Below are 72,089 nucleotides of genomic sequence, written 5' to 3'. Positions count from 1 at the left end.
CGCTATAGACTACGACCGACCCTCAACTGACCCGCCCCTCAACTGACCCGCCCCGAACCGCCCCGACCCACCCAATAACCAGGCCTATTTAAGGGTAATGTTCGAGTTCTTTAGCACTTAATCACACGTTTTATGTTTGATTATTAAAGAAACTAAGTAACAAAGATATGGAATCATCAAATCCTAACCAAGGTTTGATAATAACTAGGGTAGTTGCATTCACTGCTAAAGCTTTGGATTCTCTCCTAAAACGGTAATTCCACAAGGAATAGGTTAAACTCACAAAACAATCTCCACTTTATTAATCATAATAGTCGAAATATATAAAAGCACAAGAGTCCTAACTCTAATGCACTAACAAGCTTAAAGATAAAGCATAAACCAAAACAAGATAAACATCTTCCTAGCTCACACCTATAAACACACACCTACTTAAAAGATAAACCAAAAAGAGTACTCCTAATAAGACTCAATGACAAAGGAATTAGACTCCTAAATATAATAGGATTCCTTCAGCACTCAAACACCTAAAATAAAGAGTTAGAGCACCATTACTCATGAGTGAAAATAAAGATCAAGTTGATGATTGAGGAAAAAGTGCTCTTAATCACAATTGAAAAAAAAGATCATGAGGTGAATGGGAGTGATTGGGGAAAAAAAAAGGGGTTGGGGTGAGTGAAATGATGATCAGGCGTGGGAGTGGGACCCACTGCTTGGTCATCATTTCTTAATTTTTTTTTGCATGACCTAGCAGCAAAACGCAGCGTTTTGCTGCTGGGTCGGGCAAAAAAATTTAGGACGCTGACACGCGTGTCAGCGCCAGTTGCAGCGTGCCATTTGGCACTCACGACACTTGTTGGCTTTTAATTGGGTAATTAAAATATAACCGTTGTAAATTTTGCAACGGTTATATTTTAAAAAATATAAATCAAAAAAAAAAAAAAAAATTACCAACGGCTCTATTTTTTCGAGATCTATAAATAGAGACCCATTTTGCTATATTTTGGGCACACTTAATTTTCTCCACCTTCACTAATTTCTTCTATTATTTGTTCTAACTCTTCTTCCATTGCTCTTTTTTTTTTTTCAAATTCTTATAATTATGGATCCTGATCATCCTAATTATATAAGAAATCCACCCCAAAATCGCTCATAAAACCAAATGCCTAGGCAACAAAATCGCTTAATTAGCTCTCAAATATCAGTCAAATTATCGCCAACCTTCTCAAAATCAATCAAAATATCGTCAACCCTCTCAGATAAATACCAATCAAAGGGGAGAAAATTCTCAAAATTATTCTCCTCAATATGATAACTCTACCTAGAATCTCCATCTGAAAATGCCAACCTTTCATATCGTCAACTTGATCCTAATTATGAATTTTCTCAATACCAAGAAGATGCATCTCCGAAAAATGATGTTGATGATGATGGTGGTGAATACGAAGAAGATGATGGTGATGGTGATGGTGTTGATCAATACCATCAAGAAGATGATTATGATGGTTTTGATGACTTTGTTGAGGGAACTCAATCATTTTCGTAATTACTATCAGCTAATCAATCTCAGGAACCACCGCAAAGACAACCCGTTCAATCACAAAACCCACTTATCCCAGCAATAAGTTCTTGTGGTAAGAGGGTTTGGGATGAAGCTGAAGATGAACTCCTGGTCTCCGCATTTATGTACACATCTCTTGATAAGTTGAGTGGGACGTACCAAAAGAAAAATGTCTTCTAGGGAAAAGTTTGGGAAGCTTTTGAGGCAGGAAGAATAGCACACCCAACAGAAATTGCTCCAAGAAATGCTGATATGGTGAAAGGTCGTTGGAGTAGACTTGCTCCATGGGTTTTAAGGTGGGTTGTATTTTATGATGAAGCTCTTGCAAGAAAGAAGAGTGGTCAAAACTATGATGATGTTCTGAGATAAGCTCATGCATTGCATCGTAGGAAAAATGGTAGGTTCATCCTCGAACATGGTTGGAAAATGTTGAGGAAGTTTCAAACTTTTTTTCTTAATTAAGTTTGTAATTGGCGCACCAATGTAGCATTTTATGTATTTCGTTCTTAAAATTATATTAAAAATGCTAATTGTGTCTCATAAATTAATTAGTAGATAGTTAATTATGTATGCACAAGATAGTGGTAACTAATTTCATATTTGATTACTTAATGAAAACGATAATTACATATGCTACGTATTAGTAAAAACTAATTATGGAGATAACTTAATTATTAAAATGATAATGATAATTTTAAATTTATTAATTTAATTAATTAATAATAAAATATCAATTAGTAATAAATATTTCATATAAAAAAAGTAAATAATAAAAATATTGAATGATGGTGGTTGGGTGATGAGAGAGAAAAAGTAGTTGGGTGGGGTCAAAAAGTAAGAGAGAAAGGAAAAAGTAGTTGGGATGATTGAAAAATGGTTCATGGTTAAGGAGATGAGTGGGAAAAGATTGTGGGATGTTATTTTTTAGAGAGAGAAAGTTAGAAAGAGAGTGGGATGATTGAGTTTTTCACTCATGAGTAATGGTGCTCTTATTAAGCAATTAAAATACATAGTCTCCTAATAGAACTAGGAAACTACATAGGTGTCTTAACAGAACTACGACTCATCACCAACATAGTGATAAAGGAAAATCTATGTTTTGTAATAAAAATTTGGTACTATGGGTATTGATGCTATAATTTTGATACAAATTTACACTAAATTACATTACTGTTACCATAATTTATGACCACTAACCAAACGAGCCATAAATTAAAATGTTTTTATTTCCCTTTTAAAATTTTTATTTGACCCTGTTTATCCAAGCAAAGCCAATGGCTAAATCCATTTTTGGGGTCATCATTTATTTTAATATTTTCTCTCTCCTCCACCTCACTTATGTCAACTTACTCAATAACCCCTTTTTTTACTCCCAATGGTTAGACCAACTTTGGTGTTCATCAAATTCTCTCTCCTACTATATATTAACCATTCACCAATATATTTTCTCTCTCCTTTGATTTCATCTCAATACTCACCATTCTATCAGTTTTGGTTAATTATACTAATGATTAATAGTTATAGTTTAATTACTTCTTTCATTTGTATCATATCCTGTCAAAAAGAATTCGTATCATAATTAATTAGTAATATTATTCAAATTTAGTTTTAAATCTTCCTAAAAGATCCATGAACATGCGCAAAGTAAGTACACAAAAATTAATCCATTTAATCAAACATTAATACATATCTTTTTTTGTCTTCTAATTGTAGTAGATTTGGCATTTTGTGAGGTTAAATAAGTATTTTTTTTAAAAAAAAATAAGTGTGTGAAAAATGTATGGAAATACCTTGATATTGGGGGGTCCATTTATAAAGAGAGAAAAAATGTTGGTAAGAAAATTAATTAAAAAAAGGATTTTCTTATAATCAAATATGACATTTGCAAAAATAAAATACGTTAAAAAAAAAGGGAACAAATCTGATCGTTTTGATCAATCCAACCATGGCTCTTGAACACCTGACGCACGCTAGGTACAACGCAACCCAACCAATGGTTAGACACCATGTCCTTATCGAAAATTATTTTGGTGGTCACTTTTTGGGATGAATGGTTCTTCTCTTTTTTTTTTTATCTAGTTTTTATATTCTCTCTCCTAAGTTTTATTATTATTATTAGTATTTTCTTTCATCTTATGACCCTCAAATGTTTAACCAATGGCTTTACTCTAATGTTTTGCGTTTAATTACATTAGATAGAGGGTACAAAAGGGATCTACAACGCAAGACTCCTTATCTAAGAAGACCCAAGTTTGATATTCATTGTTTGCATTAGACACATTATTTCTACTTCTATGCTTTATAATTTGTCTTTTATAAATTAACATTAATTTGATATTTTATGTAGTATACTCGATTTTGTGAGAATTTTTTCCATGAATAATGTTAAAATGAGTATTAATTTCGCGAGTACATTCCACGTAGGACATCACACGAGAATTTTGTTTTCTTTTTGTACCTAAGTAAAACCGCTACTCGCAATAGCGGTTTACTTCGAGAAGCCGCTACTTCAAGTAGCGGTTATACAGAACATGAACCACTACATTAAGTAGCGGTCAAATACTGTTGATCGCTACTCGTAGTCGCGGTTTAGTTAGGCCTCCATCCAACCTTTCGCCTAGATAGATGTAAACTGCTACTTGAAGTCGCGGTTCATTATCGAAGACGACTACTCCAAATAGTGGTTTACTACAATCCCCAATTTCGACCTAATTTTCCCAATTCCTCACATTTCACAATTTCCTTCTCTCAATTTTTTTTCTCCCTCTCCCTCTCTTTCGACACATGTGCTCAAACCTTAAGCTTTACCGCGCCGCCGCCAAGTGACGGCAGTCACTGCAGAGAGACGCCAACCGCCAGCCACACCGTCGCTTACAGGACAGTCGCGCCACCATCCCCCACAACCTTGGTTAGTTTTTTTTTTTATTTTTAATTTAATGTGCTTAAGATGTCATATTTGTTATGTGTTTTAGCTTTCTTATTGTTGTTAGATGGCAATTATTTTGTTTGATTTGTTTAATCTAGTAATTTGCATGATTAGCATTATGTGATGGTTAATTTTGCATGAATTGGAAAGTGATATATTGATAATGGAAGCTTATGGATTGATGAGATTGTTTGGTTAAAAATGGTGTTGAGCATCTTGTGATGGTTGATTTTGCATGAATTGTTGTGTTTAGGTTGCAAATGCTATTAGTATAGGTGAAGAATCGTGTTGGTAATGATTTGATGTGTAGAATAAGAATAACTTGATCATTGTGTTTTTTATATGTATAATATGGAACAACCTAAATATCCTTTATATCTTTACTGGAATGGTGAACTATCTCAAAATAACGTTGATATTGTGTATAGAGGTGGAAGGAAAAAAAATGGGAAAATTCCTCAGGTACCCCTGAGGTTCGGCGTAATTCCCAAATTACCCCCCATATTTGGGGAATTCCTCAGATACCCCAATGGTTTGTGTTTGTGCTCAAGATACCCTTACTATGGATGGAAACCTAACGCCGTTAGGTTTTCCTCTCTTTCTCTCCAATTTTCTTTTTCTCTCTCCACCCAACATCCTCCATTGATGAACATGGAAGCTTTCTCTCTCCTCCCACCCCACTCTAAAGCCCTAACCACCCAACCCCACCACCTCCACTTCCCCCACCCCACCCCTCCCCTACCCCCGCAACCCCCCTCCCCCACCTCCACCACCCCAACAGCCCCTTGCCCCCACCCCCCGCAGCCTGCCCCCTCCCCCACCCCGTCGCGAGAACCCCACCCTACCCCCACCCCACCCCCTCGAAATCGACGCCCAGAACGCTGTCGAAATCGACCCCACCCCTTCCCCACCCAGTCGAATCGATGACCAGTTCACTTTGGTTAATGAGCAGTGGCAAAATCGATCTTCTTCAGTCGGAGATTTGGGATTTGGGAAAAAACAGAGGAGAGAGAGAGATTGCGAAAATGGGGGTTGCGACTGGCAGGGGGTGGGGGGCTACGGGGGTGGGGGAGGGGTGGGAGAAAGGGGAAGTGGTGGGGGTTGGGTGGTTAGGGCTTTAGAGTGGGTTGGGAGGAGAGAGAAAGCTTCCGTGTTCATCAATGGAGGATGATGGGTGGAGAAGGAGAGGAAAACCTAACGGCGTTAGGTTTCCATTCATAGTAAGGGTATCTTGAGCACAAACACAAACCTCGGGGGTATCTGAGGAATTCCCCAAATGTGGGTGGTAATTTGGAAATTACGCCAAACCTCAGGGGTACCTGAGGAATTTTCCCAAAAAAAATTATTCATTAATTCTGGTATGAGGTTTCAAGAGATTTTGAATAGGGTGTATGACGTAGTTGGCTGTGATCGTATGTATGTGGAATTGAAATTATTTATGAGATATTCGATGCCGGGGAAATATATGCCAATTGTACTAGAGGATGACGAGTCATTAAGTGCTAAGTGGCTTTCAGTGACACAAACGTCAGCCATGGCAATGGAGGTGTACATTGAAGAAGTTCCCAAGGAGATAAATCTCCAAAGTAATGTGGGTTATGTTCCTACGATAGAACTTAAGGATAGCATAGAAGTACCGAACTCAGCTCCTAGTGTGCAGTTTGAATCATTACTAGCATGTTATCGGACCCAAATTATGTCAATGAGCGCATGAATGAAGTTTAGTTCTCCTAGTTCATTTCCCCACATACCATCCACATTCCATCTCGATACTCTACATCGAAATGACGTTGATTTTTCGGGAAATGAGGAGAAGCATGTGGATTCTGATAGGGAGGAGGACGATGATGCAAGGCAAGCAGCTGACAAGACAATAAAGTCTGGTGTTCCTTCACAAGATTGGCTGAGAATTAACGAATTTGATAAAAGGTTAATAGATGCATGGATGACTTGGAAATGCAATGGCTCATTGATTGTGGCTTCTAAATTTGAGATAGGGCAAGAGTTTGTCTCGTTGCAGCAATAAAAGATGCCCGACAAATATTGATGTAGCATTTGAAAAGTTTTGAGACATAACAAGTAAAGATGCCCTAATAAGAACGATGAAGGAACATTTGGGTAAATTTATTTTCATTGCAAACATAAATTTTATTATCATATTCACTAAGACATAATGTATTGTTATTATCATAGTCGTTTTTTCTTGCATTGTTTTACTAACTTATGTTAATTTTGTTGTTCTTAGGTATGATGGCGCAATCCATCTTTCCCGGCCCCACTGATCACAAAATTCTCACCCTCCAGGACAAGCATCGGAGTGAGGATGCTTGGAGGGGAGTAGCGTGGATAATATTATTGTGTCGATTGCATCATGATAGTCTCACTCTTGACTGGGAGGTTCACGATAGGGTTCTTCGATATGTTGAGCGTGCTGGTTTTCTCGGCATCCATCATTTGGTGGAGGGACGGGGGGTTTGGATATCAATCGACCACTTTTGACGACATTAGTGTAGTGATGGAGATAGGAGATACATACCTTTCATTTGATTGTCAGGGAAGATGTTGCTGTTATCCTAGGACTTAGAGTGCATGGGGTACCTATTACTGGTTCAGGCGAGGGTAGTTGGGCTACAGCCGTGCACAAGTTGTTAGGGATTTGGCCCACCATTCCGGAGAACGAGCCCAAAGTTCCCCAGAGTTTGTCTTTGAGATTGATAGGGCTTCGGCTTAAGTTTTTCTTGCTATCGAACGATGCTGACGAGGAGATAGTGCAAATATTCGCATATGCTTACGTTCTTATCTAAATGAGGTCCATTCTTTTTGCTGATAAGAGTGGAGATACATTCCAAGTGATTTATCTCCCGCTCTTGGCTGATCTTGACGTAGTCAGGACATATAGTTGGGGTAGTGCGACCCTTGCATACTTGTATCGACAGCTATGTCGGGCATCACAGAGGGGTGCGAGGGAGTTAGGTGAACATGTGTTGTTGTTGCAGCTTTGGGCAAAGGAGCATTTACACATCGACATGCCTGAGATTTCGAGGGTGCGGGACCCACCTCCACAGTTTGACGATGACGTTCCTGTTTTAGGCACCTAACATGTTTCGGGGGTTACCCCTTAGCTATTAGGTAATATGCACTGTCTCACATTTGTTAAGGTTATTTCTTTAATGTCATTTTTTAGAAGGATATTAATGTGTATTTCTTTTCAGTTGGCTTCGGGTACACCTCACCAGGTCCTACTTAGCATGTGGGCTTTCTTACTACAGGATTGCACCTAACCATCAGACAGACGAGCAGGTAGATAGCGTCTCACATGCCAAACTTATATACATTACTAGACCTCTCTCACATGCCTAGTATTTGCAACCTTCTTTCTCTGTAGATGACTTGGGAGCCCTATAAGAGGCAAGACTCGCGTTGTTACCTACTATATGTCGAGCTGATCGACATGTATGGAGCACACTTGCTCCACTTATTTGTTTCGACATTGTGGAGTTTCATTTTCCTAATCGAGTTATGTGCCAGTTTGGATTCGAGCAGATGATTTTAACACCTTATGATACGAGAACAACCCTTCATGGCATAGATCGGAGGCCGGTCGAAGAACAATAATTATTTGCTTAGAGATATACCTTACATAGCGCAGTGGAGTAAGCGCGAGAGACATGTTGTTTAGGGTACTCCATTTAGTGGTCGTACTCATGCCATTGAGGAGTATATGATATGGTATCGTCGGATCACGAGGTTGCGCTTGAGAGATCCATTGAGGCGACCTCCTTCTATACATTATCATCCTGTGTCTTTAGATATAGTACTGGTAAGTCACACGATTTGTATTTATACTTTTATTTATTTTTGAAACTACTTAATGTGTATTTTTCTTTCTATGCAGGCACATACTTTATCTGATGTTGCTCATAGGTGCAGTACTGCACTGGAGGCTGTTAAGTCATTACCTCTAGATATGGGGCGCCGGTTGTATGCACACACATTGCAGACCATGAGGGGCCTGTGTATTGACACTGTTGGCCGAGCTGGACAAGGCCACATCTTACAGGGCGTGCCTACTTCTGTTGCACATACATCGACTTCTACATATTCTATGCCCGCTGCCCACACATCTACCACAACGCCTTTACTTTCGCCTCCAGCTTATCAGAGGACCTACCAACGACGCTCGGCCACCACTTCGTCTTCTCTTGATGCCATTGCGAAGTCTAATGGGTCCACACCTAGTTCATCTAGACCTACACAAAAGGAGAAGAGGGGCTTAGCATTTTCATATATTGTTTGTATAGTTAGTTAGTTAACGCTATGTTACATTTTAAACTATGTTTGTGATTGATCTATCATATATGTGATTTTCTTAATCTCTCTTCATCATTAGGAAATTCTTGGATATATTTAAATTTGTTTGAACTAGGTGTTTGATGATTGATGTGTGGATAAACTTGGTGTAGATGGATGATTGGAGAGATTTGGTGCTGGAATAGCAGGTTGGAGAGCTTATTTTGTAATGTTTCTGGCATTTTGGCCAGTTATGGGAAACCAACACTGGCTGGGGGTTGTTTGCATGTAAACCGCTACTTTGAATAGCGATTCATATGTATAAACCGCTACTTTAAGTAGCAGTTCATATACGCCAGGGCTGTAGCGGCTGCCCACAACGAACCACTACATGGAGTAGCGTTTTATTCTCCTAAACCACTACTTCAGGTAGCGGTTTACTCTACTTAACGTTACTGAATGTAGTGGTTAATTTTGAAATGAACCGCTACTCGGAGTAGCAGTTTATTTTTGCGAAAAGAATTTGTTTTTCTCGCAAGCTGTCCTACGTGGACGGTATCTATGGAATTAATTTGAACTTTGGCACATCTCTATTCTATATGGGAAGTGGGGTAGGATACCAAATTTACAGTAAACCCATTTTACCCTCTATGACAGAATAATTAAAAAAACACACAAAAACTCACTAATTGGTTCAAAAACCAAATACAAAAAATTCAGAAAAAAAAACAAAAAGAACGTGTACAAATTAGTTATAACACCCCGATAATTCTCTCTTTCTAGAAAATACTTTTATAATAAACCTTAGAGAATTACCCAGGCATTATCGCCCGTGTGATAACGTTTCGGCGTACTTAGAATTTTGCAGCGGAAAACAACTTACTAAAAATCAACTTTAATAAAACTTATGAAATCAATAACAATATCTGAAACTAAAACACACCAACTTAAAACGATGTCTGAAAACACAAGTTCCTACGAAAGCAACTTAAATAATACTAGTAATACAATGAGTCTCTCCATTCCAGATTCCCAATGAGATGCATCTGCGAACCTGTAATGTCAATGCTTTCTCGACTTTGCTCCCCCGAAGGATCACCACAGGATTAATAGGCAAAACCATGATCACACAAACAACAAGCACGTAATCAGCAAAGCTGAGTGCTACATATCAGGCATAAATAATCCTAAACATGATACTACAAAAATAACTTGCAGGGATAAATAATAATATAAACATATAATAATCTGCAGACAACTATTACTGAACTAGACTCTAAACTTTATTTCTTTCTTTAAATGGAATAGTTATTGGACGACTTGACTTATCTAAAATAGGAAATATGGGAGCTACCACATATTCCAAAAATGACCTGCGATATCGAGGAACCTTTGAACTGAAAGAGGGATGGTGATCAATCCATTCCTAGAAGAACCCGTGGCACGCTCACCATGCATTCCAACCCTTATTGTCCAACTCTAGACGTGCACAAGTCTAAAGTCTATAACTTATTCTCGTTGCACTTTACATTAATTATATTTTATTACTTGTGTTGACACAAACAAGCAAGTAACACATAATTAATACTCAACAATCATAACAGAATCTCTTTTTATCTTTGGATTAACAAGTGATCACAATTCATCAATCAAGACTCTTTAACTCCTTTTTATACTTTACTAACTTGCTTGTTGAACCTAGCCAACAGTAAACTTTACCTTTATATAGGTAGAACTTGTAACTTACCAAATAAGGTCCACGGTCCTTATAAGATAATAATTAATACTCAAAGAATACATGTAAGACATGATTCACTCTAACTTATATTAATTGACTCACGAATTTGACTTATCCTGCTTGCATCAATCTTCCATACAAACATTTATAATCACAAACAATTCTAGTTCACATGTAGCACACAGGCATATACATGTAAAAATAATTCCAGTAATCATATATATGAACAAATAGAGTCCTATACATGATACTAATAAATAAAGTACTCTTAGAGCATGCTTCTAAATCACATAGCACGTAGACGATGTACGTACCTTGTATAAACCAATCGGTAGGCCACTTTTACTCGCTAAAAGTCTCCTACGACGAAATCTCCGCCTAGAAAATAAAGTAACGAAATAAATATCTCGAACTAAAAATTTACAGCAACTTTAAAACGATCAAAACCCCCTTAAACGTGTTTTAAAATCGTTTTTACGTACCAAACTTTCGTTATTTTTAATCCCTAGTATAGTACAACTATTCTAGTGATTAAAAATCATTTAAAACTCTTAAATACTTATTTTCTGAAATTACAGCACTTATAATATTTAATAAATCTTCTGAAAATATATTCAATACATATAAAATTATGTACTAACCAAATCTCATGATTTATACTTTATATATATAGTTTCTAGTAATTAAAAACCCTAAAAACTATAAATTTTATGATAAAACTAAAATAACTTAACATATTAAATCTAAAATTTATTACATAATAAATCATAATACCGAAAATTATTTATAAATAAAACAGTACTTTAATTCATAAACATGATAAATATCAATATAATAACATAAAAACTAGTATTTTAATGGAATCTTAGAGAGGAAGAAAGAAAACAACCAACAATAATGAGGAAGAAATAGCGCCGGCAGCAACAGCAGCAACAGCAACAACAGGGAACCGGCGGCAGCAAGGTTCTTGGCTCAAACAAAAATTTATGACGTTTCTTGTTGAACAAGAAACGTTACTTGAAGAAGAAGAAATAAATTTTTGAGAGAAAAGATGAAGAAAACGACGCACAAAGAGGAGGGAGAGAATGTCGAGTGAGAGAGAGAGAGTTCACGTGACTTTTGGAGAAAAATAAGTGTGTAGGGTAAAACAATTGGGTTTTTAGGATATTTATATAAAGACTTTTACTTGTGGGCTTAGGAAAAAAGATTTTAATTAATGAAACTTGATGACTAATAAGATGGGCTATTTAAAACTTTATTCATCAAATGACTCTTTCCCTTTTTATCACTTTTTGGGCTTTCGATTCCATTAACTACCTTTTCAATATAATTTCAATATTTAAAACTCTTATTAAAACATGCTTAATTAAAACATTTCAAATTTTATTAAGCTGTGAAAAATAATTTCAGTTGACTTTTAAAATAGTCAACCCTTTTTAAAAGTCAAATCATTTTAGAAACTCATTTGGATTTAAATATAACTACATAAATACTTTAATATATTTATGAAAATTCTTTAAAATTGTGGGGGATTACATTAGTGTTACCAGTGGTTCGAAATGGGACAAGAGCTCAAATGAACTATGCCTCTTTTGTCAAGTCCCCTATTTGGAGACACGTCAATATTTTGTATTTGAGAGAAAATATGAGAGCATTACCTTTAACATTTTGTTCAATAGCAGAATCAATAAAACCCAGTAACTCATCTCTATCACAATATCTCATTTGTTCTTGCATATTAGAAATAGTTACCTCTTCCTCCTCGGAGGAGCTGCTTCCTGCCATGAGACACATGTGTCCTCTCTTTTCTAGACCGGTCTGCTTCTGGTCTATGTCTCCAATCAGAGCAGTCACACACATTAGGGCTTCATCTTCCTCGCTCCCACCTCCTGAATCAGAATCTCCCCAGGTGGCTAGCATAGCCCTCTTAGTCATTTTCTTTTCTCTCTGTCCTCCTTTATCATTTTTCCAGGCTGGACAATCCTTGATCATGTGTCCAGTTTCTCCACATTTGAAGCAACCAGTGCTGGAACTGGTCTTCTTCAAGTTGCCCTTGTTCTTCCAAGACTTCCCCTTGAACTGCGTTCTGAGACTCCTCTCAACCTCTTAGCCATGAGACCAATATCATCAAGATCTTCATCATTTTCCTCACCCTTCAAAGCTAACCCACGACTTTTGGTTGTGCTTTCCTCCTTTGACTCCACCAACATCTCATGAGTCATTTAATGACCCAATAAGTTGTTCTATGGACAAGGTCGTTAGATCCTTAGCCTCCTGAATAGCAGTCACCTTGGGCAGCCATTTACCTGTCAAACTTCTCAATATCTTTCTCACCAAGTCTTCGTTAGTAAAGTTCTTTCCAAGAGATTTAAGTTCATTGATAATTGACATGAAACGAGTGAACATATCTCTTATATTTTCATCACGGTTCATATCAAAAGTTTCATATTTAGACATAAGCATATCAACTTTAGATATCCTAACTTCACTAGTGCCTTCATAGGCTAATTCTATGGTTTCCCATATTTCCTTAGCAGTAGAGGAAGCTAAAATACGGCTTACCTCATTATCAGCAATACCTTGTTGAAGTAATGACATGGCCTTTGCATTTTTCTCGAGAGTCTTCAGATCTGTAGTAGTGTACTCACTCTCCTTCTTCTCTGTTCCATCTGAATTGTTAGCCACCTTCTTTGGTCCATTCTTGATGATCATCCAGCACTCATAGTCTGTGCCAATGATCAGATTCCTCATGCAATTTTGCCACCAGGGATAATTGGTTCCATTGAACTTTGGCAACCTTGATCCTCCGGGTCCACTAGTCGTTTCTTGAGTAGTCATTTTCTTCCTTCTCTAGGTGTTACCCTTTCAAGAAGTTAGGCTCTGATACCAATTGTAAGTGCAAGAGACACTCAAGAGGGGGGGGGTGAATTGAGTGTTTGTCCGAATGTTGCAACTTTTTCGATTATTGTAAGAACAGTAAAGAAACAGTTCTCTAGCAGCGGAAATAAAAGCAATGAATAAACAACACAAGGATTTAACGAGGTTCGACTTCAAATAAGTCTACGTCCTCCATGATAAGTGTGTTTCAAACGTACTTTATGGACTCCTTTTAGCTCATTTTGATCCTCTTTCTCCCCTTTCTTCCCTCTTTATTCTCCCTTTCCCCTTCTATTTCATTCACTTGATCATACTTGATCATAGTGATATTTTGCTAGATTTTTAGTCATTTTGACCGAATTTCTAGTACATTTGCTTTCACCTTGTTTTGCCATGTTCTTGATATAGGTGAAACTACTAAGATGGCTACGATTTGTAAAGTTGGAAAAGGTAGCAATGAAAACAAAGCACACATTGATAAATGGTGCGCTTGCACCATTCCCCATGTCCGCTCGCAAAAGGAGCACATTGCACAATGAAATCTTGAACGGAGAACTTCAAATGGACATAACTTTCAAACCATAAATCGGATGAAGGTAATTCAGTTGAGGTGAAAGCTCGTTTCGATATCTTTCCAACGACTGGTCATAAGCTTGATTTGGATATAAAACGAAGAAGTTATACTCGTTTTAAGTTGAACTGTCCAGTTTGAGGCAGAAGGGTTAGGTGCGCCCGCACCTCTCTTTGGTGCTCCTGCACCAGTCGTTTCTGGAAAATGGAGCTCGTGGCTTCATTAAACGAGTTTTTGTTTTATTTCGAAGACTTACGCTTTCATTCTAGTTTTCAAATATTTTAGGGTTTTGTATTAGAGAGAAAACACTTTAGTTTTCATTGATAATTGAGATTAGAGATCATAGTTGTGATTCCATTGATATTGAAGGTACTTTTCATTCATCTTAATTCAAAGTTTCAGTTTTTAATTCATTCTTTGGTGTTGTTTATGTTCTTATATTATTTAAGATCTTTATTCTCTTAGTTCCATAATTGCGATTTACATTAGTTTAATCATTACTTAATCATGTTTAGCCTTAGATTAGTCATAGATTCATGTTTAATTGCTTTAACTCCATGATTAGTGAGTAGTTTCATAATCTAGGGTTAGGGTGAAAGTATGAATTAGGGTTTTAAATATGATGTTGATGTGATTGTGATGTATGAGAAGCTTTATGCATTGATCTTGGTGTTTTAGACCTTAGGATAGATATTGATCACATTTATACTTTGGTATTTTGATTTCAAATGTTCTTAAATCGATTTTGAACTCTTTTATCATCCCCAAGAATCAACTTAATTTCTAACCAAGATATTGGATGGAAATTAAGGGATCCTTCATTAGGGGTTTTCCAAACTTATTGAATCTCTTAATCAATTAACTAAAGACCATTCGAGAGAGGATTTAGTTGATTGATTAAGTGATTACTCTTGAGGACCATTCGAGAGAGGACTCGAGATTTTAGAGGAGAACTAAACCTTGCATAATCGTCTTGTTGCTTCACAATCGCATTAACAATCATTATCCGTTCTTATTCATACTAGTAACCTTAACTCTAGTGTCTTTTATTTGATATTTAAACTCTATATTTGCTTGTTCTATTGAGTTAAGTCTTAATTGTTACCAAACATCTTTCAAACCCCCAAATACCTTTCAATTAGGTAGTCTGACTTGATAGACTTTATAATCAATCCCATTTTCCCTGTGGATCGACCTTGACTTGCCCTTACTATTCCTTAGTAATTGCTTGTTAGGACTATAAATATTGTTTGGAAAGCGTTCTTAGTGCCTTAACAACACACTAATAACCTCTTATCAAAATGGGGCTGTTGCCGGGGAATTACTATTAGATTGAAGTTTTCTTAAGTTTGAAATTGCTTAATTATTTTTTTTTTTTTTTTTACTTTTCTTTATTTTTTTTATTTTTATTTATTGTGAAGTTGTTGTTTATATAAATCTAGGGTTTTGTACATAATTTTTCTTTTTTTTTAAATTTTTTTTTTTAAAGAAATTCCAAAAAAAAAGAACTTCTTTTTTCCTCAATATGAGGATGAACCATTTTGGAATTATTATCAGAGATTTGAGAACACTCTTCTAACTAAGTATATACTTGAGATTTGGGAGATGTGTGAGGTGATATATGATGGTTTGAATATGCATACAAGAGAAATTGTGGAGTCTATGTTTAATGGTGAATTTCGATCCGAACACTTTGATGAAGCATGGAGTTTCTTTGGGTGGTTGTCTAGAGATACTTATGAGTGGGACATGGAAATACCACTTTCTCAAATTTAGAAGATGTCTCTAGCTGTGAACGCCATGTTTATTCTGAAATTCTTAATTCACTTGAAGAAAATATGGCATTGTTAAAGAGATGTGATTCTATGATGGACAAAATTGTCGAATCTAGCAAAATATCAATTGAAACATTGGGTCAAATTATCAATAATCAAAATCACTCTTGTATGACCATAACTAATGAAGATGATGAGTGGGATATGGATGAGAATCCCAGAGTAGAGGAATCATTTGTTGAGAAAGCTTACACTATAAAGTCTAATGATGTTGAAAAAGTAGTTGATGAGACTTTTGTTTCTACTCGTTCTCTTCATATTCCTTTTTCAAGGAAAATCGACTTAGTTCCTTCCTTTCCCATCTTATTCCCTCGCCTCAAAGTTTCACCATTGGAAGAGCCTTTGACCTCTTTGACCTTCACAAAACCCAAATGAAAGTCATCGAGGATATGACCGAGCTTAAAATTTGCAAGGATCATCAAAAGGAGAACTCATTGTTTTCTTCTTTTTATTTGAATCTTAATGTTTGTTCTTCATACTTTCCAGGATTCTCTTGGAAATTTCATTATTTCCGGCACTCATTACTTGGTAAGCATATAGACGCATTGAAATTTGTGCATGCTCTTTATCTATATCATACCTATTTGATCCATTGTGAAATGTGTGCTAATGCTTATGACAAACTATTGAGATCTTTGTCAAATTATTTAGTGATAAGGTCTAGCTAATTATCCTAAAAGAGCTCTTTTTGCCAGGTATGTTGAGACCCTTCTCCTTATCTTACTTGGTTAGGATTTTTGCTTGTTTTTCTGCCTTACCTCATCCCTTACTTTCTCTTTGCTTGTACACTCCGAGGACGGAGTTTGTATTAAGCTTGGGGGAGTTAGTTAGCATGTGTTCTCTCCATCTCAACATTTTTTTCTCCCCTTTGCATTTAGGTTCTTTTTAGTGCTTTTGCATGTTAGGTTTGCATAAAAAAAAAACACAAAAATATTTTTTTTCCTGCATTTAGGATAGCTTGGTTGCATGCATGATTTGTGGCTAAAAGTGTTCATAACTTGATTGGAAGACCTTCCCTACATTAGACTTGATGGTTTTGGAAGCCCTGTTGTGACTTTAAGTGACTCTTGAGAACGATAACTTTTGGTAGAGTCTCTTTGAAATTAGGCGAGTTGGATGAATGGATTGCCTTGCCCCTTGTGCGACGAATCCCGAAGGAGGGCCAAGAACCTCGTAAGACTCATTCCCAACCCTCACCATTGATCGCCTAACTTGTGACTTGCATTTTAGCTCCCCAAGATTGCATAAGACGAGCCTTTAGAAGAATGATTTAGGGCGTTTCTTTTTGCTAGAAATAGGAGCTACAAAGCCAAAAGCTTGTATACCGGCATAATTATCCGCTTCTCAACCCATCTGAGCCTTTCTATCCTATTTTTTTCTTAACCCTCATAATAAGTCATGGCCAAACTTTCCCCAAAGTGGAGTGCATGTCTAGTTTGTGTTGAGTTGAGTTGTTTTGATATTGAGTCTTGGTTGAAAGTTAGTTAATATGCAAGTATTTGCAAAAGCTAACAAAAATTTCAAAAGAAATAAAAGAAAGAAAGAAAGCTCTTAGTGTTTCATTTGAATTTCTATTGAAAGAAAAAAAGAAAGAGCAATTTGATGAGAAAATGAAAAATATTCAAAAAGTGAAAGAGTTCAAAAGGTGAAAGAGTCAAAGTGAAATCAAGGTTATGTGTGAGTTCTTGAATTGAGATTGGTGTTAGGACTAGCTTGGGGGAGTATTTACCCCTAGTTTGTACTCCACTTACCCTTTTTGCACCACATTCCTAAACTATCATCCACACCCTTAACCTAGCCCCGTTACAACCTTAACAAAGTCCCTTTTGACTTCTAGATTGGACTTGGTCGATTTAGTAGTGGCGGGCGAGATTTTGTGCAAGTCATGATAAGGGTCATCAAAATGTGGTAGAGGCGAGCAATTATGGTTGAGCATCCCTAGGGAGGAGTCAAACTTGGGTCTTGGAAGTGGAGAAGAGTGAGAAATCACTCTTGGAAAGCCTTCTTTCAAAAAGACTCGGTTGATCGGTGGATTGAGCCTTAGAGTCACTCTTGTGCTTCCTAATCATCATCCCTCTTGTGTTTGGTTGGTCTCCTAAATCTTGCTATGAACTCATTTAGCTTGCATGTCATGTTTGTAACCTTGCATTTAGAGCATATAGGTTAGTTTGTTGCATGTTTCCCTTTTCTTTTATTCTCTTTTTCTTCTTCTTTCCTTCATTCTCACTCTTGGTTTACTTGAGGACAAGCAAAACGCTAAGCTTGGGGGGTTTGATAAGTGTGTTTCAAACGTACTTTATGGACTCCTTTTAGCTCATTTTGATCCTCTTTCTCCCCTTTCTTCCCTCTTTATTCTCCCTTTCCCCTTCTATTTCATTCACTTGATCATACTTGATCATAGTGATATTTTGCTAGATTTTTAGTCATTTTTGACCGAATTTCTAGTACATTTGCTTTCACCTTGTTTTGCCATGTTCTTGATATAGGTGAAACTACTAAGATGGCTACGATTTGTAAAGTTGGAAAAGGTAGCAATGAAAACAAAGCACACATTGATAAATGGTGCGCTTGCACCATTCCCCATGTCCGCTCGCACAAAGGAGCACATTGCACAATGAAATCTTGAACGAGAACTTCAAATGGACATAACTTTCAAACCAAAATCGGATGAAGGTAATTCCAGTTGGAGGTGAAAGCTCGTTTCGATATCTTTCCAACGACTGGTCATAAGCTTGATTTGGATATAAAACGAAGAAGTTATGCTCGTTTTAAGTTGAACTGTCCAGTTTGAGGCAGAAGGGTTAGGTGCGCCCGCACCTGTTTTTGGTGCGCCCACACCTTTGTTTGGTGCGCCCGCACCAGTCGTTTATGAAAAATGGAGCTCGTGGCTTCATTAAACGAGTTTTTGTTTTATTTCGAAGACTTACGCTTTATTCTAGTTTTCAAAATATTTTAGGGTTTTGTATTAGAGAGAAAACACTTTAGTTTTCATTGATAATTGAGATTAGTAGATCATAGTTTGTGATTCCATTGATATTCAAGGTACTTTTCATTCAATCTAATTCAAAGTTTAGTTTTTATTTATTCTCTTGTGTTTGTTTTGTTCTTATATTATTTAGATCTTATTCTCTTAGTTCATAATTGCGATTTACATTAGTTTAATCATTACTTAATCATGTTTAGCCTTAGATTAGTCATAGATTCATTGTTTAATTGCTTTAACTCCATGATTAGTGAGTAGTTTCATAATCTAGGGTTAGGGTGAAAGTATGAATTAGGGTTTTAAATATGATGTTGATGTGATTGTGATGTATGGAGAAGGTTATGCATTGATCTTGGTGTTTTGAGACCTTAGGATAGATATTGATCACATTTATACTTTGGTATTTTGATTTCAAATGTTCTTAAATCGGATTTTGAACTCTTTTATCATCCCCAAGAATCAACTTAATTTCTATACCAAGATATTGGATGGAAATTAAGGGGATCCTTCATTAGGGGTTTTCCAAACTTATTGAATCTCTTAATCAATTAACTAAAGACCATTCGAGAGAGGATTTAGTTGATTGATTAAGTGATTACTCTTGAGGACCATTCGAGAGAGGACTCGAGTATTTTAGAGGAGAACTAAACCTTGCATAATCGTCTTTGTTGCTTCACAATCGCATTAACAATCATATCCGTTCTTATTCATACTAGTAACCTTAACTCTAGTGTCTTTTATTTGATATTTAAACTCGTATATTTGCTTGTTCTAGTTGTTAGTTAGTCTTAATTGTTCCAAACATCTTTCAAACCCCCAAATACCTTTCAATTAGGTAGTCTGACTTGATAGACTTTAATCAATCCCATTTTCCCTGTGGATCGACCCTTGACTTGCCCTTACTATTCCTTTAGTAATTGCTTGTTAGGACTATAAATATTGTTTGGAAATCAGTTCTTAGTGCCTTAACGACACACTAAAAGCCTCTTATCACTCCACTCACTCACTCTTTTATTAATCAACTCAGAATAACAAAAGAATTACACTCAATCACTTATGCACCTATGCACAAGATGATTCCCAACATCCACCTATGGAAGTTCGACTCAACCACCAACTATGATGGTTCAAATGAAATTGATCCCTGATCAACTTCCCCAGCAACCTGAACTCACAGGATGCTCAAATACAACAAGTTTTTCTCTCACGAGCAAAACAGCCTAATATGCTTAGAATGAGAGTAGTTTAAGATCTATGTGGTATTAGGGTTTATGCTAAGGTTTGAATCCTTGAGAGAGAGAATACTTTTGCTTCGAAGAATACTCAAAAATCTCGTGCAAAAGCTTAATGTTTGTATATTAGCAAAAAATAAGCCTTTGGTAAGTAAATATTACATGATATTATGTGAGTATACTTTCCTCGAAAGTATGAAAATAATTCCAAGGAAAATATACTCAGTATAATATCATATAAAACACTTACCATATTTAAGAAATCTTGCTCGTATATCAAACCATGCATCCGTGTATTTTAAAAATCAATTTTACGCGGAAAGAGAACTTTCCTAAAATACGAATGCATGAAGTAAATCTTAGAGGACTGGTTCAGATCTGTTCACATATTGTTCCAATCAACCAAGTTGTACTTGTAGTTGTGTATGACAAGTATCCGATGTTTCTTGTCATCCACAACTACCTCATCTATCTAGTTTCAAACCTTTATAGTGCATTAAAACCTTTATACCACTTACATTGCATATGTATATAGAAATTAACTACTTGTTTATTTCTTGTTTCTATAGAATTTTTTCCATGTTACTCCTAATGAAGCTAAAAAGGCGTTGTTCCTATCCGCAATGGCCGAAAGATTTAGAGCTTTCAAAAGCAAACTAGTTAGTGGGTGGATCACGAAATGGAGAAAGAGGAATGGAAAGAGGAGGAAAATTGAAAAATCAAAGCAAAATGAGACGGAAGAAACAGAAAAAGACGGGGGAGTTGAAGATTCACGACAACCGGATAACATGCCTTTTGAGATTTGGTCACATATAAAACGAGAAGATCGAGAGGCATTTGTTGCCCAAAATACTATGCTGAAGACGGGGGTAAGTATTGTGCTTTAATTTAAGCTATATTAGAATTTGCATATTTACTTTTAGTATAATTAGATGTGTTTTAAAACTAACCATGTTATCTTATAGGCTAAGCGTGAGAAACATACACAGAGTGCAAGACAAAGGAACCACTACCATTAAATGGGTTCCTACACTTATGCGAGGGCGAGACAGATGTGGATTGACGATAAATTTTACCCTTCTACGACGACATCTTCTACCTCCAACATCGCATTTATCAAAGTTGAGTGTATCGCTGATTGGTGGTGCTCCATGCATAGGCGTAATTCAGAAAATAAAATGACCATTTCAGATCCGGGGACCTTGAAGATAGCCAATACCATTGTAAGTATCCTCGCTCCTTTTCGATTGCTCCCCCCCCCCCCCCCCGCCCCGTTTTTTTTTGCTCCCTCGATTTTTTTTTCTCCCGCTTTTTTTTTTTTTGCTCCCATGCTTTGTTTTTGCTCCCCGGTTTATTTTTAGCTCCACCGGTTTTTTTTCCTCCCCCCGTTTTTTTCCCTCCTCCCCTTACTTGTTGTCCCACCCCTGTCACCCCCTCCCCAGCTGTCCCTACCCCTGCAAACCCCCCTCCTCAGCCTGCCACCCTCCCCTTGCTGCCCTCCCCACCCTGCACCACTACTGCCCCCTCCCCAGCCTGCTAACCCTCCCTCCTTGCTGCCTTCCACCTGCCAACCCTCACACCCAGCCTGCCCCCCTCCCTAGTCTACCACCCTACATTACTGCCATCCCCCTCCCCAACCTGCCCCACCCCTGCCACCCCCTTTCCTAGCGTTCCAGACCCCAGCCACCCCCTCCCTAGCCTTTCACACCCCTGTACACCCCCATCCCTAACCTGCCACCCCCCCCCCAACCTTACCCACCCCTGCCCCCTCCCACCTGCTGCCCCTTGTAGACCACCCTCCCTTGCTGCCCCACCCCTACACTCACTCTCATTCACTTGCACAATCCACTAGTGGAAAAAACCTTATATGTCACTTATTATCTCATGCGGTTTTTGTAAAACCTCATCCGAAAATCAACAAAAAAATGAGAAGGAAATTTGGCAAAAAAATCTGACGTGGTCCTCAAAAAACTGCATCTGATTAAAAAAAACTATGCGTTTTTTTTTAATCTGATGCGGTTCCTAGGACCGCCTCATATTTTTTTTATTTTTTCTAAAATAAAAAATGAAACTCCATCTCAATTCACATGGCCCATCGCTCCTTTTCCTTATAACCCAAGCCCAGTCTGTTTCCCTTATTTTTATAACATGAAACATAATATGGATCCAACATTAGTCTTGCTTAATAGAAACTTGGTTACTAGTCAGAGTTTTGACAAACTTAAATTAAAACCATGAGAGTCTACATAATCTAGATACTAAATAAACCCTCACTTCTACGCCATCCCGTTATCACTATCAGTACCTAAAACATAAAACAAAACGTCGTGAGTCGAGGCTCAGTAACATACTACTCTAACATCGTAAATTCATTTCACATCATTTTATTTATAAACAGGGAGAAGAGAATAAGTAAAACCATTTCACAAACATATCATAGCGTGTGACAATATCTTCTTTATCATGTTCATTATCATATATCTTTTACTTTGGTAACTTGGCTAGTACAACGGAAGGGACGTCTCCCCAGAACATAGTAACATCGTAAACGGATGGCAGCCACTCGATGATGAAAGCCCTCACTAAACGGAAGGTCGCGTTATTTGCCCAAAAATGTGCGGTGCCACCCGAGGACAATAGCCCTCACTAAAATTAAGGTGGTTAACCGGCCAGAAGGTACGTGCACGACCCAAGATAACGGGATACTTGCCAAGAACCGTCTTTCACTTGAATTTATCATGTTTCATTGCTTTTAAGCATATCATCGTCATCGTGAATAATGATATTCTTTTCATTTCATCATAATATCATCATCATCATCATTTGATAGCATCATATCATCATAACCATCATAAAACATTTCATTTCCCGCAATCCATATATAAAACATAATATTAATCATGATCATAAAACATACTTTGAAGGAGAATGCGGGTGTTAGCAGTAGACGTTACCTGAATTCCTGCTTTTCAACCTTGATAGCCGGGGGAGGCTTGTAATATCCTTTATCTTTCTTAATTATTAAGGTCATAACGGTCATTATAACGTCGTAGAGGTCTCCTTAAAGGTCATTATTTCTTAATCGTTAATACTTTTTTATTAAGGTGACTCTTTAACCACTAATTAGGTGAAATAACTTGTTTAGTTATACTTTTAGTACTATCGAAACATCATACTTAAAGTTATATTATTACATAACCTATAACCATTCGAAAGCATATTAATATTAGTTGAGTTCATAGCTAATAACTAATTAGTTGTCCATTAATAAATTAATTAAGTTTAAAGGTATAATAGATCCATTAACATTACTATCATATTACAAGTTAACTAGTCATTATAAGTAAACTTAAGGATTAGTGAAATACTCTCCGGATTATAAACAACAAGCTTAACGAATTAGTTTTAATTAGTTTTAGTTAACTCAAACGACTTAGTCATTAGGAATTATAGCCCAAACATAGTTTTAGTAAATAAGTTAGGTGGTTTAGTGAAACTAACTAAACCAGTCCGTGAATAACAAGTCCATAGAGTAAGTTCAAGCTATCTTTTATCCCAACACTTAATAAAATTCAGATTTATAAACACCTAAGTTCTAGTCAAAAAGTATTCTCCTAGGCCCAAACTAACTAGTAAAGGTTATAAACTTGGGCTAGAATTAGTAAATAAGAAATCAGAAATTAAAAGAAATAAGGCATCACCTTTGCTACTAAGAGTAGGGAGAACGACAATCACGAATGAGGAACGGACGTCGGGTTAGGTGGACGGCGGCAAGCAGTAGCGGTCAGCGACGTCAGTCTCCGGCAGTGTGGCGCGGGTCGCAGGTGGTGAACGCAGTACAACAGCACGCGAAGAAGAAGGGGAGCGAGATGGAGTGCGAGGAGGAGAGAGAACGAATGTGTGCCGGTGCAACGGATGGCCGGCGAGCGACGACGAGGCCAGGGGAAGGTGCGACGGAGCGCGGTGCAGGTCCGGCGTCGCGTGAGGTGGCCGACTGGGGTGCGTCGTGGGGGGTCGAAACAGAGGAGAGAGAGAGGGAAAAATAAGAGTTTTTCTTTTGGGTTTCTTTTAGTCACAATTTCCAGCAAGTATTAACTGCAAATTCTGATTAGTAAGAGAAAAGAGGGTGAGGATTGTTGTTGATGGTGTTCTTAGTGGTAAATCTCCTTGGCTATTTATAGTGAAATTGGGAACTTCAAAATCAGTGGATGGGATAGATAATAGAGTAAATATTCTGAATTTTTAGCTTGAAGAAGCTATGGTGAGAGATTGGTGACATATTTTTGGCGGAGGATGAAGGGTGAAGGTGTTGGCACGTGTGCCAAATTGCCATGGAAGGGTGAAGAAGAAGGCAACATTAATGGAGGGTTGACCATGGCTTTCTTTTCTCTTTTTCCTTTTTGTTTTGCAAACCAAAAATCTGAATTTATTGCCACACTATCACTCTAAACGTGGCTTAGTAAAATTTTGGTGAAACTTGGGTATTTTGTGTCTTAGTGAATTAACAACAAAACTAACTCTCTTGTTTAACTCATGAACTTATAAAATAAAAATTATCGTCGTTCGTTATTAACAAATTTTAAGTCGAAAATTTTTATGTTGAATTATATTCGTTTTATTATACTTTGCTTAATTAGTGAAATGATAAAATAAAATATATTTTAACTACATTATTAAAGTTAATCATTTAACTTAACCTCATTTAATAGTTTAGGATATTACACCCAAACCCTAAAAACCTCTCCCTTCTCCCCTCTCTCTCATGCGCCTCTCCACTCACAAACCCTAACACCCCTCTCTCTCTTATATGCTCAGCGCCTCTCCACTCACAAATCCTAACACCCCTCTCTAACCCTAACACCCCTCTCTCTCTCTCCCACGCTCAGTGCCTCTCCACTCACAAACCGTAACACCCCTCTCTCTCTCCCATGCGCCACTCCACTCACAAACCCTAAAACGCCTCTCTCTCTCTCTCTCTCTCTCTCATCACGGCGCCTACCCCCATCTCCTTTCCCCCTCTCATCAACTTACTCATCAAAAAATCGTCAACACCGTCGTTTTCATCATCAACTCCCATCAAAAATTCGTCAATTCGATCGTCTCCGTCGCTCGTCGCCCGTCTCCACCGCTCGTTAAATTCGTCAATTCGTCACCACCGTTGCTCGTCAACACCGTTGTTTTCATCATCAACAACTCATAAAAAATTTCGACATCAACAATTTCCAGATCTGGGTTTATTTTTTTCATTTTTAATTTTCATTTTTGTAATTATCTTAGTTTTAAGTTTATAATTTCATTTCTGAATTTTTATTTTCATTGTTATTTTCACCGTAGTTTATATTTTCATTGTCATTGCTGAGTTTATAATCTACACCGTCGTTCCATCGATTTTTTAGTTTTATTTTATAATTTCGTTTTTTTGTATATTTATTTTATTATATTCCTGGATTTTTGTTGTTGTTGATAGTTTATTTGGTAAATAACTTGTATAATGTATTTGTCTATATTATTGTATAATGAATTCCTGGGTTGGATAATGTTTGGGTTACTTGCTTGATTTTGTGTTAGAAATACTTACAATGACCTGATTCTGCATACAAAGCATTGTTTACTTTGTATGCAGTATTTTTTTTAATAGTCAAAGGTGACAATCTGATGCAGTGATGTTAAGAACCGCATCAGATTCTTACAATTTAATGCGGTTCTTACAATCTGATGCGGTTCTTAACCGCATCAATTTTTTTGTTAGCCGCTGCGGGTCCGTCTGAAGCGGACTAAAATCGCATCTGTAACCCGATTTTGACCGCATCAGATAGACTTTTTTCCACTAGTGATCCCCCCTGCCCAACCCACCTTAATTTGTTATTTTTAGAAACTAACACTTGTTTTTATATAATCTATGTAGATAGGGATCAAGCAAAAAGAGGTTAACGGCGAGTTCACTCCCGAATAAGCCAACAAAGATGTTCTTTAAGAGACATTAGGAAAGGACCGAAATGGACGTTTGAGGGGTTTTGGTGTTATTCGTCTTGGTGTGACAAAAGCCTACACTAATGATTCTTCCACCTGCACAAAATCACGCTCTAATGTTTCTGCACCACATGATATGGAAGCTATGGCACAAGCTCTTCGGGAGAAGCTTACGGAGGAAATTACAGAGAAGGTGACGGAGAAACTCACGGAAAATTTGAACGCGGTCCTTTCAGAGTATGATTTACCGGTGATATGTTAACCTAAACTGGATCGTCCTTTGGAGGACAAAGCTAGCCATCCTAACACACAAAAATCAGCACCATCTATACTTGAGTTAGAGGTAACTACTATTGTTCTTATAACTTCAAAAAGTAAATAATTATATAAACTAACCTCAATTCATATACCTTTGAAGGAAGAAACGACATGCCAACTTTTACTAGATGTAAAATATGAGGGTTTGATTGTGGTGACTGAAGGAAATGCACAACCACAAAGTGAACGAACAATAGTCCATCATCAGTTTGTGGACAATGAGCACTTGGCGGTTAGTGTAGTCTCCATCACTCCTAGTTACGAAGACTTTGCTCTCCCATTACCTAACTCATCAACGGATACAAATGTCTTGACCGACGCTCGTGGTGTTATATGTTGTGGTCATCGGCATGGATGAGATTTTCAAACGAGGTAAAATGAAGCAACTAAAGTCTTCATTCATATTGATCTATTCAATTCATATCTATTAAGTATTAACTAAGTAAGTTGAATATTTTTCCGTTTCAATCAATAGGTTTTGGAGAGAATAAAGAAGCCCAAGGAAAGCAAGGCGGACACACCTCCTCTAGAAAAGGCGAAGGAAAATGAGGGTTCAAGCAAGCCAAAGAAGGTGATTTCGGGGAAAGGAACGCAAGTCTCCAAAGATTCAAGTCGCCAACAAAACCCTCCTAAAGATTCTTGGATTGAGTCATCAACGCTTCAATGTCTCACTAAGGCATACTCATGGCTACATGCAAATATGCGTGATATGCCGGATGATACACATGTGGAGGTTAAGTTGGGTACCATGACATTCAACTACCACGAGGAAGCATCGACATGGGTGTCCAAGGATGATGTGAAGGAGTTCCTTTGTGGAGAGATGTTGAATAATTAATTCAAGCATTCATGAGGTATAGCATTTGTACTTATGAAATATATCAACTTTCTTTGCAATGTCTAATAATATATCTATGTTATGCATATGGTTGTGCTTTCAATTGAAGATTACTCCAAGAGTCTCCTTGTGGACGCGTTCAGTTTGGGTGGTTATGTCCGAATTTCGTCTGAGCTGACAATTGTTTGCAAAACATAGCTGAGGTTAAGGAGTATATTTGGCTATGCCTCCAAACAGCTAAACGTGCACAACATAAGTTCATATTTGCCCCTTGTTTTGAAGAGTATAGTTCCTAACCTTTGTATCCATTTTTACCACTTAATAATTACGGTTTTTTCACCATATACCCCTGACAAATTTTTTTTTGCACCGTATATCCTTGCAAGTTTCCAAATTCACCATATACTCCTCACCTTTAAAAAAATACATCAGCATGCCCTTTTGACTAACAGAAGGCTAACGCCGTTAGTCATTAACCTCTAATCCCCCCTCTAACCCTAATTAACTACCCTAAACCTATGCCAAACCCTAACCCTAATCCCTAATCTAATACCCTAACCCTAACCACCCCTCCACCCCTTACCCCACCTACTCCCCAGCAGCCCACCCACTCCCCCATTCCCCACCCCGAAGCCCACCCTATCCCCACCACATCCGAAGCCCACCCCATCCCCACTCTCGCGCAGCCCCTCCCCCACCCCCCACCACCCCCGAAGCCTCCCTCCCCACTCGCCCGTAGCCCCTCCCCCACCCCCTCGCATCTCCCGACTCAAATTCCCCTCCCCTGTAAACTCGTCGGAGAAGAACAAAAAAACGCATGAAGGGGGGTTCGATTTTCGCGCATTTGGGCTACTGTAGCGGGAAGGGGGTTCGCAATAGGGGAAGGGACGGGGAGGGGGTTTCGCGCAACAGGGGAAGGGGACGGGAGGGGGTTCGATTAGCAGCAGGGAGAGGGTTCGGCGCAGCAGTGGAAGGGGCGGGGAGGGGGGTTCGCGCAGCAGGGGAAGGGGAGGGGGTTCGCGCAGCAGGCGCAGGGGAGGGCGGTCAGTGGGGGAAGGGGAAGGCTGGTGGTGGTGAGGGAAGGGGAGGGGGAGGGGGTCAGCGGGTTAAGGGGAAGGGTGGTGGTCGTGACGGGGGAAGGGGGGGGTCAGCGGGTTAAGGGGAATGGTGATGGTCGTGACGGGGGAAGGGGAGGGGGGTTAGCGGGGGAAAAGGGCGGGTGGTGGTGGTGACGGGTGGTGGTGGTGACGGTTGGTGGTGGTGATGGGGTGGTGGTGCAGTGGGGTAAGGGGTGGTTAGGGTTAGGGCCCAAATTAGTGGTTAGGGTTAGGGCCCAAGTTAGTAGTTAATGATAGGGCCCAAGTTAGTGTATTAGATTAGGGTTAGGGTTAGAATTAGGGTTTGATTTAGGTTAGTTAATTAGGATTAAGGGAGGATTAGGGCCTAATGAGTAACGGAAGACTAACGCCGTTAGTCAAAAGGGCATGCTGATGTATTTTTTGAAAGGTGAGGGGTATATGGTGAATTTGGAAACTTGCGAGGGTATACGGTGCAAAAAAAAATTTGTCAGGGGTATATGGTGAAAAAACCGTAATAATTATTATACAATACAAGTACTCACATGATTGCTTCCTAACTTTTTTGTGATTTTAGTGCCCATTGGTCGCTTCTTGTGATTTGTCCTTCAAACAACATAGTATATCAGTTTGATTCTGTAGCTCAAGATCCACCACGATCCTTACTACTCAAATCATGCATAAATAAGTATGTTTGTTACTCAATTAAAATGCTTATTATTATTAGCATAACACATTTCAATAATTTATTCCTTTGTCCACTTCTCACATGAAATTATCATAACTATAGCTGTCTGAAAAAGGTTGAGAGAATAGGAAAAGCTCGTCAGTCGAAAACAATGAAGGTAATTCATCTTATTTTTCTACTTCTTTCTTTTACAAAAAACAAACATGTATGTTTCTTTACATGATTTTTTAACATAATTCTCTAATTAATGTGCTAAACAACCCGGGGGAACTGAGTGTGGCTACTATGTGTTGAGGTTCATGTTCGATATAGCCTCAAGTTGCAAGGAAGTCGGGGATATTGAAAAGGTATTATACATAACAACCCATTTTCGCCTTTTCTGACCTATTTTGGTCTTTCAAATTCAATTTACATAGTTTTCCACATTTAGTTACATATTAGGACATATATAGTACTAATACCAACATATATAAATCATCTCTCATGCTTTGAAACCCAATTTGGGTAAATGAAGGTCATTTAGGACCGATATTAGATTTTCATGTTCATTATCCTTAATTCCCGAATTTAGTCACATTGTAGGACATATATAGTACTAATAGCAACATATATAACCATTAGAGTCAAGATAAATCATTTCTCATGCTTTGAAACCCAATTTGGGTAAATGAAGGTCATTTAGGGCCGATATTAGGATTATATGTTGCTAGCTACTTACACTACATATGTTTATTTTTGATTTTAGTACTTATTTAAAACTTCATATTCCAAAATATATATCATTTTGAGTACTTTATATGACGCGTGCGTGAGACGTTTTCCAATTATGCCAGGTTTAGATACAAGCTTTATATACATGTAATATATATATATATATATATATGTATGTATATATATATATATATATGTATGTATATATATATATATATGTATGTATATATATATATATATGTATGTATATAATATATATGTATGTAATATATATATATATGTATGTATATATATATATATATATATATATGTATGTATGTATATATATATATATGTATGTATATATATATATATGTATGTATATATATATATATATGTATGTATATATATATATATGTATGTATATATATATATATATATATATGTATGTACATATATATATGTATGTATATATATATATGTATGTATGTATATATATATGTATGTATTATATATATATGTATGTATGATATATATATGTATGTATGTTAATATATATATAGTATGTATATATATATATATGTATGTATATATATAATAGTATGTATATATATATATGTATGATGTATATATATTATATATATATATATATATATAATATATATATATGTATATATTATGTATATATATATATGTATATATATATATGTATATATATACATATATATATATATACATGTATATATATATATATGTATATATATATATATAGAGTCGGGATCCGGTGAGAATTAAGAGTTATGTGAGAATAGAAGAATATATGAGAATAAATCTACAACCGTTAGATCATTAAAAACATAACGGCTGCGATTTGCCCAGCAGTAATAACAAAACCCACATATTTTAGCGGCAACAACTCAATCGAGAGCATGAAGCCGTGAACAGTACTTTCACTGAGAAAAAAAGTCGAAATTTCATACCTCTCATCCTCTACGATTGATTACAATCAGGTACTTTTTACTCCTTATCGAAATTCATTTATAAGTAATCATCTACAAAGTATAAACCTAGTTCATGGAATTTGATTTTTAAAAAATTGATGTTCTTGCATTCTGTTTTGAGTTCATGGTTTCCTAATTATAAGCTATGTTTTTCACTTCTTTTAATCGATAAATTGGGTCTTTTAGAGACTAATACCTGATGGTGATGGAAGATTGATGGAATTTCTGTTCATATTCTTCTTTTTCCCTCTTTATATTGAGTAATTTGCTTAGTTTTAGGTCAGCTTTTGTATCTTTTGTTATGTTCTTGACAAATTCAATGTATGGTTCGTATTTTTGGTGGATTGATTTATTGTTTAGGTTATTAATCTTATTTTTGATGCAAAAAATAGGGAGATAAAGAGGTTAGTACAATCACAAGTACAAGGAGCTTTCATACGGCCAGACTCTGCATTCTACCCCTTTCTTTCAGGTAAATTTCGGTTTTTATGAGACAATCTTACATTTATTACCTTTGAATTTTACCAATTGTTCATGTTTGAGGTAAACATAATTACGATTTTTCTGGGTATCTTGTTTTTCTGTTGATTGGACATTTGGAGAAATAAATTCTATGCTTCATGTTCATGTCATACAATTCAATATAAATTTGATAGGCATTTTCTCATGCTCAAATTGCTGAGCTTGTTTTCGCGTGTGAGGATGAGCTTGTATTTTCGATGTGTTGTTTGTATAATGAGATTGTATATTCGTGTGTGATGAATGAGAAATTGATGGGTTGGTTAATATGGTTTATCTTTTATGGATATGCAAAAAAATTCATGCTTTGAGCCCTCTTGAATCATAGATGTAGGCATAGAGTATGTAGTCATTAGATGTGTATTCTCTGGGATTATAATGTTGGGCTTTACAGCTCTTTGAAATAGTGGGATGTAGGCACTATTAGTATAATTTATTTGAATTTTTAAAGAATTTTGGTTGATTTGATTTTTTTTTTTTTATTAGATTTTGAGTTGGGGTTGAAGAAAGAATTCAAGGTAACCTCATGCTGCCAAGTATTGTTTTTACAGAGAGGTTAGTTTCTTAATTTGTTTCTATTATGATCAATTCACTACAAAAATCTATATTGCTATGTAATAGGTTTAGCTTCTTTAATTCTCATTCATCTTTAGGTAAATGATTTTAGGCTGCAAGCCTTCAAGTAGTAGCAGACTCATATTACAAACCTTCAATAATTTGGCAAAGGATGTATATATAGCTCATGCATATCTTTTTGCTTTACATGTCAGTTTGTGATTTGAAGAATTTGATACATTATCTTTTGTTGTGGTTGTGTAGTGTTTGGGAAATTTTGTTCTAAGTATGTTTCTTTTGAATAATTTGTGTTTTGTTTGCATGGGTACATAATGGGTACAATCAAAAGAGTTTGGTCATGTACATCAGTGCTACACGACATGTACATCAGTGCTACACTACATGTACATCAGTGCTACACTATAAGTACATTAAATCTCAATGACATTATTATATACAAGTTACGGAAAGTACACCTTTTTTTACCTGAGTTCTAATTTCACCCATGTGCTTGAATGTTATTGTGAATGTTTGGCATTGAAGAAGAGAGTTTCTTTTAACTAAGTTGGAACTCATATACATTAAGCTTTGCCATATGTACATCATCGGTAATCTACAAGTACATTAAATGTCTTATAAATATAAAAGTGATTTATATATATCTAATTAATTCTCATGAACCTTTCAATTAAGTTGTTTATTGTGTCTTTCAATTAAAATTTTGGTGTCCTTTTCTAGATTAATTTGAAGATTTCATGGAAACTCAACCTATGATTATGGAAGACGCTAATCAACATACTCCAACAACACAAGTAGCAGGTAAATGATTGGCTTTCTCCTATATGAGAATAAGAATTTCAATCATAGATGTTTATCAATTTCCAAATTAAAAATTTCTCCTATATGTTAGTTTGTGACTTTTTGATGACTATTATGCTAGTTTAGCACTATATTAAAAGTTAGTGATATGACATAATTATGATGATACTAGTGTTCATATTTTCATCAATTGGTTAGATAATATTTCACTTGTCTAGTGTATGCATAAGATGAAACTACTATATGCATTCTTGTCTACTGTTTTGCATAATTTAAGCTTAATTCATATATGATATATGCTTTCCTTTTCAGCTGAGAGTACTCTAGTACTTAGTTCTTTCAGTACTAGTACATGGGTTACACCTAGAGCACGCCCTTTTGTTACCCCGGGAGGAACAAGGGAGTGGATGCCTTTGTGCTCTAATGAGTTAACACCTGTATTGGGGATGAAGTTTGATAGTTTGGAAGAAGGGATTAAATTCTATGATGCTTATGCTCACATTGTGGCTTCAACACTCGAAAGTCAACAACTAACAAGAACAAAAGTGGTGTTGTTGCAATAAAATATTGCTTATGCAATAAGGCGGGTTTTAAAGAGAAGCGTAAGACAAAAAATGAGGATAAGCCCAAAGAACAGGAGGATGGAAAAGCTACTACTAGAAAAAGGTTGGTGACAAGAGTGGGGTGTAAAGCTCAGTTAGTTCTTAAGATTCGGGAAGAAGGTGGATATTTTGTGAAAAACTTCTATGAAGGACACACCCACCCTCTTTACACACCCAGTTGTAGAAAATTTCAGAAGCAAGGTAGAAAAATGACAATTTTGCACAAGAAGTTCGTAGTTGACAATTCAAAGTTGAATATTGGGCCAACAAAAAGTTTTAGAATCTTAAAAGAGAATGTTGGTGGATATGACAATATCGGAGCTTCAAAGCAAGATTTCAAGAATTTCTCAAGAGATCTAAAAGCATATATTGATGGCTCTGATGCTCAAATGTTTATGGACAATTTTAAAATGAAAAAATTGCTTTGGGGTGCCTTCTTTTATGACTTTGAGGTAGATGATGAGCAATGTCTTACTAAGGCTTTTTGGGCGGACCCCATTTGTAGGAAAAACTATGCTTTGTTTGGGGATATGGTCTCCTTTGATACCACTTATGAGACTAACCGGTACAATATGGTCTTTGGGCCTTTTACCGGTGTCGATCACCATAAAAGATGTATCACATTTGGTGCCGGTTTCACTGCCAAGGAAGACATAAGCTCCTTTGAGTGGTTGTTTACCACTTTCTTGAAGGCAATGGGAAATAATGAACCCACTTGTTTGATAACGGACCAAGATCCGGCGATGAAAGTTGCAGTGAGGAAGGTGTTTAAAAAAACAGAGCATCGGTTTTGCATGTGGCATATAATGGAGAAGGTGTCGCTCAAAATGGACCGAGATCTTCTTAAAGAAACTGACTTTCATGAGAAGTTACGTTTATGTGTGTGGGACCTAGGATTGGAGCCTTTAGAATTTGAAGAAAAATGGAATAAACTGATTGGTGAGTTTAAGTTGGAAACACATGAGTGGCTAACTGAGTTGTATAAGATAAGAAAGCTATGGATCCCTGCTTATTTTAGAGATTTATTCTTGGGTGGGATCATGAAGACAACTTCAAGGTCGGAAAGTGAAAATCATTTCTTTACCTCCTTCACTAATCCCCATGTTACTCTTGTAGAGTTCTACATGCGCTTCGAAACTGCAATGGATTCACAAAGACACTCACAAGCTGAATTTGACAATGACTCCAAGAATAAATTTCCAGAATGCAAGACACCATTACTCATTGAGAAGCATGCTTCAGAGGTGTTTACTTGCTCTATATTTTATCAGGTTCAAGAGGAGGTGTATAGTGCTTGTTTTTCTTGTGGGATTGAAGAGTTCAGAAGAGAAAATGACTTGGAAATTGCCAAGATAAATGAGGTGAATCGTAAAAGAACTTTTGAGGTGGTGTTTAATAACACCAATTATGAAACGAATTGTTCATGCAAGATGTTTCAGAGACATGGCTTACCTTGTAGGCATATGGTTTGGGTATGGAAGGCAAAGAACATAACCATGATTCCCGATAAATATGTTCTTAACAGATGGACTACAATGGCAACAAAAAAGCCAATCTTTGACTTGGAAGGAAATATTTTAGACCAATGCACTAGATTGGTGGACAAGAAGAAAACTTTGAATGAGTTATGGTCTGAGATCTATAGTTGTGTAAGTGTGGCTGAGCAAAATGAAGAAGATCTCACTGAACTTGTTAAAAACCTTCGCGACTTGAGATTGGACATGGAGGCCAAAAAGAGTGCAAACAACACTCGTAGCAAAACACAAGACATAGAGCTCCTAATTGGATCAGTGGCGCCTAGTGAAATAACCATCAAACCTCCAAAGATATCAAGTAACAAGGGTAGTGGCACTAGAAGTGGGAAAAGGATAAAGGGAGAGAGAGAGAAGGCCATTGAGCAACATCAAAAGAAAAAGAGGCTATGTAGCGCTTGCGGAGAGCTTGGATACCATGACCTTCGGAATTGCCCGTCAAAGATATCTTCATGATCTAAGGTAACTAGAAACTCATTTCTATTATGATTTTATCGATGTCTATTATGTTTATCGGTCCTTAGATAGAGTGGAGTGTAATAAAAAACTGGTATACTGATGGATGGATTGAATGTACATCAGAGATGGCTTCAATGTACATCACTAATATCTTCAATGTACATCACTATGCAATGTGAGTCACTGATTTGTTTCTAAACTTAGATCATTTTTTGGTTAATATCTTATATTGCTTAATCTCTTTTTGTTCCTATCTCTAACACTAACAAGAGTTGCTGTCTTTTATTAACCAGATAAAAAGAGAAAGTGTGGAGGTAATAATACATTTTTCATGGACCTTATTGACACTATTCCACATCAGTGTCCTATCTTGTTTGTATAATGGAAAACTCTGCTGTCATTTTTTTTGTAGGGGCCTGAATCCACTTATGTTCATATTTACACTTATCGCTAATGTTGCCTACATTGGAAGGTACTATCTCTCATTTTTGGTTTGTTACAAGAGGTGATAATGTGTCTAGCATACTTGCAACTACTTGAACATTGACTGCTCCATTGCTCAGCTCAAGTGCATTTTATATACATGTTTATCCCCTTCGTGGTATTTGTTATTTATGATGTATCTTAAGGGTTTTGCTGCATTGTCAAATAATCATGTATAACCTGTAGTAGTTCAGATGGCCAAATGATAAACTATGCTGAAGTGACTAGTGCATTTTATATACATACATCGTGCATCTTGGAAGTAGTCAAGCAGTTGTGCTTATAGATGGCCACATTCTATTTTCCTCTACGCTGTAGCCTGTATTGATGCTTCTGTATGGTTGTAGCCAGAACTTCTATGACCAACCACCAACCCGATAAATTACTGCTTAGTTAGCTAATGGAGAGACTTACCAGTTATGTTGCCTATTTAAGATGTGGTTCTTCTGCCTTGATAAGTGTCACTTTTGATATCTTGTTGTTTTCATCACTTGTGTGACCTCGGTTTTTTGATCTAATGTTTTATGCTTTATGCAGCTTCTTGGTTGCCATGGACCTCTTTCACGACATGCAGCCGGAAGAGCTTTTCTAACAAGTGCTACCGCCACTGCATAAGAGACTTGAAACTTAGAAATTACTTTTGCTATCAATTAAGATTGGAATATTTTTGGTTGTAGTTTTCTGTTTTTGTTGCTTCCTAAGACTATTGCTAACCTGTTAAATTTACCAGTTCCATATACCATATGCTCTTTGGATGCTATGTAATGGATCTAGATGAAGCATTTTTTTCTGTTAAGAATTTTTATAGGCGTATAGCAACACCAAATGTCAAACTAGAGTTCGACAACAATTCTATAATTAGCGGAACTGAGTTGTGTCTTGAATTAATTGTATACAACTTGGGGCGAAAAAAAAGGTGACAAAGTTTGAGGCTGAAGTGGGAGCATTAAAGTGATGGAACAATAATTGTAATTTGGCTTGTGTATATTGCTTTGCTTGTAAAGGGAGTGCCAGAGTCATGGAGTGCCAGAGTCATCTAGTTTGATCGACTGCACTGCTGGCTTCACAGAGCAGCAGGCCCATGTAGGCAGGTAGCACAAACTTGACTAATTTCAAGTGAAACTGGTTAGTCATCCTGCAGTGCAAGCTGGCTGCTCCGCTCACAACGCTGTTATTGTTATTGTTACTACATCCGTTTCCTAAAGATTTTCCTTGTTATTGTTACTATAGATACCAATGAAAATTAATTTATATGGGGTGTGGGGGTGGGTAAAGTATGAGAGAGAAAGGGGTTAAGATATTACTTTTGCCATCAATTAAGATTGGAATATTTTTGGTTGTAGTTTTATGTTTTTGTTGCTTCCTAAGACTATTGCTCTCGTATACTCGTGTATCTTAAGTTTTGAGATTGCATATTATATCTATCACATTCCATTTTATCCTTGTTCCTTCCGGCCAAATTTTCTCATGTTTATGGCCTTGGTAGTGTTCGTTAGTGATCTTATCCTAGGTCGACGGGTGAATTCCCTCACATATTATTTGGTATAGTTTTAAGCTGTAGAAAGTCTTACAATCTAGTTAAAATAGTTGATGGGATTCATCCTAAGGAGAGGAAATTGAGTCGTTGATTTACACAAAAATCAGTTCAGATACAACAATACCATAATAGAATCAAACAAATAAATAGCAGAAGTTGGGGGCATCTTATGCTCGCCTAGTTGCAAAATTGAATAATCTTAGTTTCTAAACTTTGTTTTGTGTAATTTTGAGTGGTAATGAATCTAAAAAATTTCATAAGTTATCTATCACAATCATCCAGCCAAACACTCTTGGTTTCTTGTTTTTGTTCCACACGATTTTTGCAAACCAAACATCCTCTTGCATATTCATCAAAACTAATTCTGAACATAATCATGCCGGGGGAAATCGTGAAACTTTTAACAAAAGTGTTAGTAAACAATGAGCATCCCACATATATGAGTATATACAATACCATTACTTCCAAGTACATCACTGATGCCATACATGTACATCACCAAAGGCTCACAAGTACGTCAAAACTGAAATTCTTGTAAGTAACTCAGCTCATTTCATCTCCTTGACCTTCTTTAGCATAAGTTGTTTAACTACATTGGAATCGTCCTTCAAGATCTCACAACAGTACTTGGCTCTCAAAGTCTTCAGAAAAAAAGCCTAAAAATAAACAAATATTAATTAACTTTAAAATCAAATATAACTAGAAAAAAATACCCTTAAAAAAATTTCTTACATTGTTTCTTAAGTTAGTATCCCACGAAGAAGTTCCTTGCGCCATATACATTTCCATGTACCTCATTGCACATACACCACTATCGATATCATCATTCTCATTGGATCTCCATTGCATTTTGATTAGTTTTAGGTCGAAGTTCAATACTTTTTCGGCTCTTGGATCACCGCTTGACTTCAAATAGTTAGAAAATGCCTTAGCCTACAAATGCACATTGTTAATGATGTTCTTTAATATGCCTTAGCCTACAAATGCACAATGTTAATGATATTCATACAAAGAATAAAGTAGTTGAGATAAATATCAATAAATTACCAATATTGTTGCGTAGCCACCATAATTTTCATCCAATATTCCGGTAAGCATCCTTTGGTCAATAATATCAATCTTGGAATGCTTGAAATTGAAACATAAAACTACGTACCAACCCCTTTGAAGAATAGGGCAAAAAACCTGCGATAAGATAAGAAGGTACGGTTTTAAGTCATGGCATTCAATCATTAACCTTTGAAGAATATGTGATTTTTAACTAGAGTGTGTTTTGTACTCTCTAACATTCTTTTAATTCAAATCACAGATCTAGTGATATATATTACAAAAAAAAATCATACTTTCTGCATTCACAAATCTAGTTATATTAAAGTGATTTCTTTAAAGCTACAAACATTTGATAAGTTGGTACTCTGACCTTATTCGCTACTAGGGAATTCACACAGAAGGGAACGAAGAATTCTCAACAAAAATACTACATTTCCCCTGATACAGACCTTGCTCATCATGCTTCTAGCAAGGGAAATCCAGCAACCAATGACTGGATACCATCTGCAGATGATCGGTAACCACCAGCCCTATCGATACTCATCAATTACGATCATAATTATCCTCATCATATTATTAACTGTTTATTTATGGAGTTCTAAATAGCAGAATTGGAACTGAAAACATGCCACTCTTGTTTCTGACAAGCCGAACCGAAGCGACAGTTAAGTAAAAGATCAGAACTTATTCATCACTTGAGCTCAAGAAGTTGCTGCTACTAAAGAGTTCTTGTAAAAGATTTAATTAGTATGGTTTTCTGATTTAGACAACCAATGTATGAAATAAAAATTCTTATTATGGCCATTTTTGCTACTAGTTGCAAAATATAAGTGAGAAAATTCTATTGGCAGACTAACAAGTAGCTCATCATGAGATCTAATTCGCAAGATCTGATAAGTCACATTTAATCAAGGGCCATTTTAATTTCTGCACCTTATTCGCTACTAGGGAATTCACACAGAAGGGAACGAAGAATTCTCAACAAAAAAAATTGCTCTAACCGAATGTGAGTTGTTTTCTATAGAAACTTTCTATTTTGTCGAGCCCGGATTTGGTCTCGGCAAGAACTTTGTTTTCGGGGGTACAAGTCCACTGCAACCTGCATACATTCCTCTACAGTCCAGGTATATAGAGCTTCTACAGCCCAGGTATATAACTTGCTCTAGACGAAGATAGAGTAGACTATACTGCACTCTGAGCCAAGTCCTCACATGCACTAGTAATACGATGAGGATAATTATGATCGTAATTGATGTAGTATATACGAATTTCTAGCACCATTTGCCGCCTCCATTATGACAAATCAAGCTAAGTATGGCATAATGTAAAAGAGACAAGATTTCAAGGTTGGGGAAAAACTCCTAGTAGGGTTAATTTATGAGAGAGGATCCCTTACCTTCCCCTTTACTCCCAAATTGTTTAGTCTCCACACATAGGTCTAACATGAGTGTCTTACTACCTTAGTATATGGTACTCTTAAAGGATTGGATCTACATAGCTCAAAAGTACATCACTAGTGACTTAAAAGTACATCACAGATGACTTATAAGTACATCACTTATGACTTATAAGTACATCACTAATGACATAAAAGTACATCATCGATTAAACCATAAACACATTAAACTCTCATATAGTCATAACTTAGGACTTGGTGATAAGTACATCATATTAGGCTAAAAATTAACTAATTACTTACAAGATCGACATCTGACATATCTCCATACTCGGAGCAGTTGAGCATGTTCAACAATCTCTTATGGAACTCAAGCTCACATTGCAGCACCGGTTTTTTCCGTCTAAGAAGTTCTTCAGTCAAGTTCACCTATAAATTAAATATAATAATTATTAGATAATTATCAAGACTTGGAACAAAATTAGATATTTATCAATTCGAAACTTACACAAGCTGTAGGAGAGATAAAGAATCTCTTTGGGGACCCCAATCCACGACCTGCTTCCTTCCGATTTAAAAGCAATGACCATATATCAATGATCCCAGTGTCCACATACTCCTCCAAAAGTGATGAAAAAAGATGGCGTTCACCTTGAAATCCTTTGTAATGATACAATACTTCACTGAAGAGACATGATTTTTTTTAAAAAAAGAAGAATGACAATGAATTGAAATTTGTAATGTATAAATAAAGCAATAAATTAGACAAAAGAAGTAACATAATCATCTTACTTTCTATCTCCGAATGTCAGAACATATTTGCAGATTTGCTTCTCAATGATAGTCAACTTCTTCAACACGTCAACAACTCGATCATAATAAGGAGACCTAATTTGCAAAGGCAGGTTCTTTGGCTTCCTTAGAGGACGTTGTCTCTTATTTTCGAGTTTTCCCTCTAATTCCGTATCAAAATGTACAACTTTGTTCTTCCCCTTTTTGTTGCTTAGTCGACCTTGTAAAGCAACGACTATGGGTCTCTCAGTCTCAATCTCAGGTGCATCAATCTCAGCTGCATTAGTGGATGAAATTAGATTGATATCTTTACTTTGAGGCGCTCGAACAAACGGTGAAAGGTCAAGTCCAAGGTCAAAACTAGGAACATCTGGTTGTTGTTCTTGTTCTGGAGTAGCACAAATCTCATTAGGAATGTTCGTTTTCTTCCTAGTTTCTTGTTGATTATGTGTTCCACAAGTCTCTTGATAAGCATTCACAAGAGCATCAATTGCTTCTAGAACTCCAGGTTCATCAAAGAAAGCATCATACTCGTCTGAATTTGACTTCTCATTAAGATTAGAAACAAAAGGCTCTACTTCCGGTTGAGGTGGTTGAGGTTGTTGCTTCTCTGAGAATTTAGTGAACATATCAACAGCGGTGCTTTGTATTTTCTTTATACACTCACTACCCGGGTATTGTTTTTGAACCATGGAGAGAACTTGACCAAATTGAATAAAGTTTGAAGCTAAATTCTTTGTAACACATGAAAGGGTATCAATCAAATCCTGCAATATCAAATCATAGCTTATGTAAATTGTGGTACAATAAATCTGAGTTATCTCAAAGAAGTGGAGGATACTATTAAAGCAAAAAAATGAACATAGAAACATTTTGAAACAAGGAATAAAGAATAATAGTTGAACTAGCACAAAGGATGATAAGAACATTCTGTGTAAATAAGTACACAAATCATACAGGGGAATATAATTAGCTGACAGTATAAGGACCATACCCAGTCATGGCAAGCAACAACAAAGTGATCTTTTCCCCAGTGTAATCTAGCTAGCATTCAGTGTAATCTTTCACAAATTGCCTTAAATTTGCACGGGAATGAGAGTTTGGCACATACAATGCATACTCTCTCGAGCTAAAAGACATATAAAATAGGTATAAACAATTATCAAACACAAACCACCTAGCTAGAGTCCAAAGAAGACCTACACTTTCTAGAGAAGCACATCATTAAGTGAGAATTGATAAGAAACTAAGGAATGTGAGGTGTACCTCTGTAGATTTTCGTGATGACTCTCCTTGATCATTTGTTGTAGAATGGACTGGTACAATATCATTAATAATTGTGTCGACATCACTTTTGATTCGTATAGGAGGCAAAATCCTTCCAAACCCAAAATTTCCGGCCTTTAACTCTGCCTTACATCTTTCTTCTATAGCCTTAGCGTTCCAACAACATAGAATCGGAGCCTTCCTTTCAATTTGCGATCCTATGAATTCCACCCTATCCAAGTAGAATAACTATTAAACAATAAAAAATGAATTAGTAATTATAAAAATACAGAAATAATATATATGCATATCACAAAACAACGCGTACATCAGATTTCTACAATATGTACATCAGATTTATACAAAATGTACATCATATTTCTACTATATATACATCACCAATACCACTTATTTCAAATATATATATACACCTTTTATGTACACCTTCTTGGGAAAAAGAATGAATCAAGCATATATCAACATGATACCTTGAAAAGCATGATCTAGAAACGTATTTTATAAATTATACAATAGATTATATGAAAGTGTCATTACCGTGAGAAATAATAGAGATCCCGTGAAACCACATGGATTTTTCTTCCAAATCAGGATTGCATCGATTAAACAATCAATTGTATATTGGCACCAATCCATTTGACTTATTTCACTTGTGTGCATGAGTGAAAACAAAATCTTGTAGTTGCAAAATTGATTCTTATGCCCATGCAAACACGAGGAAACAACAAAAACAACAAAACTTCTCTTGAAATCATCTTCGGCCCCCAAAGTAAGAATCCTCTCCGGCATTTTTGTAGTTTTAGGGCTTCCTTTATCCAAACCCCATATACTCCTCCATTGTTCCAAAAGAATACTATATTCTTCATTGTCATCATCCTTTATTGCCTCCTTCACAGCCTTAGAACCCATAGGAAGTCCAAGAGTCACTTGGACATCTTCTCGGTCAATCGTGATCTTCCCATCTCGTACATATAATGTACGACTATATGGGTCAAAATTCTCAATAAGCCAAAGACTTAGCTTATTGTTTAGAGCGCCAAAGCCCAACTCAAGAAAAACACCAAACCCGATATCTTTTACCGCTTGTCTTTGTTCAGAACTCATACTTTCAATCATAGATTGAAGTCCGGATGGAGACATACGACTTCCAAACTTACGGACAGAATTTTTTCTTCCAACTTCCTCCATTGAAATATGATGTACAAAACCAAACCTGGTGAAAATCATATAAACAAATTATATAAACTCATAACCGTTATACAACAACTGAAATATAAAGCAAGGAATGAATTACGCGAAATTTCACTTGGTACAAATCATGTAATTTGTTCTAAAGATCTCATTTCAACAATTTTATGTGACAGAAAATGCCTATGCAACAACATGGAGTAAAGAGTCTGATGTGTACAGCTATGGATGGTGTTGCTTGAAATGTTAACCAGAAAGAAAGCAGTGGATCCATCTTTTATGGATGTAGAAGGAAATGTCTTACATGTGCAGCTAGCAGGGTATTTGGCAGGGGTGTCAAGAATCTTGGGTCTAAAGCATTTAGATTGCCTGCTGTGTAGTTAAAATCAAGTTGCATCTTTGTTTAGTCTGACCTTTTTCATTGAACTATTGCTACATATTATAAATCCATGAAGTGATGTGGTTCTAATTGATAGTCTATGTTTTGGTACCTAGTTGGATGAACTGAGACAAATATATGAGGAGCTGCCTGAACTTCTGGAAGAGGTAGCTGTTAAAAGTCAAACAAGTTGTCAGAGGGAGCAGATTTCAAAGTCATGCACTACTTTATAGCAAGTGTTCAAAGCTTCATATATGATGTAGGTGTCATCATTGGAGCTTGCAAGACTTCCTAATTTGCATCGTGATGAGTGCGTCCCTTGTATTATTTACATACATCAAATAGGTTAGTGTGAATCTGTGTCTTTGTGCCTGAGATCAATCATATTTATATCATTGCATACCACATCAAGTAGGTTGCCATGTGATATCTATTAAATAGTAAAGACCTAGTGGATATGTGTCCTTGCATGAAAAGATTATGTGGACAAAGGTTGATAAAGTCAGTCTGCTGGTGCAGCAAAATAAGGAGAGATCTGTATCAAGTATTTGTTTTTCAGAATTTTGTACTCATATTTCCATGTTAATTGTGAGAGAATACCTTGGCTGGCTCGAAAGTGATTATAGTATCATCATATCTTGCTAGGCGGATTCCATCTCAGATAGATAACTATTTTAAATTTATGAACTTGATCCATAACTTCATTTTTTCCCTACCCACATCATACAGGGTCCACTCTTTCTCTTAGATTCTATATTATCTTATTGCCACATACTTCTTTGTGTGTTTTGTTTAGGATACTTGCTGTGCATATCTGAAGAAAAGCTTGACGAGCGCACCCTACAGACGCTTGAAGATATTGAATATGCTGTAAGTTTCTTGAACCATTTTGCATGTGTTATTACATAGAATTGATAAGAACTACTTTAGTTAATCAAGTATAGCTCTAATGCAGTTTTCTGATGGTGAAAAAGAGCCAAAAAGGTTTTTCTATCGCACTTCAAAGACACGGGAGTTGGACAACGTTCTTGGGGACATATATCACAAAATATTGGGTACTGCATTGCTGTAGTCTACTAGCTTCCATGAATTACATATTGATGAGATATAGAGTTACTGTTTTATGTATCTTGTGAAAATATACTATGCTAGAGGTTTTTGTAAGAATGGTTCTAGCTGTAGATTTGTCCATGGTAGTGGGATGCTAAGCGATTCTGATTCAGCCGCGGCTGCTGCTTTAGTTGGGTCCCCTTCCAAGATGGAGATGATGGAACATTGTAGATGGGTTGCCTGTCGTATATATGGATGGATAGTCATGTGTGGGCTTTAGGTGAGCTATGAATGAGTGGAATCTCGCTCATAAAGAAACCTACAAACATTGATCTCTTTATAAAGAATAAGCTTAGCATGCACTCATGTGTGATTCTGGGACTTGTTTCATTTTCTCAAATTGTAATTGTGCTTGTAAAAGTTTGTGTTTATTGATCACTGGGAGTAACTTCCCTCTTCTTCCATGTAATCTTCTAATTTGGGTATTCTCCTCCTATAGATGAGGGAAGCTAAAAACTTTCATTTTCTCATATTCTAAGGCACCCCACTATAGATGATAAACGTAAAACAGAAAATGAAAAAACAGATTCAGCATACAGGCAGCAATATGCAAGCTTAGCACCTTGGTAAAGAAATTACAGAGATTCTCGGCCATTTGCGTGTCTCGCAAAGTTTCCATATTTCTTACAGTAAAACTTTACCAACAAGCATTAGACATCAGGTGTAACTACAAAATGTGTAGAATTTGACTACTAACCTTTGTCACTCGTTGAAAATATATATCAGAGTTATTATTTGACTTCCTCTAACCTTCAGCTCTTCTCTTAGCTGCAAATATATCAGAGTTATTTAAGACACAACAAAACAAGAATAAATCAATGATGAACTAACAAGTTGGCTAAAAGTACATCATGAATTGGCTGCAAGTACATCACAAGTTCACTACAAGTACATCAAAATGAAAATAACTACAAATTTCAAAAGAGACAATGTAATCATACTTACAATTCTCGATTGCAAAAGTCAGACCAATTCATCAAAATCCTCCCACTTATTCCAGCATCAATAACAATTGTATTTCACACAAACACACAAGAATTTCAAAATGTATAGAGATAAATGATGCAAGAGAAAAAAAAACATAAGATGAAAATAAATAAGGCAAAATGAGAATGACATTTTTCATAGCTTAATTTCAAAGTAACAACATCAAATTATCAAATTGAAATCATAAAATCAGAGATATAACTGAAAAATAGAGCAAAAAAAAATCCGAAAAATACAAGAATGAAATAAAACGAAAAATTACAAGAAAATAGGCAAAATGAGATGACACCATAGCTTAATTTCAAAGTAACAACATCAAATTATGAAATTGAAACCCTATAATTCCATATGTAACTGAAAATAGAGCAAAAAAATATGAAAAATTTACCACTTTAAATCATTTTCGAGCTTCAATGGAGAATTTGGAATCTTGTTCGAGCTTTGATTGAGGATAAATTGCTAGTTTTGGATGTTGTTGAAGCTTCAACAATGGACGAAAATGGAGAGCTTCAATTGGGTTGTACGAAGAAGATACACGGCATTTTGGGAGTTCGGTGGTTTTTTTTTTGGGATTAATGAGCTACAGTAGGGTCTGTTGGTCGGTGTTTTTTTTGGGATTAGTAAGCTACAGTAGGGAAATGTCAGCCGTGAGATGAGATGGATCTAAAGGCTAGGATTTATTCTCATATAACTAAGTATTCTCACATAACCATGTTGTTCTCACATGAGCCCAAATCTTATATATATATGTATATTATATATATATATGTATATATATATATATTATGTATATATATATATATATGTATATATATATATATACTAATACATATATATTGTATATATATATATATACATATATACATACATCCATACATATATATATATATATATTATATATATATATATATATATATATATATATATATATATATATATTAATATCTATGTATGGATGTATGTATGTATGTATGTATGTATGTATGTATGTATGTATGTAGTATGTATGTATGTATGTATGTATGTATGTATGTATGTATGTATGTATGTATGTATGTATGTATGTATGTATGTATGTATGTATGTATGTATGTATGTATGTATTAGTATGTATGTATGTATGTATGTATGTATGTATGTATGTATGTATGTATGTATGTATGTATGTATGTATGTTGTATGTATGTATGTATGTATGTATGTATGTATATATGTATATATTATATATATACATATATGTATATGTATATACAAATATCTATATGTATATACAAATATCTATATGTATATGTATATATATGTATATCTATATGTATGTATGTATATATATATATAGATATATATATGTATCTAATATATATATATATGTATATATATATATATATATATATATATATATATATATATATATATATATATATATACATATGTATCTATATATATATATATTAACTGATGCGGTTCTTAGGGAAAACCGCATCAGTTTGTTCCCAAAGGATGAAGCTATCTTGGGGCCAAGATAATATACTAATGCGGTTTTCCCTAGGAACCGCATCCGTATATCGTTTTCTGATGCGATTTTGGACCGCATCAGAAAATGTTAGTGAGCTACTGCGAGCCCACCTGATGCGCGCTAAAATCGCATCAGAAAGGCCAGTTTTGACCGCATCAGGTGGGATTTTTTCCACTAACCCTAATTTCTCTTATTAACCGATTTCCTTATTTCAATTAGTTACTATAATGTGTGACCTTATAAGATTAGGTTAACTTAGTTGTAGGTTCAATGAATATTGTCCCACTAACCAACATTATTCTCTAGAAAGTAAATGTGATTACTAAACTAACGTAATTTATCATCTCTAAAATAATTCCTTTTATAATTAGTAATTATCGGGATGTATAAGGACATATTCCTTTAATATCCGACTTGTCCAAAGACAAGAGCGCAAGGTTAAATTCCTTAAGTCACTTCATGCCAAATTTGATAACACAATATTATTCTCAAATTTATGTTTGTTGATCGTTGAGTTCGAACTGCTCAAATAAGGATTAGCTCTTAAAAAATATTACGCATGGCCATGCAATTTTTCAGTTATCACTCATCAAGAGGCCCAGACAACATTCCTATTAAATAGGAGGACTTATCCGCTCTTGTATCATCATAAATCCCACTCAATTCTTAGCCCACATGATCACTGCGTCTATAACCTCCTTTTACGGTGTGGCGTTTAAGAGTGTCAAAGTTAAACTAATTATATTGTGGTTATTAATACATACTCATGTCTAAGGAATCCACTAAATATAGTACATTGATTATACTTTTAGAATCTAATTAGGTCAAGTCTCAATGTATCAACTATACATCCATATAATCAATTAGACATATCTATGTCTCCATATCCCATAGAACTGCGCTATCAATTAATTATATACTAGTCTTTGAAATAAATCACGTATATCTAATTTATTGATTCAGACTAGGGACTTTATGTTCACTTTATAGATATTAACAAAACGTTTTTGATAATCCTATTTGAAAACACAAATTATTTGGACAATTTATCTAATACTAAACCAAACAATTAAATAAGAAACAAATTTGTATTGATAAACATCCAAAGCATAATAAATGTCTTTACAATTGTAAACATGAAGTAAACAACCTAAAGCCCTCTTCCAACGATCTCTCGAATAAGATGGAATTTCCTGAGAACATGTTTGGATCTTTGATGCGATCTGGGTTCCTTAGACTGAGCAATGGAACCATTGTTATCACAATACAACCTAATGACATTCTCAATGATAGGAACTACACCAAGCTCACCAATGAACTTTTTGATCCAAACAACTTCCTTTGTTGCATCAGCCGCTGCAATATACTCAGACTAACTCTGTTGTAGAATCCGCAATGGTACTCTGCTTGGAGCTCTTCTAGCTCACACCTTCTCCATTGAGACAAAATATGAAACCATATTGAGATCGAAAATCATATTTTTCATTCTGGAAGCTTGTATCGGTGTATCCAGTAGCAACCAACTCACCATTTCAACCATAAACCAAAAAATTATCCTTAGTCCATCGAAAGTACTTAAGGATGTTTTTCGCTGCAATCTAGTGCGCATCTCCTGGATGTGACTTATATCTGCTGCATATACTCAAAGCATATGCAACATCTGGTCGAGTGCATATCATGGAATACATAATGGATCCTACTGCAGAAGCATGGGAAACATGACTCATACGCTTCACCTCATCACGACTCGAAGGACGCCAAGTCTTGCCAAGTGTTATGCCATGTTGCATGAAAATGAAACCTCTTTTGCAGTTTTCCAGCTTGAACCTTGTAAGAACCTTATCAATATAAGTCTCTTGATTAATCCCAATCAGCCTCTTAGATCTATCTCTATAGATCTTTATTCTCAATATGTACTCTGCCTCTCCTAGATCTTTCAAAGAGAAACAAATTTTAAGCCATTCCTTGACTGACTCAAGCATGGTTTTATCATTTCCTATGAGAAGTATGTCATCCACATACAAGACCAGAAAAGTAATACTACTCCCACTTAACTTCTTGTATACACAAGATTCCTCTTCATTTCTGAGAAAGCCAAATTTCTTGACTGCCTCATCAAATCTAAGGTTCCAACTCCTTGATACTTGCTTTAGTCCATAAATGGACTTCTTAAGCTTGCAAACCCTTCCTGGATTTTCTAGATCTTTTAAACCTTGAGGTTGTGTCATGTACACATCCTCTTTCAAGAACCCATTCAAGAAAGCAGTTTTGACATCCATCTACCATATTTCATAGTCATGAAAATCAACAATCGCAAGGATTATCCTAATAAATTTTAGCATGGCTACTGGTGAGAAAGTTCCATCATAGTCAATACCATGAATTTGTTTGAAACCTTTCGCCACCAACCTTGCTTTGGAAACACTAATGTTTCCATCATTGTCTGTTTTCAACTTGAAAATTCATTTGCATCCAATGGGTTTTACCCCACTACGCAAATCAACCAAGTCCCATACTTGATTTTCAGACATGGAATCCATTTCAGATTTCATGGCCTCAAGCCATCTTTCGGAGTCTTAACTATCCAAAGCATCTTTGTAGCTAGTAGGTTCTTCTGATTCTAAATTTGTTATTTCAGAACTTTCAGTCAAAAGGAAATCAATATATCTCTTCGATAGAATGATGGTCCTACTAGACCTACGTTGGAGAACAACAGAAGAAGTTACTACCTCACTAGGCTGAGCGACTTCGCATGGAGTATCTACAAGTGAGACGGTAGGAGGTATGTGAATTGAAAGCACCACCTCCTGACCATTTTCATGTCAGGCCGCCTCTAATGAGGTATTGACCTCATCCCTTTGTTGCTCATCTCGAACTTCTTCGAGATATACTTTTCTCCCACTTGTTTTTCTGAAAATAAACTTCTTTTCCATAAAGACATCATTACGAGTAACAAACACTTTGTTTTCGCTTTGGTTGTAGAAGTAGTATCCCTTAGTCTCTTTTGGGTAACCCACAAAGAGACATTTATCTTATTTGGGTGAAAGCTTATCCGAAAGAAAACGTTTTACATAAGCTTCACAACCCCATATCCTTATAAAGGACAATTTTGGAATGTTTCCAGTCCACATTTCATATGGTGTCTTTTCAACTACTTTAGATTGTACTATGTTAAGTGTGAATGCTACCGTTTCAAGCGCCAATCCGCATGATGAAATAGGAAGATCAGCAAGATTCATCATGGATCAAACCATATCAAGTAGAGTTCGATTCCTTCGTTCAGAAACGTCATTTAATTGTGGTGTTCCTGGTGGAGTCCATTGTGAAAGTATTCCACAATCCTTCAAATGATCACCAAATTCTTGAGATAAATATTAACCACCATGATCGGATCGCAGTGCCTTAATTTTGTTCCCAAGTTGGTTTTGGTACTTCATTTTGGAATTCCTTAAATTTTCCAGAGGATTCCGACTTATGCCGCATGAGGTAAGCAAATCCAAATCTGCTTACATCATCGGTAAAAGTAATGAAGTCATTGTACCCTCCCCTAGCCAAATTACTCATAGGTCCACACACATCCATATGTATGAGGGCTAAAAAGTCATTGGCCCTTTCACTTGAACCTGTGAAAGGTGACTTTGTCATTTTTCCCATCAAGCAAAACTCACAAGTATCAAATGATTTGCGAATTCCATCTTTATGAAGCTTCTCAATACGCTTTGATCTTATGTGGCCTAATCGACAATGCCATAGGTATGTAGGGTTTGAATCATTTGCTTTATGTTGCTTGTTGTCTATGTTATAGATGTGGGTTTCTAAGTCTAGCACATGTAAGCCATTTGATAACTTAGCGGAGACATAGAACATATCTTTTAAATATGCAGAACAACAATTTTTCTATATTTTAAATGAATAACTTTGGAATCCAAAACAGGAATCGAAATAATGTTCTCTGTGATAGCAGGAACATAATAACAATTATTAAGTTCTAAAACTAATCCTAAAGGTAAAAGTAGACTATATACTCCCACTGACAATGTAGCAACTCGTGCTCCATTGCCAAAACGAAGATCTACTTCTCCCTTTTCCGATGTTCTACTTTGTTTGAGGCCTTGCATATTACAAATAATGTTCGAACCACAAGCGGTATCGAATACCCAAGAAGCAGAAGTTGCTAAGTTAACTTCTATAACATACATATCTGAACTACAAGCTCCTTTCTTTTGATCCTTTAGATACGTGGGACAACTACTTTTCCAATGACCAACCTTGTTACAGGTGTAACAATAGTGCTCATCAGCAACTTTTGGTTTTGGTGTAGTCTTTTGCTTTTTAGAAGTTTCAGACTTGGCAACTTTTTGCTTTTGTCCTTCTTAATGGCAATCCCAATCCTATTGAGCAATTGCCCTTTACTAACCATAAGAACATCCTCATATTCTTTTTCTGGCTCGCTAGGGATATTTCGCTCAGTTTGAGTGAGCCTTTCATGCATCCCTTGCATCATTGCTTCCTCCCCTTGCATGTGAAAGTTGTTAAACTTATCAGTTCTGAGAACGATTCTCACTTCCTTTTCACTTGCAATGACACGTTCAACATTCAATGTGTACTTCGAAAGGACGGAGCGCAAATTACAAGAAGAATTGTTGGTGTTGATGTTGTTGTTACTAGACATAATTATTACAACAAAAATAAAGCAAGATTCGATTAATGTTTATCAAGAACGCAGAAATTAAATAGATTTTAATTAACTACTACCCTTTTATTCAAAATGATATTAAATAAAGAAATAACCAAGATCCCCTCCCACTACAATCAAATGGACTTTGGCACTGCCTTCAATTTTAAGTAGTTGAGGTAAGTAAACAGTTCACTAATTATAAGTAATTATAATTCTTGGTAGATAGGTTAATAACTCCTTATTTACTCCTATCTCTTAGCTTCAAAACCCAAAACTTTATCTTTTGATGATTTTCTTGAGTTAAACCAAACATTAATATGTAAGTGTGAAAAAAACCTACCCTAGTATCTCCGGAATCATCAGTAACACCCTGCTTTGGCATAATCCATCACTCATTATCTTAGGCTTTGTAGGTGTTGTTTGGAAAAACAATTAAAACTCAATATTACTGTTGGGGACCTAAGTTTACTAATATGGTCAATTAATAGTGAACACATGAATCATTTAACCACAAACAAACTTAGAAGCAAGCATTTAAACAAAGTAAATGCAAGAAAATTATAAAAACAAAAATTAAAATGATCTAGTATGGCCTCTATACTTAGGAGAATAACTAATCTTCTTGAATCCTCCCATGAATCTCCATAGATTACTATCCTTGAAACTCCCTGGATCCTCATGCTTTGATTACATAATTAAATCAGATAAATTACGAAAATGTAAAGTTACAAAACACACAACGATTCGAAGATCATATTAAATTTACATTCAAGATAACGATTCGCAGATCGTATTTACCATCCTAATTTGGGTCATACTAGTCATAACATGATCAATAAAATATCATACATATCATATTAATAATTCACGCATTTATAATATCAAAATAAAACAAACACAAACAATTTACTTATTAACACTTAATAAGCCAATGCAACTTTCCATAATAATTATAAAACATAACAAATTTAAGGTAGAAATTATTTAGGAAATTTTATTATTTTAATTCAATTACTTATTTAAATATGGCAGTAATCTTTATTACTCACTAATTTGCAAAAGAGAGGAAATTATGGATTTTTGCTCAATATTAAAACCTGAACTTTTCCCAAAAAGATTTTTTTTTATATTGATTTCTTGACCGTTGACCAGCAGCACATGGCTACTAGTCAACAGCCAAGATACAGCAACCCACGTAATGGCACGCAACCAGCAGCCCAGCAACAGGGTAGCAAACCGCACTGCCTGCCTGCATTCGCACCAGCCTTCAATTCCGCCCGCCAGTTAGCAGTCAATACTGGCGTCCAACCGAGTTGCGTAACCCCCCTTCGCCCGCCAGCCCAGCAACAGGGTAGCAAACCGCACCGCGAACGTGCTTTGCTCATGAGATTGCCGCCTGCCGCTAGCACCGCACCGTCGCCTCACTTTCATTTCTTATCCGCCTACCACCGTGGCTCCACCGTCACTGGTGGGGCTACCCAGCAATGGTTGGAAATCCTTTTAAATTTTGTAACAATTTACAAAAATTTAATTTATCTTTAATTAACAATTATTTAAAGATATAGGATTTAATTAGGTTATAGAAATTCGAGAATTTGTGGCAAAAATTTTGAATCAATCAAAAAATCTTAGATAATTTTTTTTTATTTTGTTGATATTAGATTTGAATGAATAATCTATATTAAACACTAAATCTAACAAGAATCTAAATTAAGGAGAATATCAAATTAATTCGAAAATTTCAGGAAATTAAAAATGAAAATCTGAAAAATTAGAAAAATATTTTCAGGGTCATCTAATGAATTATCACAATAAATAAAATCAGATATTTTAATAGTTGTCCTTATAATTTACGAATAATCAAATTAAACATAAAGTTTAACCAAAATTCATTAATAATATGAAAAAATTCGAAAATTAGTGAGAAAAAAAATCAAATCATCTGCAACCATTATATTATTCAAGATCTATGTGGGTGATGAAAATGAGATTTATTTAACAAGTAAAACATCAAATCTTTTAATTGTTAACAAATTATTTCAATGATTAATCAAATTAAACATTAAATAATTTTAAATCTAACAAATTATATTTATAAAATCCGAAAATTTAAGAGTGAATTAAACAATTTATTTCGTCCATGGTGTAAAAAATTCGAACCTTTATAAAATTATTTGAGCATAAATAATAAATAAATCAATTATTTATAACTTCTAATCAATTAATATCAAATATTAATTCTATAAATTCAAGCCATAAATAAATCCTCCATTAATTGAATAAAAATAATAATTTTGCAAACAATTACATGTTCATAAAATATTATGCAAGAGGCGAAACTGATACCATTGTAGGAATATAGATGAACATATAGCGGAATTTCAAGGAAACAAACTTCCTAACATCTATCACAAGATCGCATGCGTAACATAAAAATAAATCACATTATGAGGAAAAGAATTTACAACTTTTTTAGCATGTTTTCCACCGGATTGCAAGTACTAGAGATCACAGAACAGCAATTGATGTCCCTCTACTTAGTCCACAAGCACCAATTGAATTCCCACGTTTAGTAGAATGGAAGAGGATGAACAGATTTCACTCTCTTGCTTTTTAGGGAGGGTGTTGGGATTTTCCAAAGGGAAATATTAGGGTTTTCTCTCTCTCTTTTCAGTTTAAAAGTTACTTCCACTTTGCTATTATAACCTTTTATAATAGTAGGAGAATAGGTTTAGAGATAGACCTAACCTAACCCTAATTTCTCCTATTGGCCGGTTTTCTTATTTTAATCAGTTACTAAAATGTGTGACCTTATAGGATTATGTTAACTTAGTTGTAGGTTCAATCAATACTGTCCCGCTAACCAATATTTATTCTCTAGCAAGTAAATGTGATTACTAAAGTAACGTAATTTATTATCTCTATAATAATTCCTTTTATAATTAGTAATTGCTGGGATGTCTAAGGACATATTCCTTCACCAACATCTCGACACGAGGGCGGACTTAAGGGCAATGGTACAATTGGTTCTAAATTGATTTCACCTTATGTAGACAAGCGTACACAAGCTCACTAATTTGTGTTGCATCACGTATCAGTTGTTCATCCTTATTTAGATGAACATATGAAGGAATTGCGGCTTAGCTACCCTAGAAAAGGAATAAGGACATTGACGCAAATGCATAACAAGACGTTCATTGATTGGTTTCATAAACGACATCTGAATAATTTGGATGAAAATGTTTCTGAAATAGTCAAGTGGTTAGCATTTGTACGCTCTTATGAAGGTTATGATATTAATGGGTATACATTTTGGACTGAACGTCAATATATGAAGTCGACATCGCAATAAAATAGTGGTGTTTCACTTGTGGTGTCATCTACACAATACGCAAGCTCGAAGGATAAGTCGCCTATACTTGCTGACAACTATTATTATGGGCAAATTGAATAAATATGGGAGTTGGACTACTGTACTTTTCATATTTTTCTCTTGTGTTGCAAGTGGGTTGACGATAATCGACGTTGCATAAAAAAAGATGATCCTTGCAAATTAACTCTTGTGGACCTTGGTCGTCTATGTGAAACTCATGAGCCATTTATACTTGCATCACAGGTTAAGCAAGTGTTTTATGTAACTGATCCTGCTGATAATAAGTGGTCAATTGTTGTACATAGCAAATGAAGTATCACAGGTTAAGCATGTTAACTCTTGTACCTAGCAAATTAACTCTTGTGGACCTTGGTCGTCTATGTGAAACTCATGAGCCATTTATACTTGCATCACAGGTTAAGCAAGTATTTTATGTAACTGATCCTGCTGATAATAAGTGGTCAATTGTTGTACCTAGCAAAAGAAGTATCCTCGGCATTGGTGATGTTGATGATGAGGAATAGTATGATGCATTTGAGGACATCCCAACTTTACCTATCCTGAAAATAAATTAGAAGATGATGTGAATATGTCGGAGAACTATATGTGTGTAGATCACACGGAAGAGATACATGTTGTTGAACATCCTAAGAAACGACGGAAGGTCAATAAATGATGAGACATATACGCATTTGTCCACTTCGTAAGGTACATATAATTTGTCCGCTTCGTAACTAATATGATGATTTTTGTGGCTTATTTTTGTTGTTGGTTGAATTTCGGAACGAAAAAGTCATTTCAGACTTACATGCCAAGGGGGGAGTGTGCAGTGTGGTGCCGGTTATGGTGGACTGTTACAAGTGTGGAGAATGAGGTCACATGGCATTGGAATACCCATCTGGTGCTCTTTGCATCTGTAACAGTTTCTACCATCTGATGGACATTCCCTTGCCATGTGACCTGACTCTCCATTTTGGCCTCAGTTCTCACCACCTCCGTCGCTACTACCAGATGAGCTATCCCTTTTCATGTTACCTCCCTCTCCACATTTATAACTAGTGTGTAGATTTTTAGGCTTCCATTTCTTGTTGGTCGAATTTCGAGAACGAAAAGGTCATTTTAGGCCTATTTTGGCCGATTCGCGTCCAATTCGTACTTCTCAAGTCAATAACCCTAAATTCTTTTTGAACATGATAATATCAGGTATAACTAGTGTGTAGATTTTTAGGATTACTTTTGTTGGTAGTTGAATTTGGGGAACGAAAATGTCGTTTTAGGCCTACATGGCAAGGGGAGAGTGCAGTGGGGTGGCGGTGGTTGTGGAAATGTTACAAATGTGGAGAGTGAGGTCACATGGCATTGGAATGCCTATCTGCTGGTCTCCGCATTTGTCAGATTTCCAAGACCACCGCCGCTACCACCTGATGGGCATTCCCTTGCCATGTGACCTGACTCTCCACATTGGCCTCAGTTCCTACCACCTCCACCGCTACAACCATATGGGAATTCCCTTGCCATGTGACCTCTCTCCACATTTGTAACTAGCGTGCAGATTTTTAGGCTTTCTTTTATTGTTGGTCGAATTTCGGGAACGTAAATGTGATTTTAGGCCTATTTCGGCCTTTTCGCGTCCAATTTGTACTTCTCGAGTCATTTAACCCCAATTTATTTTTGAACATAATAATATGAGGTATAATATAACTAGTGTGTAGATTTATAAGTTTTCGTTAGTTGTTGGGCGAATTTCGGGAACGTAAATGTGATTTTTGGCCTATATTGGCTGATTCGCGTCCAATTTGTACTTCTCGAGTTATTTAATCCCAAATTCTTTTTGAACATGATAATATGAGGTAAAATATATCTAGTGTGTATATGTTTAGGCTTTCATTAGTTGTTGGTCGAATTTCGGGAACGTAAATGTGATTTTAGGCCTATTTTGGCCTTTTCGCGTCCAATTATTATATTTTGAGTCATTTAACTCCATTTTTTTTTAATATGACTATATAAGGTATAATATAACTACTATGTAGATTTTTAATCTTCAATTTATTGTTGGTTGAATTTCGGAAAGGTATATGTAATTTTTTGAACTATTAACTACGATTAATGATTGAATTCTTATCTTATGTCGTTTATTCTTTGGATGTTTTGCAAGGTTTATGCGAATAAAATTTTGAAGGCCTTCACCATGAAGGAATTAAATAAATTTTGGGATAAGTTGGCGACTTACATTTTTGACGATTGCTTATAATATACATTTTGGGAGGATTTTGCGATATATTTTCCCTTGATATATAGTTTTTAGCAAATTAATATGTTGGTATTTTATCAATTCTATTTACACTTTATACGTTATTAGAATATATTTAAAGGTAATACGTTGAACCCCTTATGATATTATTATTGCATTTCGTTTTTTTTTTTTTGGGAGCTGTTGGGCTGAGGCGGCGGTGAGCTGAAAGTATGGAAAAACATCTTGTAATGTATTACACCATGGAAGGGGGGTTGGATTGTGGGTGGGGTGGGGGTGGCATGGGCTGGGTTGGGGTACTAGGGGATGGCAGGGGTGCAGAGGTTGGCAATAGGGGTGTGGGGGGTGCTGGCTGTTGGTAGGTTTTTTTAAAAAAAAATCCCTTGTAAAAAGGGCTGCAGTTTTGGACATAAACTACAACCTTTCTATATTTGAAGGGTTGTGGTTTATGCATAAATAGCAGTCCTTTTCATAATGAAGGGATGCGATTTTTTATCCAACCGCAGCCCTTCTACAATTGAAGGGTTGCAGTAAAAAATGCAGCCCTTCGGGCTGTTTTAACCGTAGCCCTTGCGTTTTTTTCACTAGTGATAATTTTTAGTTTCATATTCAATTCAGAGCATGTAATTTCGATTTCACTTTACAATAAAACTTCTAATTTTAATTTTCAATTCAACTACTTCCAGTTCACACTATCAAATATTTACAAAAACAGGCTTTCATAGAATCAACAGAATACATGCTTATATACTTCTATAAAAGAAAAAAAAAAAAAGAAATTTCGACTAGTAAACCTCTACTATGGAACATTTGAAATGGTAAACCATTTCTTTTTTAGTTTCAAAAATAATCCTATATATACTTAGAAATATTATACAAATGTGACATTAATTATGGATAAACAGTTACTTCGACCGTTAAACCTATTTACTATCCTAACCCAAGTTAACCCCAAACCACTACCTAACCCACTGAATCCCCACCCACCATCACTCTTCCACCGGAAACACTATACTCCCGTCACTCTTTCCCTTCCGATGACTTTCTTTCTCTTCTCGTCACTCTCTCCCTCCCTGTGACTTCTCTTCTAATATCTCTTTCATTACTGCCTCCCTAGATCTTCACCATCACTCTATTCACTCCCCCCTTTAAGTTGATGCTGATGGTGATGTTCGTAGGGTCGGATGTGTTGTTGCATATTTGCTTCTCTTTAATTCGATGGTGGTGGTACCACCGTTGTTACACTACTCTTGTTGTGATCGGGGCTTGTCGGTGTTAGTGCTAACCCCCTCTTTATATCTTTCTCGAGTCTTCCTTCCTCATCTGCCTGCTTCGATGTGCCCTTGATTATCTCTTACTATATCCTGTAGATATGGTGGTTTTGAGTAGTTTAATGGTGTTTTTTGTGGCTGGAGTGGGGTTCTAATTGATGGGTGCTGGTTTTAAGGCTAGGTTGGGATTTCGATGAGTCTTTGGTTTCGGAGGTAGAACAATAGTGGTGGGGTGGGATTTCGATGAGTCTTTCATTTCGGGGGTAGGACAGTGGTGGTGGGGTGGGGTTCATGTGGAGGGGTGGGACAATGGTGGTTGGGTGGGATGTCAGTGGGCTTGGTGATGGTTAGGAGTTGGGGTTGGGGTTAACCTGGGTTAGGTAACCCAATAACACTAACGGTTGAATTAATAATTTAACCATCATTAATGTCACGGTTGTATAATATTACTAAATATAGGGTTATTTTTGAAACTGAAAAAGACAGTTACCATTACAAATATTCTATAATACAAGGTTACCAGTGGGAATTTTCCAAAAAAAAAAAAAAAAAACTATAGTCCAAACTCCATTTCGTATCTCCATGAGTAAAAAAAGTCCATAATTGGAAGAATTGGAAAAAAAGTGTTTGCCTCCTATTTTCCGGCTAGCACCACCGCTTATCGCCGCCTCCTAAACCTGGTGTTCTTCCACCTTCCTTCGTATGCCCGATAGTGCCCGTCACATAGTTTTCTCAAAGTCTCAGTAGTATAATAATAAAAGGAGAAAAAAAGTGGAAATATTATGACAAAGGAAAAAGAAAATAAGAGATCTAAGAAAGAGTCCACACACAAAAAAAAGGGCAAAGAGAAAAATAAAGTTATTGTGACTCAGGAAAGAGAAAAAAACTTACATGAGCGAAGAGAGAGAAAATACACTTGTACAGGTTTAGTTGTAACTTTTTATCGATTTTTTCTCCTTAGTTCATTGTATTTTATTTTTTGTCAGAGGAATCAGGGTCCAAATATACCTACTATATCCCTCCCCTAAACTTGCCAGAACCTCGAAATATTATAATAATGATCATAAGAAAATTAGATATTCAGATATCACTTGACCAAATTGGTGTATAAGCAAAAAAAAAATATATCCAATTTTTTTTTATTTTGTTATAGAAAAGGTTTAGCACTAACCATTCCAAATCTAATTATTATATTCACAGTTATAAATACTTAATCATATTACTTAACATTATTTATTAAAACATTGTAGCTCATTGTATTGGAATATGATATATTATTATGTAATATATGAGCTTTTGAAATTCGTTATTCAACGATAACTATTAACAACAGATATGATAAAATTATTGTTCTAGATTGATAAAATAAAAAATTCGGCCAAAAAGAAAACATGTGTTACACGCATGGGAATTGCACAGGGCATGACAGTCATGCGTTTGAAAGGTGACTACTGCGTGGCGCATAACACGCATACACTAAGCATGCAATGCCTTTGTGTGATGTAGGTGTGGTTTTTCTTTGCTGAAGTGATTTTTTGAATCCTATTTGTTTTTTTTCCTATAGACACTTATATTTTTGGAAACACTTTGCACATAATACACCTATCTATTTGCTGGTTAATGTTAGGATAATATCCTTCAAAATAAGTTATCGTCCTTTATGAATATGGGTCAGTTACGAACTCTGATGCACCCAAACGTCAAATTGACCGATGTTTTGCATATCAAAATGTTATGGCACGTGGCAGGAAAACATCATAACACCCACTCATTTTTTTGTTTTGCTAATAAAAAACTGTTTATTGGAATATATTAAAGTTTAAACCCTATTCAATTTCACACTACTAGTAATGCCGCTGCTAATTCCTAAAAGAGAGTCTGACGAGTAATGCTGATGTCTGATGCTCACCTGATCCCGCAAGGTTGCAATTAATATTTAAATGTAGCATTGTCAGTTCACATTACTACATCAAAGCAAATTAACCACCATTCACTGCCACAGGTACTTTTACAGTTTTTATTCCTAACAGAAATTAGGAAACTTTTATTACTTTTTCATGTTTGTTGTGTATTAGCTTATTTTATTGCTTGTTATGTTACCATTATCATGTCACTCTTGTTTGCAAATTATTCAATGCTTTTGCTTTACAATTATTACTTTGTTTTTGGAAAGAATTGTCAAGAATAAGTCTACCTTTGGCATGTTTTCTTAAAATAAGTCATACTTTTGATTAATATGGAATAAGCAAAGCTTGTAGGGGATTTTAGCTTTTAATAGGTTTTTCAGGTAAATAATTTGTAATATTAGGTAACCCTGCTTTAACTTTTAAAGTTTAATTTACTTCTAAATATTAATTAGAAAACATATAAATATAAAAAATAATCTTCCCTCTCCTTCACTAGTTCACCTTCCTTTACCCTCCCTGCCACCCACCGTCCCCTCCTCTTTCACCCTCAAAAGTCTAAACCACCACTTCCTCCCAGCCACCAACCCTCCCCAAGAATTTCACCTATAATAATTTCTTACCTTGTCGTCTTCTTTCTCTCTCACTGGCACCCTTCCTCAATTCCTCTCTGTCTTCACTTCATACTATCAAAAAATGTTTGACCCTTAGTGATTTATGCTGAGACATATCTGATTTTTCATCATCAAATCACCTTTTGGCTTCCCCCAGCTTGATGAACTCATTTACTCCATAATTAAGTTAATAGTTAATAACTTGAATGGTCAATCAAGTGATGTACAAGCTAAGAAAAGAAAGGGGGACCAATTACTAAGCAATATGATGTACTAAGTAGGAATCAACTAGATGCTGAGATTACTCGGATGTTTTTCCCTAGTGGTTTACCTTTTAATTTGGCAAGAAACCCACATTACTTAAATGCTTTTTTAATTTACTGTAGATAATAATTTGACTGGTTATATTTATCCAATTTATAACAAGTTAAGAACCACATTGCTCGAACAAGAATCAGATCAGCTTATCATCTAGATAAACTTTTGGACCCCATAAAAGCTACATTGAGGTAGAAAGGGGTGACAATAGTGTATGATGGTTGGAGTGATCAGCAAAGAAGACTTTTGATTAATTTCATTGCTTCTAGTGAGAGTGGTCCTATTTTCATTAAAAGTGTAAATTGCTTTGGTGAAGTCAAGGACAAGCACTTCATTGCATATCTCATGGAAAAAGTTATTGAAGAAGTTGGACCAATAAATGTTGTTCAGGTAATAACACATAATGCTATCAATTGTAAGGGTGTTAATGAAATTATTCAAGGCAATTTTGACTGCATGTGTTGTCCATACACTAAACCTTGCTTTAAAAATATTTGTGTTGCAAGAAATATATAATCGAATATTGAAACATATGATGAATGTCATTGGATTACTCAAGTTCATGATGATGCATTTCAGGTGAAAAACTTCATTATGAATCATTCTATGAGACTAGTGATGTTCAATATATTGATTTTGTTCTTTGAATTTGCTCGTTGTGGCTAATAATACTTGTTTTGATTCAATGATTGTTATGCTGAAGAGGACTAAGCTTCTTAGGTGTTCCCTTGAGGCCAAAGCTTCTTAGGTGTTCCCTTGAGGCCAAAGCTTCTTAGGTGTTCCCTTGAGGCCATGATGATAAGTAAAGAATGGGGAAGTTACAAACAGGATGATCAAGGCAATTCAATTTTTGTAAAACGAAAGGTAATGAGTGATAGCTGGTGGGATAAAGCGGATTACATTCTTGCTTTCACTGAACCCATTTATGAGATGATAAGGGTTTGTGATACTGATAAGCCATGTCTACATTTGGTATACAAGATGTGGGATTCTGTGATTGAACAGGTGAAAATTGTGATCTATATATACTTATGAAGGGTTGACAGATGCTGCTGATGATAATGATGTCCGAGTTTTTATGAAGTAGTTCATCGCATTCTTGTAACTCGCTGGACAAAAAGCAACACTCCTCTTAATTGCTTAGCTCACTCGTTAAATCCTAGGTATATTCTTTCTTATATATTTAGATCAATTTACTCATTTCTTAATTTTACATTGTAACACCTTGATAATTCTCTCTTTCCAAAAATACCTTTGCAATATAAAACATAGAGAATTACCAAAGCATTATCGCCCGTGTAATAACGTATCAGCTTATTCAGAATTTTGTAGCGGAAAACACATAACGAAACTTCATAATTTAAATATAATAAATAAACAAAGTACTTAAAACCAACACACTACAAATTTTAACTTCAAACCAAACTTAATAATATGTTCCTACTAAAACAATAATTAAGCCAACTTGTTACACAAGCTCTCCATTCCCAGATCCTCATGATGCAACATTTGCAAACCTGTACATGTCAATGCTCTAAAGAATATGCTCACCAAAATGGGTCATCACAAGATCAATAAGGCAAAGCCATGATCAACATACACAACAAAGCACGTAATCAGCAAAGCACATAAGAATAATAAACACTCCTAACATGATAATAATAAATAATAAGCAGGGATAAATAATAATATAAAAATCTAACATTCTACAGATAACTTTTACTAAACTTAACTTTAACCATCTTTTTATTACTTTGATGGAATAGTTAGTGGACCGAGTTGTCTAACTAAAACATGCCTCCGCCTAGGAAGACGAAAAATGGGAGCAATTTCGTATTCCAGAATGACTTGATATCGAGGTACCTTTGAAAAATAGGAACTGTGGTCAATCCATTTTTCAGAAAAAGCCATGGGCTACCACCATGTACTCCAACTCCTAATTGTCCAACTTCAAACATGCACCAGTCTAAAGTTTATTACTATCCAAGTTACACTTTACGTGATTTACAATTTATTACTTGTTGTGACACACAAGTAACCCAAACATATACTTCCTCCGTTCCATAATAAGTGAAACATAGGGATTGGGCACAAGATTTAATAAACATCACTTTCAAAAGCCAAAAAGTCACAAAATACCCTTTTCATTATCAAAAGGATGAGAGAGAAAAGCAAACCACACAAGTTTGTGAAGGGTATTCTTGTCATTTTATAACTTTCTTTTTTCCATTTAAGGTATGTTTCACTTATTTTGAAACGTTCTAAAATAGTAAGTGTTTCACTTATTATGGAACGGAGGAAGTGTAATCAAACATTCACAACTGAACTTCCTTTTTATCTTAGGATTAAATAAGTGATCATACAACTTCCAATCCAAGATTAATTCCTTTTTATTCCAATCTTTTTTATTTGTTGATCGAACCTAGCATCATCAACTTACCAAATAAGGCCTGTAGACCTCATAAAGTAGTGAGAATAATAATATAAGGGAACACATGATTTAACATAATCTTACTCAATAAATATATTAATTCCCCCATGTAAATTAATAACTAAAGTTCCCCAACCAACATGCTTAAATCAATATTCCATACAAACATGATATTCAACTCATAATCAACATGTTTGCACACAGGCGTAAAACATGTAAAAGTCCATCATAATAGAAATCACATATGAACTTACAAAGTTTCTATACATGATACTATAATTTGTACCTTTCTAACATCATGATACTACATCACATGACACATAGGCATGTACTTACCTTGTGTAAACAAACTGGTAGGCCACCTTTAATCACCTTAAAAATCGCCTACTAAATAATCTCCGCCTAAAACAATCAATATAATTCAAAATCATTACTCGAAATAAATTCCAACAACTTTAAGATACTTTAGATCCTATTTAAAAATATTTAAAAGTTTTTTTTACCATTAAAACTTCAATTACTTGTTTTACCTAGCATAGTACTACTATACTAGTCATTAAAATTCATAAAACTCCATTATTAACACCCTTTCTAAAATTCCAGCAACTTATAAAATATTAAAACTCTCTTTAAACATACTTAAACATTCTTAAATCCATAAGTTAAATCAACTTCATAGTTTATAACATGCTACTATGATTTTCTAATATTTCACACCCTAAAAATTCATGCTTTGACAATTAAAAACTCAATATAAATTTAACAATCAAATTTGAAATTTTTGTTGTTTCAATACAAAATTTATATAATCCAATATTCATCATTAAAATAGTAAATTAAAGTTATTAATCATAATTAGTACTAAAACAATAAATAAAAACATAATCTTTGATCAAAACTTTAGGAGGAAGAAAAAAATTAAACCAACAAATCAAAGAGGACAAAGAAAGTAGGAGCCGAAAGCCCTTAGCAATGGCGGCAACAACAACAACACGGTGGTGGTGGTGGTGGAATGTTTGTGACGTTTGTTATCGAAGAAGAAATTGTTTCTTGAAGAAGAAGAAAGAAAGTTGGAAGACAAAAGAAAAAACATGAAAGGAAGAGAGAGAATGGGCTGGCTCTTGGGATTTGTGAGGAGGAGAGAGAAAGTTTATGTGGTAAAATAATTGGGTTTAAGATATTTATAAGTAGGCTTTTCCTTTTGGGCTTAGAAAAAGGTAATTGGGTTTCAAAAAAGTTTAGATGAATAGGATTGATGATTTAGAACTCCTAACATCAATAGAGATCCTTTTCCTAATCCTCTTAGAATTTGAGTTCCTCAAGTCCATTTAAACTTCTTTTCCAAATCCAATTAGTATTTCAAACATTTTTCAAAGCATGCCTGAACAAAAATATTTTAACTTCCTTAAATCCTTAAAATCATTCATTTGACTTTCAAAATAGTCAACCTTCTTTAAATATTAAATCATTTCAAACTAAATTATGTTTAAATATAAATATATAAATACTAAAATAAATTTATAAAATCCATAAAATTATTAGGGATTGCATACATGGATAATAATGATTGTTTCTATCTTTCTTAGTCTTTTGAAGGTTTTACAGTGAGGCATAGCTTGAACAAAATCCAACCAGTGTACCTCCGTATAATAGAGACATGGAAATATCTAAAGGAAGATTATGTTGTTTTAGAAGACTATTTCCTGACAAATGTTTTGTCCGAGCTATGGATGAATATACCATGTTCTCATACAAGTCTGGAGTGTACAAGGGTGGAAGGAACTTAAACACTTGGAGTGCCATGAATCCTATGTCATGGTAGGTTAAATTTGGTTCATCCAGTCTTTTGCTCTAAGCTTTGGCCTTCAAATATCTTGGACAACCTACTTCCTCTTCATGTCATGAACGTAACTGGAGTATATATTCTTTTATTCACTTGATCACTTAGAAGAAATAATAGGTTGACTACAAAATGAGCTGAAATTTTGGTGAAGTTTCACACCAACATATGCCTTCTATCAAGGAATACAGATGAATATAAAGCTGGGAAGATAAAATTGTGGGATCTAGGGTGTGATCAATTTGATATCACAGATGGTGGAACGATACGCCTTTCTAGAGTCTGCTGACCTTTCTTTTGATGAACCGGAACTTGAATTTGTATTTTTTCCTTAGTAAGTGGAGCTAATATATTTTCACTTAGTTATTCTTATTTGGATTTATTTTATGATTTTTTCAGCAAATACCCCCGACAAATTACAAAATTCACAATATACCCTCAATGTTTCAGAAGTGCACCGTATACCCCTAACTATTCGAAAACGTGCACCAGATACCCTTTTTCTAACTGCCGTTAACTCACCATTAACTTTATTTACCATTTTGTCATTATTAACCCTAAACCTTAATCTAACTCTAACCTTAATCCTAATCTAACTGTAAAATCTAAACCCTAACCCGCCCTTCCCCCACCCCCCCTCCACCAGCCCCCACCCCTCCCCTCCTCCGGTCCCCCTTCCACCGGCCGCCCTCCCCTCCACCAGTCCCCCTTCCCATCCAACTGCCCCCTTCCATTTCCTCTCGACCGGCGCAACACCCGCCTTCGAATTCGAGTTTTCGCGGCCGAATTCGAGTCCCCCCCCATTCGAATTCTAAAACCGCTGCCGAAAATTGAGTCCGCAACCGTCGAAAAGCACACACGAGCTTTCGCGGCGGAATTTGAGTCCCCAACCGCTAGAAAATGATAAATCTTTGCAAACCCCCCCTTCGAATTACCCCCTCGTCCTCGAATTTCCGGCAAGATCTGAAGCACAAATCGCAAGATGAGGACGAGAATTGAGGGTTGCACAAATAGAAAGACGAGGATGAGGGGGATGGGGTGGGGATGCGGTGGCAGCGGGAGCGGGTGGGGGCTGCGGTGGGTTAGAGGGGAGGGAGATGGGGGCTGCAGTGGCGGGGGTGGGGGTAGGGGTGGGGAATGGCACAGAATTCGAGGGTTGGGATGGGGGTTGCCGCAAAAAGGGGCGAGAGGGTAGGGGTGGGGACTGGCAGTATTCGACGGCGGGGGTGGTGACTGGCAGAATTCGAGGGTGGGTGGGGGCTGGGCTAGGCTAGGGTGGATGGAGGGGAGAGGGAGGGAGCTGGGTTGGGGTGGATGGAGGGGAGAGGGAGGGAGCTGGGTTGGGGTGGATGGAGGGGAAGGGGAGGGAGCTGGGTTGGGGTGGATGGTTTAGATTAGGGTTAAGGATTAGGGTTTATATTAAGATTAAGGATTAGGGTTTAGATTTTAGGGTTAGGGCTTAATATTGACAAAATTGTAAATAATGCAAACGGTGAGATAACGGCAGTTACGAAAAGGGTATTTAGTGCACAAAAATGAAAACTCAGGGGTATATGTGGAATTGTTGAAACATTGAAGGTATATTGTGAATTTGTTAATTTGTCAGAGGTATTTGGTGAAAAACCGTTTATTTTAAGTTACAATTACTAACGTTAGTTTGTAACATGTTTAAATATTATATATCATACATAAAACTTGGTTGGTATGTTCAATTTTTTTTTTTTTTTTTTGATATTATAAAGCATTAAAAACTTAGAAAAAAATTGTGCTTCCTTCATGTTTTCTCATTTTTGAAATTTGCGTTTTCTCGTTTCCATATATCTATTTCTATGTCGCGTTTCTATTCATGTTAGGTTGCGAACCATAATGTTTTACGAATCATGTCAATTTCTCACCACTCGACTTGTATTTATTTTTATATATATTTCTGATAGAGAATAAGAGGATTTAAAAGGAATCGAGAGTGAGAAAGTAATGGGACACTGTCTCCCTAAAATTAGCTTAGAAAGCCGAAAAAGTCAAAGGAGCAATCAGCAGATGTTAAACAAATAGTGAAATACTATGTGCTTAATTAAAAGACAAGATGCACAAGCAGCTTACTTGAACCAAGAAAGTTGCACTAATCATTATTATAATTATTCATAGCTCTCACAAAAGACATTCAAAACTTTTATCCATTTTTTATTTGCCTTCACTTTTTTTTTTTTTAGGGGTGATTTGCCTTCACATGCCTAAGCGGCATTGGGAATAACATGAACTAATCATATCAAGTGTGCTTCTTGAATTTTTTATTAGCAGCAATAAATAACACATTTAAATCCCTTAATGATGTTTCACTGGTCACTATTATGGTCTACTCTAACGATTATGCATCATGTACCCAACTAAAACGAATGTGTCCAAAGAAAGGGAAACATATTAAAATGATGACGCGGCAGATAAGGAAAAAAAGAAAACAGAGACGGGAATGCGGAGGTCACATGTGTGATGCTTCAACATTCTATTGAATAATTTCTTTCTTTCTTTGTACGACCTAAAGACTAGAATCTATGACCCTTGACTTTTCCACTACTAAATTGAAAATGCATTTTTTAAAAAATTGGTGCCCTGGAACTTGTATGTAGGGCTGGCAATGAGTTGAGACAGCTCGTGAGATACTCGAACTCGGCTCGGTCAAAGCTCGGTCAAAGCTCGACTCGAGTGAGCTCGACTCGAGCTCGAACTCGACTCGACAGGTTAACGAGTCGAGTCGAGCAACTCAATACTCGACTCGAGAAACTCGTGAGATACTCGATAAAATTTTATATATATATACTTTTACTTTTTTTTAAGAAACTTTAACTTTATTTTTTCCCAGAAAAAATACTTGTACTTTTCTTTTTAAAAAAAATGAAAAAAAAAGTGTATAAAATGACCAAAGAGCAAAGTAAAGAATTTCTTCTAAAAAAATAGAACTATATCAAATGACCAAAAAGTTTGAAACGAGTTCGAGTTCGAGCTTGAAACGAGTTCGAGTTCGAGCTTGAAACGAATTCGAGTTCGAGTTCGAGTTCGAGTTCGAGTTTAGGTTCGAGTTCGAGTTCGAGCTTGAAAATTTGAAACTCGCGAGTTTTCGAGTCGAGTCGAGTTTGAGTATGAGTTTTCGAGTTCGAGTCGAGTTTAGTCAAACTCGAGCTCGACTCGCATCATTGCCAGCCCTACTTGTATGTACGCGGATTATTCACATAATAACTTTTTTAATTTTATATATGTAAGAAAAATCAAAAATAGAATTATATATAGTATTATTTGATTTATTTCAATGCGTACTTTTAAAATATATAATTTTCTGATTTTATACATTACTTAATATACTACTCCCTCCGTTTCACAATATAAGGCACGCACGATGTTCGAAGTCGAACTTTGACCGTTAATTACTTTCAATTTATGTTGATAGAAAATTTTAAAAATAATAGTATTATAGTATTTTTCAAGACGAATCCAACAGTATAATTTTTATAATTTTTACTTATCGTATTTGAGAGATATTTGTGGTCAAAGCAAATTTTCGTAAAACGTGAATGCCTTATATTTTGAAACAGAGGAGTAAGACTTGAAGTTGCATTTCAAAAATTGTGAAAAACATAATGTAGCAATTAAAAAGGGACACTAGAAATATTATAATAGTGATAGAAATAACTTTACCTAATATAAAACTTTGGAGGCTAACAAAAAAATAAACATATTTCCCTTTTTTTATTGCTCCATTTCATTTTTCATGTTTGCCGAAACGCTTCTTTAAACGTCAGTATCTCTAATTGCGTATAAGAAAAAAATTATGAAAATTTGATATGAGGAATCATTGCATTGAGACAAATTAAATCTAACAAACTCCCCCTCTCCCACTTGATTATGTTTTTTATTATATAACGATGCGAGATAACATAACAAAGTTGGTTCATTGATTGTGCCAAACGCAAAATGGTGCAATTAAAAAAATAGAGGAAGTATATAAACATTTGGAGACATTAATTATGAGCTTTTTTTATATATATAAAACTAACTTCATTAAATCGTGAGCATCCATGTCACATTTTCCATTTTAAGCGTATTCTCATTCTCAATGATCCTCTGGAGACGTAAACTTCACAATAAGATGTTCGCAATTGTCATCGACAATGATTCAACTATCCTCACTTCACCTGATTTTTATTATAATGTTATTGTATTTCGTGAAAACTAAATTATTATTGACGTATTTTTTGTTGTTATCTCTTATACTTCATTCTTTACAAAAATAAGATAACGCTTGCATTTTTAGAGTCAAATTTTACAAAATTTGACCTTGAATTTCCACCATTATATACATAATAATAATATCATGTGAGATTTTGTTAAATTCATATTAATGTGTAGTTTCAAAATATAAGGGTGTGCACTCCTAAACAAGCCGTTGGTCTTAGTGTGAGACAAGTCATGATTCGAAAAAAATGTACATTAGTTAAATATATTTTGGTTGTTTGGGTTGTCATCACTAAAGAAGACAACTTATGAATTAAATGGGTCCATGAAGTTTACATTAGAGATCAAGAGTGGTGGGATTTTGAGCCACCACAAGACAACTATTGGTATTGGAGGTAGATTTGCAAGATCAAGTATGTTTTAAAGACCTGGTATAATCAACAGAAGATTAGAGACATGAACAAGTTCCAACATATTTTGTATAGACTTTTTATTCCTAAGCACAAACTAATTAATGGAACAAATTTTAGGAGTTTTGAGCTTAAGTTAAAAAAATGGAGAGAGTGAGAGAGAAGCGTGAACTGAAATTACCCTAGTCTTAGACAAAAGAGAGAGAAGAGCATAGCTCCAGTGTGTTTACAAGAGCAAAGCAGCCCTGAAAAGATAGACTAAGAGAGTGAGAGGATTGAGGTGTGAGTGTTATTAGATTTTAGGGTTTCCAGAACCCAAAAGTCTAAATTGAAAAGCCCATATGTATATTTCATTGAAAATAAAATCAAAATTTAACATATCCAAAATACAAAAATATCCGATTCGTAAATCCAATTTTTTCGAATATCCGAATTTTGTGTTGGATCAATGAATAATCGGTCGAATCATTCAGATCGTATCTTTTTGCACGCCCCTAATAAGCTCACTGTACACTTGGTTGTATGATAAAATATGTACAAGCAATATATCTTCACTTAAAATATTTATTTACGGGTTATCCACATGGTAAAGTACGAGATCAAGCTTTTGGAAACTATTATTTTATTAGTTCTGTAATATAATTATGAGATTTGTTTTTTGCTTTCGACATAAGTTTTGACACCCTAACATACAAGATTAAAATGCAAGACACATTGTGTTCAATCTTTCTTATTCGTGGGAATTAATTAAATAAAGATGAATTAGTCTTATAAGAGACTGCCTAGTTTTAATTTAAAATTACAAAATGGCTCAAGTCAAATATTAAGAAGAGAATGAACCACCTTTCCGAATATAGTGACTAGTTTGATTTATTTAATGATCAGTTTAACCTATTTAGTCACAGCTTAATATGTTCAATAATCACATTCTTTAATCCATTCAAGGACTAGTTTAATCCATTATGTAAGACTGTCGACCGGGATTTTTTTCTTACAAATTTCTAATGTAGTTCGAGTTTCACAGGGAAATAAAGGAAGGATAAGAGAATGAACGGCTAGGTTGATGCGAAACGTCTAGGGATAGTGTACGTTGGGTTAGAGTAAGGTAATGGACTTGTTGATGTTGGCTTGAGTTTCTCTAATTTTATGTCAAGCTTAGACCATAAATTCTAATATTTTCTGTAAAAGAATAATTATAATTCTTTACCTCAACAAACTACAAAAATACGAGCATTATAAAAACAAAGTTTGGCAACGGATTTGTGAATCGTTTATAAATAGCAAGATAAATTACTATTTGTTAGTCCAGTCTAAACACTTAAGCAACTACAAGAGGGGGGTGAATTGTAGTTAGGGAGATTTTCTAACTTTTCGCGGAAATAAAAGAATGTTTATCTAAGAAAGAGATAAATGCATAAACTAGAAAGAAATAAGAACATGGGAATTTTCACAAGGAAAACTTCCTAGGTCCAATAGGAAGAAAAACCTTGACCACTAGGGATTTTGACTCAATTCTCTTTAATAACTTTAGGCCAAAAGACTCTCTTTTGTACAACCTAAACTCGAACCTACTCTGTTCCTCTAGGAACTGGTTCCCTGTCAACTTGTTCCCCCTGAACAGTTGACTTTCTCTCTTGACTTCACTCGAAGTCTTTTCTCTTTCTCTCTTCTCTTTCTCTTTCAAAATGATTACAGACTTAGATTCACTCAACCCAATCTATAATACACACTAGTAGAATAAATGCTATTTGATGCGGTGGTATTGCTGCGGTTTTACCCATACGCAGCAATATATCACGTAAAAATAAAGATATTGATGCGGTTTCTTCTTAAAACCGCAGCAATATGGTATCGACGGAAATTTTTTGAAAAAAATTTGACTATTTGACTAGATATATTGCTGCGGTTTTTATCAAGAACCGCAGCAATATATTAAAATAATATTAATAAAAAATATTTTAATATATTGCTGCGGT

At 35.6% G+C, this 72,089-nt stretch overlaps 3 protein-coding genes, 2 long non-coding RNA genes and 1 other non-coding gene across 6 annotated transcripts; 4 read left to right on the top strand and 2 right to left on the bottom strand.

The window, feature by feature from the left end:
* The first annotated feature begins 30,367 nt into the window (after window positions 1-30,367).
* On the top strand, window positions 30,368-32,620 carry LOC130590728 (uncharacterized). Its single transcript, XR_008968576.1, has 4 exons — window positions 30,368-30,603; window positions 30,987-31,066; window positions 31,600-31,668; window positions 32,407-32,620. It is a non-coding gene; the product is annotated as an uncharacterized LOC130590728 (long non-coding RNA).
* Window positions 32,621-32,999: 379 nt separating this feature from the next.
* On the top strand, window positions 33,000-36,500 carry LOC125496055 (protein FAR1-RELATED SEQUENCE 5-like). The gene is made up of 5 exons (XM_048641430.2): window positions 33,000-35,083; window positions 35,204-35,255; window positions 35,374-35,394; window positions 35,493-35,552; window positions 36,101-36,500. The coding sequence occupies exon 1, from the start codon at window positions 33,299-33,301 to the stop codon at window positions 35,075-35,077; it is 1,779 nt and encodes a 592-aa protein (XP_048497387.2). The 5' UTR covers window positions 33,000-33,298; the 3' UTR covers window positions 35,078-35,083; window positions 35,204-35,255; window positions 35,374-35,394; window positions 35,493-35,552; window positions 36,101-36,500.
* Window positions 36,501-37,556: 1,056 nt separating this feature from the next.
* Window positions 37,557-41,033, bottom strand: LOC130590727 (uncharacterized). Its single transcript, XM_057393266.1, has 5 exons — window positions 40,339-41,033; window positions 40,055-40,229; window positions 39,850-39,975; window positions 38,148-38,285; window positions 37,557-38,033 (listed from the first exon to the last, which is right to left on the bottom strand). Exons 1-5 carry the CDS (start codon window positions 41,028-41,030, stop codon window positions 37,800-37,802), a joined length of 1,365 nt encoding a protein of 454 aa, XP_057249249.1. The 5' UTR covers window positions 41,031-41,033; the 3' UTR covers window positions 37,557-37,799.
* Window positions 41,034-41,307: 274 nt separating this feature from the next.
* On the bottom strand, window positions 41,308-42,810 carry LOC130590809 (uncharacterized). The gene is made up of 3 exons (XM_057393364.1): window positions 42,160-42,810; window positions 41,605-41,853; window positions 41,308-41,382 (listed from the first exon to the last, which is right to left on the bottom strand). The coding sequence occupies exons 1-3, from the start codon at window positions 42,808-42,810 to the stop codon at window positions 41,308-41,310; spliced, it is 975 nt and encodes a 324-aa protein (XP_057249347.1).
* Window positions 42,811-43,287: 477 nt separating this feature from the next.
* LOC125495885 (uncharacterized) lies at window positions 43,288-44,290 on the top strand. Its single transcript, XR_007272284.2, has 3 exons — window positions 43,288-43,534; window positions 43,986-44,059; window positions 44,145-44,290. It is a non-coding gene; the product is annotated as an uncharacterized LOC125495885 (long non-coding RNA).
* Window positions 44,291-44,464: 174 nt separating this feature from the next.
* LOC125496192 (small nucleolar RNA snoR103) lies at window positions 44,465-44,570 on the top strand. The gene has a single exon (XR_007272892.1). It is a non-coding gene; the product is annotated as a small nucleolar RNA snoR103 (small nucleolar RNA).
* The last annotated feature ends 27,519 nt before the right edge of the window (window positions 44,571-72,089 follow it).

Source organism: Beta vulgaris, chromosome 3, assembly GCF_026745355.1.
Source record: "Beta vulgaris subsp. vulgaris cultivar EL10 chromosome 3, EL10.2, whole genome shotgun sequence".
Lineage (NCBI taxonomy): Eukaryota > Viridiplantae > Streptophyta > Magnoliopsida > Caryophyllales > Amaranthaceae > Beta > Beta vulgaris.
Note: the sequence above shows the minus strand (reverse complement) of the source record. Positions and strands in the feature narration are given on the sequence as shown.

Excerpts from the sequence above, each read along its gene's own strand:
- LOC125496055 (XM_048641430.2), top strand. The coding sequence starts at position 33,299 with ATGACAATTTTGCACAAGAAGTTCGTAGTTGACAATTCAAAGTTGAAT.
- LOC130590727 (XM_057393266.1), bottom strand. The coding sequence starts at position 41,030 with ATGGTTCAAAAACAATACCCGGGTAGTGAGTGTATAAAGAAAATACAA. Across the intron at positions 40,230-40,338 it reads CTGACATTCGGAGATAGAAA|TGAAGTATTGTATCATTACA; the intron begins GTAAGATGATTA and ends ATGTCTCTTCAG. Across the intron at positions 39,976-40,054 it reads TTATCTCTCCTACAGCTTGT|GTGAACTTGACTGAAGAACT; the intron begins GTAAGTTTCGAA and ends TTTAATTTATAG.
- LOC130590809 (XM_057393364.1), bottom strand. The coding sequence starts at position 42,810 with ATGGAGGAAGTTGGAAGAAAAAATTCTGTCCGTAAGTTTGGAAGTCGT. Across the intron at positions 41,854-42,159 it reads GATCTCTATTATTTCTCACG|TTATTCTACTTGGATAGGGT; the intron begins GTAATGACACTT and ends ATTGTTTAATAG. Across the intron at positions 41,383-41,604 it reads CATCACGAAAATCTACAGAG|CTAGATTACACTGGGGAAAA; the intron begins GTACACCTCACA and ends ACTGAATGCTAG.